Genomic DNA, 72,089 nt, shown 5'->3' with positions numbered 1-72,089 from the left:
ACTGGATACTTACGGAGGTGAGAAAAGTCCAATTTAGGTTTGAATGTAAAATGACATAACACACCTATTTAAAGTGGGATTTCAGATTGCTCTCTAACATTATATATGCATTAATAAAAGTACAATAAAATGCATTTTTTTAAAGATGAAGTTCAAACTGATTCAGTAAAAAGGTCTCCAGGGCCTTTAGTATATTACATTTGATGAAACTACACTGAAGTTAATCCTCATGCTCTCCTTTATTTCCATCATAGGTTTGGGTAAATGCTGCTGCCCAGGTGTTTAACTCCATTGGAATAGCATTTGGCTCCATGATTTCAATGGCTAGTTACAACAAGTTCAACAACAACGTTCTCAGGTAAAGATGTAATGCTCTCTGTTTGGAGGAGCTGTACTGTGTCTTTGATTATGAATATCTCATCAATGTGCAGTTGTGTTGGTTTCATATCGGTTCCCTCAGTATACATATTAGAGCGCCTAACACAGAAAAACACAACTGAAAATGTAAATACAGTTACCCTTTTCCACAAATTACTCCAAGACCATCCACTATAAACGCCACCGTGTGCTGTGAGTTGAACAGCAGTGCTCTCAGTTGTTTGCGCTGTGAGAGCAGTTTCCATGCAGCCGTTTTGCTCACAGCAGCAGAGGAACAAAGGACAAATTGTTTATGAAAAAAAGCTCCATTTTTGGTCATTTCTTTCTACATTTGCCGTGGCTATACGCTTCAGCTGCTCTCTAGAAAGATTAGTCCCATCCTGCAGGGAAGTGAAATGAACCCTGTCTTCTAGACTCGGTACCACAGTGCAGACCAGGGAGAAATGGAGAAAGTTTGACAGGAAATTAAGAATTACTAGTTTCATTTAGAACAAGAAGGGTGTACTTTTACAGTATATGAGGGCCTAAGCTTCTCTGTGGGATGTAGAAAACATACCACAAACCCTAAATTGCCTATCTACCAGAGACGGTTTAATCGTTACAATCATTTCTGCCAAACTGAAAGCTTGTTTATCCGGTACAAAAACCTGATAATAATAATACATAATCTTGTACCTTTTGTTTCTTGGATACTGTAACTGCACTAACTGTGACGACTGGAGGAAGAACTGGCGAGGGGATTCAATTGCTTGACTCTTGATCAGAAAAGTTCTTAACTTCTTAACTTGTGTTGAAGACAAATGTAAGATCCATGTAAAACAAAGCAGAGAACAAAAAACACCAAATTAGACATTAGTAAAAAGGCTCTTGACACTGGGTACACAAACAAACTGGCACTGAGAAAGAGTAACACGCAGACTGAATACACTCGAGAGGGAAAGACAATGAGAGACAGGTGGAACTAATCAGGATAGACCGTGGCAGGAAGTAAAGTATTTGAAATGAGAATTGAATGATGAATGAATGAATGAAACAAAGATAAAACATGCCCTAAGGAGCAGTGCGAGACATCACGCTGACATTTGTTTTTTCTTTCTTTCCCAGGGATGCTTTAATTGTATCATTTACCAACTCATTCACTAGTATCCTGGCTGGCTTTGTAATCTTCTCAGCGATTGGCTACATGGCTCATATACATAACCTCCCAGTGGACAACATAGCTACAGATGGTAAGCATCAAGCCTGGAAAGATAAAATTATGTCAGGGTGTTGCAGAAATACAGGTGGACACACAAATACATCCCAGCCTCTGTTTTCTTTTCATTCTCCTGGGTAAACAAAAGATTTCAAGATGTAAGAGGATTTTAGGTTACCTGAATGAAAAAAACAAAAAGCACTTTAAACCACATACAAAAAAAAGTGGAGGGTGTCTTGGCTTCAGTAACCGAATGCTCAGATAGCATCGGAGCAGGAGCTTTGTCTGTTAAGCAATGCATTATTAAAAACAGAGGCAACTTGTGTTCAGCCCTTGGGTCAGATACGGGTCCTGTGAGGTGATCAAAACACTGTTTCCCTGTCCGCTCTAATTGCTCTGTCAAATTAAGACTACTTGATCTGAATGTCCCGAAAACATGTTTTGCTGATCATTGGTGGCACTTTCTTCAAAAGAGTAATGTTACATATGAGTGTGTAGACCAATCAATGTATTTTCTGTATTCCTCCTGCATGTTTTGAAAAGCAATACCTCTAAATCATCTCAGTGTTTGAGTTTCAGGACACGGAGTCACACTGCACATAGAGGATTACAACCTGCAATCACACTATCGCACTGTAACAATAACATTGCATTGTGTCTATCTGGTTATAAACGGAACAAATCAAACATTTTCTAAACTGTGTTTTAAGAGTGATGAAATTCTCTGGGTAGATTATTTACAAGGTAAAATTCACCTGTACTGAATCTTCCCCCGGTAGTGGTAACTCACGCCATTATTCATTCTTTATAACCATGGAGTGGAACAAAGTATTGTCCTTCAATGAAATAGTACCCCATGGTGCTCTTAACACCTCATGTCTGGCCCCAAGCCTAAAGGAACTAGACTTACAACATCCCAGTAAGCTTCTTCAACCAGGAACTGGAAAAAAGGAGAGGTTGTGAAGAGGTCATGATCATCACTTTGCAACATACATTGTTGTGTACAATCTTTAGTTCCACATATAGTGACCTCTAGTAGCATTTTGTTCCGTTTTTTCACCAAAACAATGCCTGAGTTTAAGCTAAACCGCAGCTGCAATTGAAAAAAAAAAATAAGACTTCATTGATCCGCAGAATAAACTGCAGCTTCTTTCGATGTTCAATAGCAGTTTCACTTTTTTTTTTAGGAATAATTTGACATTTTGAGAAACGTGCTTGCAAAATAAATATTTAGCTGAAGCCAGAAGCAGCTTAGCTGAGCATAAAACTGAGGGCTACAGATATCCTGGCTCTGTCCAAAGATAACTAAGACCGTCTGCCAGCACATCAAGTGTAATTCTTGCACATCTTGCAATTTGTGCATATTTGTTACATTTGCATCTTACAGTAGACCTACTAACAACACCTTTACTGTATCATGTTTCAGGTCCTGGTTTGGTGTTTGTTGTGTACCCTGAAGTCCTCTCCACTATGCCCATCTATCAGCTGTGGGCCCCTCTGTTCTTCTTCATGCTGCTGTGTCTGGGCCTAGACAGCCAGGTAAACATCTCTAACACACTCATGTAAACACAGTGACCTGACTTTAGTTTTTAAGGAGGAAGGCAACTCATGAAATGGAACAAAACATTTAATTACTCAACTAATGTAGTCAAAACAACTACAAAAGAGATTCAGGCTGAACATTTCTCTGTTTAGCCAACCATCTCCACCGTTTGACCATGGACATGGAAAAGATTACTCACTTACAATTTAGGATGTTTGTGTGGTCGAAATAATTGAAGTGCGGCTAAACGTATCAGACTCTTTTCTGTCGTGGTATTCAGCCGATACAAACTGGTGAGAAGTAAATCTATCTATCTAATCTATCTAATCTACTATACTGAAATAAAGATAGTTGGTTAAAGAAGTGAGCTCTTTATTCCTGCAGGAATGGAACAACAAAAGTGTCAAACGGTCTGTCGTGACGTTCAAACAGTCTACAATGAAGTTCAACAGTCTGTCCTGAAGTTCAAAGAACAGAATACAATTAGACTATATAAGTCACCAAGTGGGTGGCTATGTTTACAGACAATCGTCTGTGCACCAGCGCACATCTAGCTGATACAAGAGATACAAGAATGTCAAGGTGACATGACACTGGTCTCAATCTCTAAGTAGGACACATCTTAGATGAGCATATGAAAAATAAGACAGTATGAAAAAATGACCATTACATGTCCCAGTATTTCTTACTGGGACATTAAACTATTTTACTTCTTTTTAAGATCTGAAGAGCTAATGACTGATGTAGCCGATACGTTTATGTTGTATTTAAAATTGTCAGTCTACATATTGGTTCAAGTAAAGTTAAGTTACAGTATAATCTGCAATCTTTAGGTGATTAATATCACATTCATTTAGCTCTTTCCTAAAAGATGTTTGTCGTTAACAACTAACATGTTTTTACCCCTTTCACGCACATCTCTGTTGTGGTTAACCAGCTCTTTGCACAGCCTCATAATTTCACCCCAAACTAATCTTTTGGTGTTTTTCTGTGTGCCACAGTTTGCCACAGTTGAAGTGGCTATAACGTTCATTAAAGACGAGTTTGGCCCCCAAGTTCTGCGTTTCCTAAAGAGAGAAGAGCTGCTGACCCTGGCTGTGTGCATCGTTGGCTTTGCCCTGGGGATCCCTCATATAACCAAGGTACAGTATGAAATAGCAATACTCTGTTACTTCTCAGAGAAACACATCTGAGGATATTTGGTAGCCTACATGTGGTAACAGTTGTATCACCTGTGAAAGTTGTGTCTCTCTCTCTCTCTCTCTCTCTCTCTCTCTCTCTCTCTCTCTCTCTCTCTCTCTCTCTCTCTCTCTCTCTCTCTCTTTCTTCTCCTTCCTGCACAGGGAGGTGTCTATGTGTTTCAGCTGATGGACCACTACACGGCTGTGGTTTCCCTCGTCTTCCTGGCTTTCTTTGAAGTTGTCGCGGTCTGCTGGATCTTTGGTAAGATCCACACATGAGTTCAAACCCAGATCTCCCTTTTTATGGTTTTAGATTTCTAAGCCAACCACGATTTGCTGTGGCTGGTTAATTCTTAAACTGAATTGTAAAAATCTTTCATATCCGCATTAGAAGGAAGTTGTTTAATCAGCTCTTTGTCCATCAGGTGTCCCACGTATCTGCTTAATGATCAAGAGGATGCAGGGAAATACTCCAAACATCTACTTTCGTCTCTGTTGGTGGCTGCTATGTCCGCTACTGGTGCTGGTGAGTTTTAAAAAAGATTATCTGTAAAATAACATTAATAATTAATCAGTTATTTAGAATAGTTTTAAGACTATCCTTTTCCCTACATAGTGTATACTGATCTCCAGCATCGTCCAGTACACTCCTGCTCACTACGGGAAGTACTCCTACCCAGGGTGGGCTGAAGGTCTGGGCTGGGGCGTCTCTCTGTTATCCATTGTGTGGATCCCACTTGGAGCCATTCAAGAGATCTATAGCAACAAAGGCTCACTTCTTCAGGTAAGTGCAAGAGTCATTATTCAGACAAATGGATGAAGCATGTGTTTCGCTCTTCAGATGCTTCTCCGCCGTCCAAGGTTAAACAAGACTGAATGTTTGAAGCCTTGCTAGCGGCTCTGTAAGACACAGCAGTGCTTTGAGTTGAACCTTAACATCATGCTCACAAATACAATTCTAGCATACTGATGTTTCAGGTATAAAGTTTACCGTGTTAGCATGCAACATATGTTAACTCGCACAAAACACAATGTGTATATATAGCTGAGGATGATGTGATTTTTTTAATAGTTGTGAAGCTATTTGGTCTCAAACTAAAGTATGGAACAAAAATAAGAGTTTTGTCCCGGTGGTGGCGCTACAGGAAGTCATGGGATCATCAAAATTATAACAACTCATCCTGAGGGGGACATGAGTGTACCACGTCGGAGTTTTTTATCCAATAGTTGGCAAGACATTTCCCTTAAAAAATAAAATGTTAACCTCATGGTGGCACTTAAATAAAACATTTAAGTCAGTAGGCTTCATCCTCTGGGACAATCGATTCAGTAGATGATAAGATTTCTTTTTGTCTGGACCAAAAGACCAACATTGCCGTGCATACAATCACAACAGTGGCTAAAACCAGGAGATATTAGAGTGTTACGTGCAGAGCTGGGGCTATATCTAACACTTATTGAAATAAGTTGAAATGTTTTGTCCTCTTTCCCGTTTGTGCCTGAGGTGACCAGACAAGGTTTGTTTCTAAAATATTGCCTTCTCTAACCCTCAGAGAATTAAAACAGCTATGATTTCCAAAATAGACCTGGATGATGATGATCCCCTGCCGGAAAAACAAAACCATGACAACCCGGCTTCTGAAACCTTGTTTACTTCAGTGGCATGACCAGGAATACAGCTCAGGCCATGTCTGTGTGTTTATACATACCGAACCCTGTGTGGAATAAACCGTATTTACACTGTCATACACAAGTTTCATCATAAACTTATGATTTTATGCTATTTGTTTTACCAAAGGACAGTTACTTTACTGTATCCACTGCACATTTGTAGTACTTTAAAAGCTCAAGCTGCAGTTGACTTCAACAGCATGAAAACATCTTTTGTACCTTATACAAAGTGTATAATGCATGAGATCAGAGATTTTGGACCCCAATTAAAGGTTAATTTTATTTAGGTATGAGTGATTGTTGGTTGTTTAATCAGTAAACAATGACTTTTGTTTTAGCTTAGTACATTAGGCTGAATCCTTGATGAAGAGGCCTGTCCTGTTGGAAAGTCTCCTCCATGACACAACAGCAAAGGTTAAATAGATATATTTTACTGTTACCCTTTAACACTGTTTGGTAGATGTCTGTCTTGTGAAACAGAATCCATTTAAATTACAAACTTATGGTACAAAGGTACAAACTTAAAAATGTTTGACTTTACGATTGACGTTGAATGCCTGAATGGATCATTAGTTTTGACCTCTGAGTGGAGGAGCAGGTTCAGGCAGTCGGCACATGTTAGGATCCAGCCTCTGAACCAGGACACAGCTGGTATCCCTGCCTGAAAAGAAGGGAGATGCAGGGACACTTAGGTGTTTGTGTTGGAATTTTAGCATTTCAACTTTCCAGTGCCTATCCTTCACATAAAGTGGAAAACCTTGAACACGTATAAGCAGAGAAGTTTAAATAAAAACTAAAACAGAACCAGACAAATACCATTTATGTTCAAATGACAGACATACAAGCATTTTAATTGTACATTTCTCTGAAATGCACTATTGCATTGCACTATGCACTATTTAGAAGGGTTTTTTTCAATGCAATTTGCTGTACATTTTTTGAGGAATGAGTTAACATTATTTTTCAGCGATGCGTTTCGCATTATTTTTATTTAATCTTGGAGCAGGCAACTTGCAAGAGTTTCAGAGATTATCAATGGAGCCTTTGATCTGCTTTCATAAAGCTGAATTGGGCTAATGAGGGTAGATAATCTTGAGGATGACGACACTTATCTGGCAACTCTCCATTCAGAGTATCATATTGTATTGACCCAAAAACCTGCCGTTAGTCACTGACGGAGAAGGAAGCCAAAAAGTTCACATGGGTTGATATATAATTTATTTAACTCAAGCTTTGAGATTTCTTTTTAAATTATTGACCTCCTGTCTCAACGTCTAAGAGTTTAAAGTGAGATTGTACCAGATCTAAATTATGGAAAAAAAGGTTTAGTCCGTGTTGGAAGAGTACACTTTGGGTTAATATATGATGTAGATGAACTACCTCAACTGGAATTGACCAGAAGAGATTGTCCTAAATGTTGTGCCCTACATTGCGTTCTTGGCCTTTTTCGGTCTTACTAGGTAGCTTATCAAACATCTTCATTCAGGAGTGCCTTTTATCCAAAGTACTGAAAACATGCTCTACTATAAAATGCTCAAACCCCCCGAATATGACTTTAAAATGACGCAAGCAACAGTTTAATACATCTTTCTCAACAATGATGCATGCATTTTACACCCGGTAATGATTTAAAGGTGGAAATGCTGTCACTTCTGTTTTGTATTTGTTTTCTTACTTGTGCAAGAAACTAACATGTAAAGAATAAGTAATCTGAGGCTTCACAAGAGAAGCATCATGGAAGTTAATGTTAAGTGCCTTTCAAGAAAATGTTTTGTTTTTAAATGATTTATATTGAATTTGACAACCAAAAATGTAATTTAAGATACATGTTACATGTATAACTATATATATGAGTCACTGTTTACACTTTTTAGTAACTGGACTTTTATGAACTAAATACAGATTGTTTAGATCTTGTTTAGAAGTTGGGCAACCATGGTTCATGTGCTGACAATGTTGGTTTTCATGTCACCCGAACTGCTGATTTCACTGATGTTAGTTTCAGATGATCCTCTCAATCAGTGAGGTCAGCTGCTGCAGTTTGTGATTGCTGATTGAAAACTCTCTTTGCTCCATGAAACAAGCCTGCTCATCCCTTCTTTCAAATATTCTCTATGTTACACAAGCACATTTTAAACGAGTGACTCAGTGCTGTTATGTTAGTTGAAGCGTTTTCATGGTGATCTGTCTGCAGTGAAACCGTCAGTGTTCTCACACTCACACACTGTGACCGTGCTGATCAGACTTTATGCAAAACAACTATATGTTTGTAAATTGAGATGGATTTCTCATGTCTGTGTTTGTTAAACGGAAATCTGCAAATCTCGTTGCCAAAATGAATGTTTATTTCAGTTAATATGTTGAATTTTTCCTACTATTAAAAAAAACAATAATAAAAAAAAAAAAATGTTGCTGTTGATCGTGTTGATTTATGGTGTCTAAACATTTTGTTCAATAAAAAGCCTTCATTTTTGCCCTTGTCAGTTTACTCAGCAAATATTAGGGTGACCTGGATCACTACCTCAGAGAGTCACTGGGTGGCAGCATAGCAGCAACAAACGACATCAACGCTGCTTCATCTGTTGTACTTTTGTGCCACATACTGTATATCTGAAATCAATTAGTTTGGTGAAGAGCTTTCAATAGTTTGGTCACAAAATATTTCAGCATGGGGATAATTTAAGCAACACTCACACATGTTTAAAAGCATGTTGACAGCAACAAAAACACTTTCCAGACCTGCTCTATTGCTTTAGTCATACTGTTTTAACTCTGGTGGTTTGTTCTATTTTAATGAATACAACATTGAATACAACTTTTCAGAATGACAACGGTCCCCATAATGTTCTTCTTTATGCACATATTGGTCCCTCCATACATGTTATAGTAAAAAAACACTTTTTCTTATGTATGCTTTGCTGCAGTACTTTTTTATAATGTATTAGATGTTAATAAATCCTACTGGCAATTGTACAGTAAAACGTTTCTACGTACTAAAGGGGTTTATATTAAACTGGGTTGATGTCATTTGAACTGCCCACCAGCAGTATCAGTACATATATCTTCACTATCGATGGCCGCACTGGGATCTGAACCACATATACTGTCTCAGTGTGGTCAATGCACAGCTGCAAAGACGCTGAGTGTAAAAGAGAGCAGAGCCAGGACAAATGTGAATGCAGTGCTGTAAGAGCTTCGGAAGTTAATTAGACCCCTGGTCGTGGAGTGGTGCTGCAGCAGCGCCCTTAGCACAACTGTACGTTAATCAATACCCCCTTCCTGCTCCCTCATGACAGAACGAATCATGGGTATTAAATTAACGCTGGGAGCGCTGGTGGATCAATAGCCATAGACAGTGCAGCTCAAGGGGCAGTAAATTAATGGTTATACATGGCAGAGGGGAGGTGTTTTTGAGCCCAAATGGGGAATGAAGGGGCAGATGGGTCACTGTCCGACTCCTGTTGAGGGGTGTGAAGACGTTTATCTGTGCCAGGCAAAGAGTTAAACCAGTAGATGCGCCTCGTTTTGGAGCTGTTTCAGATCTCGTCTGACCTTTCTCGAGTAGAAACAAATTGGGCCGTGGTCCAGGAAATGCACTGATCATCACTGTTCTGCATTCAACAACTGTGCTTGAAAAAAGGGCGAAAAAACTGGTGTGCTGTCTGTGAAGAAACTTTAAAAGCCCAACGTTTCACTCCCTTAAAATGTCTTTGACTCCATCTCCCCTGCTGTTCCTCTATTATGACACACTCTTGTTTTTGATGTTTACTTGCAGTGTACCCTGTGAAGGGAAGAGTGTGTGTGTGTGTGTGTGTGTGTGTGTGTGTGTGTGTGTGTGTGTGTGTGTGTGTGTGTGTGTGTGTGTGAAGATGATAACCTCTCCTCTCACACATGATTCCATCATGACGATGTGCTCGGCTCTTCAGCTGAGGAATACACAGAAGCTCTTTGAGGTCATAAATATGTTTGTGAAGAGGATTAGGATGAGGTTGAGGAAGATATAATGAAAACTATAATGAAAAATGTTTCTTGGGAATATTATAGCTGATGAAATTCACCGGCTTTAAAGGGTCATGGGTCAAGATTATTTATTTTTGAAAGGTAAAGATTTAGAGACTCATATATACCTCATATTGCCCTCATATATACACCACTGCATATCAGCATATTATCACTTCCGTACCACTTTTTGTGCAGTATCGTAGGCTTTTACTTCTCTGATGCATGTACATAATTTCTAGTTTTCATTTTCCCTCTGCAGAAACACATCTCTGTGTCACTGCACCTGCACTGCTCATTATAGATTTGCTCTCTTTTGTGTTTTATTTCATATGTATTAGATGCGTAGTCTCCAGGCAGAACCGACCCATCAGTGTTTGGTTGGCAGTTATCTATTGTGAGGCAAAGGTTCAAAGGTTTGTATTTACATTGCGGAGGACGAAGACGTAAACAGCTGGTGGCTTGAATCCCACTGCTTTTGAATGAATTCAACCTCTATCATATGCTCAGCTTGTTCAAAGGTCTAACATGGCAGTCTTTACATTTAATGCATGCAAGATGTGTCTAAATAAGCATATTTGTTTATTTATGTTTTCCATATCATCCCATTAAAATGCTAATGAGTGGATCTTGCCAACTATTCATATGTAGATAAGAGCTTCTGAGCTTTGGATGCTACAGTGTGCCCCTGCTGCATAGTTGTCTTTGTGTAACAAGGATTTTTTTAGGGCTGTTTGGGATGTGCATACATAACAAGTCTGTCCCTAAACAGAGCTCACGTCCTGCTGCTAATGAGGCCGAAGCTCACGACATTAGTTGGCCTTTCTCCCAAAAAGTAACTGCTGTTATACACTTATGGAGATTCAGTTTTCTTTTCAAGGAACATATTGCTTTGAGGCCATTTATTTTCACTATCCAACAGTTTCCACTGAGTCTAAACAATGACCAAACTAACTGGTATATCAGTCAGAGGTCACTGAATTGTAGACTGTATTTTAATATATGAAATATTTAAACATTTAACTAGTGACAGATGTTTTACCGTATCCCTTTTGGGTTTGTGAATTGGCTTAATTGTATGTTCTCAAAAAGTCTCATGACTGAGCTCGAGGCTGAATGTGACCGAGTTGAAGTCGTGTGCAGATATCACTGAATATGCCTGGACTGCACAGCCCAGAACTCCTAGCTTTCCGTATGACGACCTCCGTAAAGTGAGGGAGTCGTGCTCTGTGCACCCTGTATTTTTTTTTATCCATAAAAAAGCAGCAATATTGCTGCTTTTTTATGGATAAAAAAAAAAAAAGTTGGATGAGGCTGGAATAGATGTTGTAGCTGTCGGCATACATATAATGATAGTCTGTCTTTTATCTCCCATGTCTGATATGTTTTCTTTGTATCACCACAATAAAGACCCTCTTTTTCTTTGTCTCTTTGGATGCAGGAATAAACTGCTTCTACACAATGAGGTTGCACAGAAATTGCTTTCATAAAGCTGGCAGAGAATTGAATTTGGCTCTACGGCTGATGAAGCTTCTGCACGTCTTTACACATTTGCATCCCTTCCGACATGAGGATGGTGGCGTGTGCGCCTTTATTCCTTTTTAATAGATTTTTGCAAAACACCATTCTTGTTAAATCCATCCTATTCTTTCAATTTCCCCAAATACGGCCTATTGTTTGCAGAGTATTGTTAACCTCTTCTTATCATTTATTTTTCTTCACATGGAGGGTACCACACTAACAAACGCTGACCTTACCTAACTCTCATGATGACATTACAGTTGTCATAGATATGCTTCTACTCGATAACCAAGATTAGTATATGTGGATATCACTATACTGTACTTGTAACTGAGATTATCTTTTGTTTCATTAAATAGAGATTATCCTCCTTTTCTATGGTATGCAAGGACATCTATGATCTCACACAAATACCCAAATTCTTCTCGCCTCCACTCATTGTGAACATGACGGTCATATGCTCCTGGTAATCTCCACTTTTGGAATCGATTGCTTATCCTCACACAGCACAGGGCTTGTTAAGGCCCCATGCAGATGGCTGCTCTGAATGGGCCTTTACAAATGCAGCCTGCTTTATATTGTTGCAGCATCTTAGTTAACGCTGAAATCAGGATAACATCAAAAATAAAAGCAGTAAGGTTCCAAGCATTGATCCCCGGGGGACTCAAGAAAGGATCAAATGACTGAAGGCTCTGTGTAGCATAACTGAACAATGTGTCCAGTTGATTTTGATATAATATTTCTCGATCTTCAAAGAGGGTTTAGACAGCTGTGCGGAGCTGAGAAAGAAGGTAGAGTTTAGACTTTCTCATTCTTAAAACTACTTCTATCACTTTTTGTAAAGTGTTATCCCATTTGTACAATTAATTGTACAAACATATCATGGTCAGAGAGTGTGTTGTTTGTAGTATTGAAGGGTAATGTCACCAGCATCTAAACGGACCGATGTAACATCTGCCAGTACATTTACAACCTGTAAGTTCTGCTGCTGAGCAGCTAGTGAGTGTTACGACTCGGACACAGGGAAGGAAGACTCAAACGCACGACTCCGGACACAAAAAACAATACTTTACTTCAATAAAACAGAATATTAAGTTAACTTAAAGCACTCACTAGGAGGATAAACAAACTTCTCTGGAAAAAACCACACTTCTTCGACCACTAGTACTTGCACATGACATGACGAGGATATGACCAGACAAACTGGCACAAGACAGGGGAGACAGGACAATTTAGACAAGAGGTGAGTGGGAACAGGTGCAAACAATCAGGGGCGGGGCAGACGCTTAACGATGGCGGGAAACCACACAAAGACAGGAAGTAACACAAAACTCTGAACTCTACAAAATAAAACAGGAACACAAATCCAGAGTCATGACAGTGAGCTATCTAGCCTGCAAACTGACATTAGCAGTGTACTTTTCCCTGGTGAATATTTGCTTGGTCGCTTATTCAACAAGCCACTGTAAGGTGAAGGTTTTTAAGTCAGATAAGAAGGAGACCTGAGGAGAAAAGGTAATTTGGGTTTTTGTTAAAGTCTGTGGTTATTATGTTGTGTAGCAGGCTTCTGGCTGGCTCAGTGCAATATGATAGAAAGCTTTAAGAAAGATTTGGTTAGCTGCAACGAAAATAGTGTCTCAATAGTCCATCAATTTAATGCCTTATGAAACCTAAAACTATAAAATGTACATTTTGTGGTTTACAGAGCAGATATGTATCGTGTAGTAGCCAAAAAAGCAATTTCATTTCAGTTTGACTTTAAAATAGACCACCAGCCAGTTATGTGCCCCATGAACCGTGTCAAACAAGCAGCAGTGTTGATTCCTGTCGATCCGCATTGGTTTTGACTGTGTTACAGTGACAACATGGACAGAAAAAACTCAGAAGGTAACTTTCCTTCCCTTTTGAGGTCATCTGAACTTATATAGGTGTGTCAGTGGAAGCAGAAGAAGTGAAGGAGGATGTCACAGAGACGAATTTCACCACAAAGTGGGTCAACTCTCCTCGCCATGCTCAGAATGGATGATGGTGACACAACCGAGCTGCCATTTGACAGCTGCTTTGAAATCTATATATTCTTTTCTGTCTTTTCTAGACTTTAATGTGAGTGCTCAGAACAAAAACACTGACTTTTACCAGTCAGTAAAGCAATTTAAAAAGTGTGTGTGTGTGTGTGTGTGTGTGTGTGTGTGTGTGTGTGTGTGTGTGTGTGTGTGTGTGTGTGTGTGTGTGTGTGTGTGTGTGTGTGTGTGTGTGTGTGTGTGTGTGTGTGTGTGTGTGTGTGTGTGTGTGTGTGTGTGTGTGTGTGTGTGTGTGTGTGTGTGTGTGTGTGTGTGTGTGTGTGTGTGTGTGTGTGTGTGTGTGTGTGTGTGTGTGTGTGTGTGTGTGTGTGTGTGTGTGTGTGTGTGTGTGTGTGTGTGTGTGTGTGTGTGTGTGTGTGTGTGTGTGTGTGTGTGTGTGTGTGTGTGTGTGTGTGTGTGTGTGTGTACATGCATTTGTGTGTGTGTGTGTGTACATGCATGCATTTGTGTGTGTGTGTGTGTACATGCATGCATTTGTGTGTGTGTGTGTGTACATGCATGCATTTGTGTGTGTGTGTGTGTACATGCATGCATTTGTGTGTGTGTGTGTGTACATGCATGCATTTGTGTGTGTGTGTGTGTACATGCATGCATTTGTGTGTGTGTGTGTGTACATGCATGCATTTGTGTGTGTGTGTGTGTACATGCATGCATTTGTGTGTGTGTGTGTGTACATGCATGCATTCGAGTGTGTGTGTGTGTACACATGCATTCGAGTGTGTGTGTGTGTACACATGCATTCGAGTGTGTGTGTGTGTACACATGCATTCGAGTGTGTGTGTGTACATGCATTCGAGTGTGTGTGTGTACACATGCATTCGTGTGTGTGTGTGTACACATGCATTCGAGTGTGTGTGTGTGTACACATGCATTCGAGCATGTGTGTGTGTGGGTGTGTGAAGTACTTTGAGTGATATATAATTATCAGTGTAGGGCTGGCGTTCTGGACCTGACACGTTGCAATTTCCTAAAGAGACACAACCCCAATTACCAGAATGAGTTTTTGTTACACGGCATTCATAAACAAACAACTGCCTCAATGAGCACAGAAAGAAAATCCTTCTCTGTAAAGTAGGTTAATGCACATAGGTCACGCATAAGCGAATATGTTAAAGTCAATAGTTTTGGATCGAGAAGCATTACTGCAATTAGTTTTCACAACACATGTCTGTAGCCTAATACTTTATTTGTCAGACACGGATAATGTTTCAGCAGTGTGTTTTTTTAGTGTTTACAAAAGAGGCTTTGACACTATTTCTCAATTTAGGAGGAAGATTGTTTAAACTGGATATTTTTAAATGACTGGAAGTTGCAAAGTAACCTGTCTTAGATTTCAAGATGTGCACAGAAAGTCAGAAAGCATCGTATTTTAATTGGTATTTGAGGCCGTTTGTTTTTTTGTTGCTATCCCCAGAGGCAAATAGGAAAAATAGCTTAACACTGGGCTTCATCCAGTTACATCAAACGGTATCAGATGAATTTCTAAAAGCATGAGAATCCAAAAATATTCATAGTTGTAGTAACGTTTACAACATTCAGTTTTTAAAGCCTTCTAAAATTCTCCAGTTTTATAGCTGCAGGATTTCTAAATACATTTTATATGAAATCCCATACTAGCTCTCTCTCTCACACACACACACACACACACACACACACACACACACACACACACAACCATTCTCTACATTTCTTCTTTGTCTGTGTTGTCACTCTTCATGCAGATTTCAGTCATTAATAATACAAGGCAGGAGTCAGTGCAGACAAAAGAAGAGCTGGAGCTTTCACACAGTTTGGCAGATATGAGAGAATGCAACAAAGCCACTTGAAAGCATGTGTCAAATCTAAGCCATTTATCAATGTCTGCAGCTCTTCCACAATTTTGTATGATTCTGGTCTTTGAACGGAAGGAAGTATCTTGTTATTGTGGTTGGTAAATGCAGCTCAGATGATATTAACATCTGCATAACCTGATTTTAATAGAGTAAAGGAATGTGAAATGCTCCAATTAAACAAGTACATCTGTACCAAAGAAAATACAACTATCATCAAAAACACAACATCAGGATGTTTTTCTCAAGAGAGTGTGATTGTGTTGAAGCTGAAGCGCCGTGTGTGAAACTGATAGCACAGGAAGCGAGACGACTGACCAAACATCCCACACTGTGTCAGATGTGTCGAATGAAATACAACAGGCAGCAGAGACAAAAGGATCAAAAACTCAGCAAAGGAATCATTATTTTTTCATGGTGACTGAAAGATGTAGGTCTCCGGTAATACTACCCCTGGCTGCAGCAGCGACATTGAGACGCTCTCTGAATAGCAATTACAGCGCGTGGCTGATTTCACAGCCTCGGTCTTCCAAGCAGAACATCTTTTTTGGTTTGTAAAATCTACAGTAAAAAATATTTGTCCTTGATTGTTAGAGTGCTACTGCCAGTGGTTTAAGTCGAAAGCCTAAGATAATCTTATCATTAATTCATATTTCTAATTAATTCAGTGTTCCCTTTAAATAATGCAGGATCTATTTTTTTGTAGTTTTCAGAGAGACTGCTGAATTATTAATGCCAGCAGCCATCATCAGGTTTAATAGAGGACTGCTACCTCTGTAAATCCTGCTACACCTGCTCCTTCCCCACGGCCTTAATGAGAAGCAGACCAGCAGAACCGGCTTTCTTTTTCACCCTTGTCTACTTATCTGTATCTGAGGGCATTTAATCACCATTTGTTATAATACAACCCAATATGTCAAGCTGCTGCCATGAGCTGTCCGAGAGAGCCCTAATCAGGTTCTTCAGTGCTGCATATGTTATATGAATGCTAGTGTTGAAAACAAACATGTTTCACAGATAGGACAGTTCAAATTCCTCATAATGCAACAAACAACAGGATTGTTTGTTTGTTTGTGTTAATGAAGCCAATGGAAGGTTTTCAGTCCAGCTCTGGCCCACACAGCTTCTCTGAAGGCCACAGAAAATATATCAGCGGTGCTGTCTGTCATCTACTTCCAGTCACTATCAACACACAGAATATGGACTGACAGTGATGTAGTAATGCAGATGGATGAGTTCACGATGCAAACGGCTACTCATTTCAGTACATGACGAAGATTTACTGACTTAAACTGTTTCTGGGTTCCTGTGGGTGCAGGTCGACCAAGGTGCTATATGATAGACAGGAAGCCGTGTAAAAGCTTAAAAAGAGTTCCTCAAACCGGAGATGTCACTATTAGCATAAAGCAGCAGCAAGAATGTCGCTCTTTTAACAGTCAACATGTGGCTAATGAGCACAATTGCTTTGCAACAATAATGTCACTCTATGGTCGTCAAGGAAAACAATCTGGGAGTTGGAGCAGTGTTTTGTGGTTTTGTGTTCTGTGTCTTAACCCCCGACGGGGCAACACCAAGGTAAGAACAATGAAGAACTTCAGTCATACGCCTTCCTTGTTGTCGGAAGGAAGTTCACAATGTCAGATTTCAAGTTAGTTTGGGCTATGTGAATGAGCTGTGCGTGTGTGGAAACTGTTGAAGAGGAAATCAGCATGCCGCTTTCTGAGCAGTAACAGCTTCCAGTGCTTTACTAGACAAATGTTCATGAATGTCTTTGACTCCCAGGAAAGTAAACTGAAATCTATGCATCATGTTGAAAACACTGAAACAAAAGAATAACTCGAACACAAAGCTGTAAAAGTCACTTATGTAATTGCAACTATTGCCAAAAAAGCTGCCTGTGGAGTGGGAAGCAAGTGTTTATTGGTTTAAAGGTCAATCAGAGTGCACAGCAACTACACTTATCGATCGTGTTATTCCTGTGTCAAATCGATGAGAACTATTCCAGGAAGGAATCGTAAGGTTTTTCATCAACTATAAATGATTACCACAGTGCCGAAAAAAACAAGAGTGATGTCTTTTTTCAAACGCGTCAGACTCAGGAGGTTTCACTGTTGATCCCATCGAAAGTCACGTCAGGCAGATAATAAATCACTATGCAGGTCGATAAACATGACACGTGATTATCAGCTGATTGACACAAACAGTAGATATCCCTGTGGAAAATGAGAAGAGGAAAAATAAATCAATTGTGTATATTGTTTGTGGCTCCAACTGTGATACAGGCCGACAAAGTGTTAGCTGGATGGTTATTTTTAGACCAACATTAGTTACTTCAGAATGAGTAATTTGTTTAACTATACATAAAATATACACAGTAACTACAGAGGACAATGTATGTGTAACTATACTAAACTATAAAATAAATACTGCACACACACACACTGGCAAAGGATTTTTAGATGTATCCAAAAATTAAAAATACAAATGTGTTTGTGATTGGATGCATATTCACAGTGTAGAGTTAAAACAATTAGTTGACTGACAGAACATAACTGTAATCTGCAACTATTTTAATAATCTATTAATTGTTTGAATCGGTTGGTCGATCCAGGCAGAAATATCTCAAAAGCTATTAGAAGGATTGCAATTAAGTTTTGTATTCATGTTCCCCAGAGGATGAATCCTAAATGTTACTCTAATGCACCGTGAGGTTGACATTTGTGGTTTTGAGTCTCAACTCTATTGGGTGGATTGTCGCAACATTTGGTATAGACATTCATGTTCCCCTCAGGGTGAATTGTAATAACTTTGGGGATCCTCTGACTTTTCATCTAACACTACCATCAGGTAAAACTTTAAATGTTTCCAATACTTTGACCAAATATTAGCTAACTAACAAAAACATCTCCATCAGCTTCAACTGTACGTTGTGTTTAGTGCTAATTAGCAATGTTACAATGCTAACACGTAAAACTACGATGACAAACGGGGTGAACATTATACCTGCTTATCAACAGCATGCTAGCCTTATCATTGTAAGCAAGTTAGCATAGCGATGAAAGCATTTAGCTCAAAGGACCGGTTTGCCTGTACGTACTGTGTCACAGAGCTGATAGCATGGCTGTAGACTCTAGTCTTGTTCAAGCAAAAATGTCAAACAATGGCTGGTTCCAGCTTCTCAAATGTGAGTATTAGCTGCTTATTCTCTGCTTTACGTCATTGTAAAGATTTAGGTTTTGAGCTCTTGGTTGGACAAAACTTGGAATTTGGAATTTAAGTAGAAATTAAAAAGTGGTTGTCCATCTTATGTGTAGTTGTGATCAGAGAATATAGTTTGGATGTGGGAAACTTCTACCTTTTCCTCACTACCTCATGTTTTAGTCTCTCTGTTACACGTATGTGCAATATAAACACCTCCACATGCAGAACTGACTTCAACTTTGCTCTCCGATTGTTGAGCTACAGTAACGGAGCTGATACTTCAGTATTCCCGATGTGCTAGATGCAACACTGACAGTTCCCATCAGCATTTGACCTGGTCCTGATCTCATGTGGCAAATAATATGACTATTAGCAACTCAGAACAGGTGTAATGGCACTCTGACAGTAGTGTTTTGATTTTTGTTATGTGAGAGTTTTCATTAAGAAACCTGAAACTGAATAATCATCAGTGATGATGAGGCTTCTGACATCAGTATGAGGTCTTTGCATGTGTAAAGAGACTATATCTTTCATTTGTTTAGCATCATGTACGAGTTTGAACATCTTCTACCCCCTGTCACATTGCAAGACAAATGTAGTGACCATATTTCTCACATAAAACTCACAATAATGAAGTCTTTCCCTTCAGCAGATTTCTCATGAGACTGTATTTACAGCTAGGTTGGTCTCTTGGGTGAAACCTCCCTTAATACAAACAGGTGATGTGTGGGATGATGCATAAAATTATCTTTGGTAGCTTTTGGTCTCATGCCTTGTGAGATATGAGTTAGTGCATTGTATGTGCAAAGAGGGAGAAATCCAATGGCATGATTTCACATGAGTTATTTATTTGGATTGAATGCTTTCTGTGCTCACAACACCCATTTGTCAGATCGTGTCATGAAACAGAACCACAAGAAGAACCATTTAACCGATCACAATCTGAAAATGAAAGGACATTTTGTCCGCCTTTCATATCGTCGCCTACATAATCCCATGAGTGAGCAGAGATTTCACACAATGAGCCCATTATCGTCTATTTACTTCTGTCTTCTGCATCTGACGAACAGTGGTGGTCACACACAGACTGGCTTGTGATGCAGATGTATGAGGGTTGGCTGACCTGGAGTTTTATCTTCTGCACCACATGCTTGACCTCCCACTTCTGACCTCTAACAATGCATGCGTGTGTGTATAACCTTGAAAAGGACTAGGAGACTTGTTTTGCATCTATCTGCAGCACAGTGTAGTTTGACTTCCTCAAACATCAGCCTGAGAGTTTTAGGAGGTTGTTGTTTGGCCGCTGTCCCGTCCTGTCTGCCTGATTCAGCATGAGTAATATCACTGCTGCACACTGGTGTTTTCAAGAGTGTTCCTCTAAGTTGGAGCCCGTTGCTGAGTCACCATGTAGAAGAGAGTAATTGTAGGTGACAGCGCTACGGGTGACGGACAGCACAGACAGCAACCAACCCATGAATTGATGCTGCTGAAATATGCAGAGTCATCCTCTGTTGTGTCAGCACACTATCCCTTAAGGACAGACCAGCGTTAAGCTTGTAATAACTGAGTAGCTTGTTCAGACTGCAGGTGTTGGAGCTAGAATATACTTAGTAGGCTTTGACTAACCACACTGGTGAGACAAAACCACAAAAGTCTTTCATTAAAACGTAATCTACTTGTTGGACCCATTTTCTAGAAAAACACACCAGGCAGGTGCATTGGAGGCTCTATATTCCCCGTACACTATCTGCATTTGTATGTGCATTCTACTTGCATGTGAATGTCTATTTGTGTACATGCCCTTTAAAGATCTGTGTAATGCAGTTGCTCTAGGCAATTGATTCAACAGCCGTGACAGTCAGGGACAGAACGATAAAACTGATTGGCTGGAAATCCTGCAGGCAGCAGGGAAACACACAGCAGTTGAACATCTGGATGTGGGTTTGAGAGGGGTGAAGCACAAATCAGGATTAAAATCAGAATGCAGAGCGAGCATATAAAAACCCCTCTCACTGTTAATTAAACAAAACAGTAGTGTGGTATAGTGGTGTAGTTGTTTGGCTCATAGAGAGGCAGAAAGGGGTGAGTTTATGTGCACATGTTTTTACTCTCTCACAGCTCTTGGATTCATTGGAAGCTTTGGATTACATACAATCCCACATACACACAATATAAACAGATACTGTCGCATTCACTGTCACAAATGTACCTGATTTGGGTCAAAACAACCCAATGGTTGAATGATTTTCTACTTGCTGGGTAAAGTTTACCCAGTATTGTATTTTCAATATTATGATTTTTTTTGTGGTATTAGGCTATCTCAGGGGAAGGGGTGAAAACAAAATAAAAAGGGCACCAGCTGCATGTGGTGGGACAAGAGCATGCAGAAAGAGTTCTAGCATGTAGGGCAGCCTATGGCACTGTATCTCTGTTTCTCCACTGAAAGGGCGTAAAGAACATGGGGGCACCATGTTTTTGCCACCAGTCATTTTTTGTATGTGACCCTCAAGAGAGGTATATGAAACTATAAAGACATAAACTAATTAAATATCATACATTGAATTTACGATACACATGACCATACTAATATTCTGCACATGTATTGGCATGACAAGGCCATTGGATTAAATGCTGCTGGTACTCTGACAGCAGGTCGTTTTATCATACAGACAAAACATTTTCCTCACAGGCTAATGGAATTAACCGGCTGCACTCTGACCTAATCCTAAACCTACTGCTATACCTATTATTATCAATAGTATTGCTGCAGTATAGCTCTTTTATATGTCCACTATCTATTGCTGAACTGCAATCAGCAGGTTCCAACAGAGAGCCATACACACTACACGGATAAGACTTCATATTGGTTAAACTTTCCAGAGCTGCGGCTGCTAAGCTTGTGTGCGCGCTGCTGTGTCTCTTTAAGTACAGCAGGCAGTGCTGTTGGTCCGTGTTGTGGGAGCGCAGGGCGCACGGTGCGGCGCTGCCTCTCCGCAGCGTCAAACAGCCCTCCTTCACATCGGACAGCCGACAGAAAAAGACAGGTCGACCTACCGCCTGCATCACATCCACGCTCTGAACAGCTGACTGGAGCGAGTAAAACGAAGAGTGGACTGTCTCAGCGGGGCTGCTGTGGCCTGGTGAGCCTACAGGGCCATCAACATCTCCGACTGGAAGCTCGAAGCGTGTAGCGGTTTATCTGCGGTACCGTACAGTAGATTATTGAGCAGCTCTGAGTGGCTATACGAGCTAATGAGACAAACTAACGTTGGTTATCTGCGGATGAAGGCACAGTAACAACAGCTGATCACAGAGCATATTTGGCTGAATGATCGTGGAGATGAAACATCATGTCACAGTCGGAGAGATCCTCAGCTGAGTTCTGTGAACTGAATCAAACCATCTGCTGGAGCCTCCTCTTGACTCGTGTTTAAGGTAAGGTGAAGGCAATGGACATATTGAATTTGATTTGATAAAACCCCAGAAGGAAAGCTTTAATGTAGAATCCTGTAAATGGTTCACATAGGTTGGTTTTATTTGTGGTGTTACAGAAGTATGGACTCATAAATTGAAGCTGCACCAAAACCCACAAACCCCGAATTTAGTTTTCCAGATTTCCTTTTTTAAAGTCATTTTACTGTTTTGAATAATCACTGGCATTTGAATACTTACTATTAAAGGAAAGAATGAACAGTATCTGCAGTAAGCTTTTTCTAATCAAAGGCCATATGCTCATTAGACTGAGCCTCAGGTGATAAAAATAGGGAAGTAGAGGTAGTGGCCTAATCTGTCGTTTCCGTTTCTATACTACAGAGTAACATCCACATGTATTATTTTGTTTATTGGATTCAAGTTGGCTAAACCAATTGAGAGGTCCAATCTAATATTTGTGTGTAATATTTGCTCCTGTAGTGTTTGTATGCTGCTGTGTGACAGACGTGAAGGTGTCCCTGCTCTCTACCCAGTACATTATCATGTTCAGTGGGCAGTAAAAATTCATTCATCTCTAACCAGGTGCATGGTTGGTTGGTGGGACCGCAGGCTGAACACCCCCATCATTTCCCCCAAAGTGTGAAGTCGCTGACTTTCATTAGAGCACTCCTGCTAATTTTTAACCAGAGCTGCAAATCAGAAACAGGCAGACCCGAGCCTGCATTTCCACCCCTCATTTGTTAGTTTAAGAATCTATTTTGTAGATTTTTCTGGATTGTAGTGTCAACTCTACTCCACTAACCTTTGTCTTCTATTAACCCATTTATTTTTGAACGTTTTAGAACAAGAGTTCAGCTCCTCTGTCTGACATAGTGTTTGTCTTGTAGTATTCTCTGGTTCCAGCTTTTCAGATGTGCCGATTTGCTGCATTTCAATTGAATATCTTTGGGTTTTATCTAGTTGTTGTTTTTGTGTGTAGACAAATACATTTGAATATGGAGATGGAGACTATTTCAATGGTGACTTTTATATTATGTCGCTTTTTTCTGACGCATCATATCACACCGAGAACATATACAATATTCAGATCAATAATCAATAATTCAAATAATTAGTTACACTATTTATCCTCAGCTCGTGCAAGCGTATTACTTACAATCTAACTTCTAATGATTTTAAGGAAATTATGCAAAATCAGCAGCCTCCTATAGCCCTCATTGTTTCTGATGACCTCGGTGCATTGTAGATCATTGTATTGAACAAACTGCTCAGTGTGAAGTGTCCAAGTCGAAGAAGAAGAAGAACATAATGGTTGTTAAGATTGATCACAATGCTGCTAGAATCAATTCATGAATGGCACTAATTGCTCACACTGCTCCTATTTCAGCACTTGGCATGACCGTAAATAAAAAGCATCTCTTGTTATGGCAGTGAGTTCATAGCTCCTGAATCTAGACCAAGCAGAACTGATCAATATCATGAATGTCACTGTGAAATAAAAATCAAAGCTCCCCTTCCTCCTAATTCTAATGTACCCCTCTGGTAATGAGAGTCTCTATCACATCATATAGTAATGCGGTTTCGGCTGCACATGGCAGAGATCTGTAGATGCTCATTATAAAAATAAACTTGCATAGATTTCATTGCTGCTAACCGCGGCTGTGCTGCCCTGTGAGCTGAGTGCTTCCTAAAACAGGAGTAAACAGACGTCAGAGGAATATGCCAACTGAAAAACACATTTGTACACTGGAGAATGAGAGGGTGCTGTCTCCACCGCTGCTGTTGTTTTAGTGAACAATCACTAGGAGAAGCCCCTCTGCAGTTCGAGTGGAGCATCAATCTTACCGATTGCACCAAAAAGATTTAATCCTAAAAGAAAGAAATGTTTTCCACACACACAAGCTTAGCTGTGGCTGCAGAGGAGAACTTGAAAGTGTCTCAGATGTGAGGTCTCTTGTGTAGCGACGGGATTGTCAGCAGCAGAGTGAGAAGGCCTTGAATTCCTCCAGAGCTTATCTCTTCATCCCCTTGGCGATCTCTCAGGGACGTGCCATGGATCATATCCAATGTCCCGCAAGGTTTGAAGATCGCCACAGGAACTGACAGGAATTACACTTTGCATGTTTGTGCTAGCTAGTACAGTGGAATAACAGTGGTGCAGTGCGAGCTGCGAGTAGGCTGCGTGGTGTACTCGCTCCCGATATATCACCATCAAGAAAGGATGTCAAGATCCTCATTAGAGCTCCTTCAAAAATAGCTTGACGTTACATACTCTGCTGTCTTCGCCAGGGACGTGCTGAAAGTTTCAGACAGTTTATAGTGTCTGACGTTCAAAAGCAGAATAGTAGTTTCACACTTAGTGGCTTTACATTCTATTTGTGTTGGTGTGAATACAAAACTCAAACTGTAGACCTTCATTTGTTATAGTTTGGAATAGTTTATTTTGCTCTTCCTCGAAAGAAAATATGATTATTGAAAGAGGATAATTGTTAAAACTGTGTTATGGTAACACAGATCAGAGGAATAGGTCAGCCTCGCTGCATGTGCATCTCAGCCAGATTTTGAGCTTATAGGAGGATTATTCACAACACTGGACCTCCTCCGTAAGACGTATCCAGATAATCACTGCCTAGACAGGTGGTAGGAAACACTGGGTGGTAGACATCAGAACCAAAACCTCAACTCTGACGGAAATTTAGTTCAGGTATGTTACACGGCTCAAACTGAGAATTTAGAAAACACAGCCACAACTATATTGTATTAAACCAAATGTTATGTATTGAGTTTTGTTTTCCATCCTAACCGCTCACATGCCGTTATCGTCTACCAAAGAAAATCTTAATAGCCAGTTATGTTTTTGAACTCAGACCTGCTGTTCAGACTTTTCTCTCAGAACAGACAGGCTCCCTGCTGAGGACATGACTTCTGTTTAATCCAACCAAGGCTAATATGAGGCATGAAAGGTTAAGCTGTTAAAGTCAGGTTGCACGGTTGTGTGCTTCCATCTTGTCCATCTCCCAACATGATGGGATGCAAATGCAAGGCCATCCCAAGAGTGTCGTCCTTGGACACATCAAGGCTATTGCAAGAGTTATTACTTTAGATCATTATTGTATCGTTTTACATTTCAGCATTGGGTGAGTGAATCCTAATAGCTTTTCTTGCATGATACTTTGGTTATTGTTCCTTCATCAATCAGTTTTCTTTAACTAGGTTTGGTCTATATTTTCCCCCTAGTTTGAGAAAGTAGTCTTAAACTACAGACCTTCTAGTGATGGACTAGACCAGGGGTGTCAAACTCATTTAGTTTAGGGGCCGCATAGAGCACAATTTGATCTCAAGTGGGCCGGACCAGTAAAATCACAGCATAATAACTTATAAATAAACACAACTCCAAATGTTTCCCTTCGTTTTAGTGCGAGAAAGTACATTCTGAAAATGTTCAAATTTAATGAACTATCTTTTTACAAAACATTATGAACAACCCGAAAGTGCAATTTTAACAATATTGTGCCTCAGTTTATCATTTACACATTACAACTTACAGATCGCAGTGTATCTACAAAGGCACAAAACATTTCGTCACAGGTATCTGGATCGATAGATCCCCAGGGAAATTTAGGAACAGTATTTTACTTTATGATCAAAACAACTAATTTTTACACTTTGAACCCTCTGGCGGGCCGGTTTTGGCCCGCGGGCCGCATGTTTGACACCCCTGGAATAGACAGACAGACTAAGTACTCAAAACCGTTTGTATGGTAGTTCCTACTACAGTAGGTGTCTCCAGGAGCACATTTTGATGACACAGACTCACAAGGTAAAAACAATACCAGCTGGTAATCACTGTGATCTTCTACTGTGATCAAACAGAAGCATGTTGGTTTTTAAAGTTGTATCATTTACAGTATAATAATTTGATGTAGAAAAACCTGGATAATTACAACATTTGCCATTCATCAGGAGGTCGGATCAACTCTGGCTCCTCTCAGGCTGACCCAAACTTTTTGTTTGTCCTCCGCACCCACAAGGCTGACTCACAACTGTGTGAATATCCCACATTACCCACTCAGGGGAGGCAGAAGTCTTGAAGAGCTAAGTGGAGGGAAGAGAGTGTGAATGCAATGGAGAAAATAAGGGGAATAAAACCAGGAGCAGAACATAAGGAGAAAACAGTGAATATAAAAGCCACCTTCTCTGTAGTCCATGGCCAACCTTGAGATGGTGCCAGTCCCCGAGATTAACACATCACCGCTGTAATTGCTCACCTCAAGTAGCAGACCCCCTTGTCCTTTCTTCAACTTGATCCCTGCCTCACAAAAAGGCCTTTGTTGGCGTTAAAGTGCTGGGCTCTCTTTTCTGTACCTGCTGCACCAACAGAGCTCCAACCTGGCAACAGCCGAGCCTTTAAAAAGAGAAATTTAGTTTACCAACTCCACTTTTAGATAACTGGAGGACAAAATGGTCAAAATGCTGCCTGTGTGTTAGTCTCAAAGGCATCTGTCATTGGGTAATACTGGACCTAATAAGGTATTTATATCATTGTAGGTCAAAGAAAACTGACCCGATGTCGGCTCAGAAGTACAATGTAATGACAGCAAACGTATAAATAACTTTTTTAAAAGCTCTATTAAGTAGATATTATATCCAGCGGGCAGCACTGTGGTGTTTTCTCAGCTTTGAGAACATCACTTTGAGTAGTCTTAGTTGATTTGTGGCAACACATCCATCCAAATCCATACTGCACTGTGAAGAATTAGACAGGCTTTTTTGCTTAAAAGAGGATGTTAGAAGATTGTGATAAGCCCTCTCCTAACAATACTGCGATAAAACAGTGGGAGCCCAGTTGTGATAAAGAATCAGAAGGGGTGGAGTCCCCTCTAGGTCTGTCAGCCTGTGCAGTCAGCAGCGGCTTCAGATCTAGTTTCAGCGTGCCTGGCCCTAATTGAGCTCTCACACTTGCCGGAGAAATGTGTCAGGTCGCTGTGAAATGAACTACTTGCCCAAATCAAGATGTGCATCCTCTGTTCCGCCCCTCCACCGCTGTGATTATCATGGAATAACAGGATACTCCAGCTTTTAAACATATAAACTACTTTTGCTTATTTCCTCTTGGGAACATGTCATTAAAGTGTAAATAGTAGCACATTGTAATGATAGTTTTGTGCTCAGTAATTGTATCTACTGGGATTTCATTTGTAAGATGTGGAAGCGTAACCAAACCTAGTCTATTTATACACACTTTAAGTAAGGGCTTATTATTCTTACACTCAGCCTTACATGTTGTTCAATTAATTTCCAGCAGCAAACGGGATGAGCGCCTAAGTCTATCCCCTTATCAACTACTTGTCTAAGCAGAGCACTCACACATGAGCTCCTCTGCAGTGCTAATATTCTCCATCTGTCAGTGGAGCTGCACAGGTTGGCCGTGATGTTAGGAACTATCACATGCAGTAAATGAAGCATGCCTGGTCAGCCACGAGCCCATTGCCACGCCTTGTCAACCCTCATCACCTCCGCTCTCTCTGTGACTGTGCAGATGTCTTTCCCAGGTTGCTTGAGGGTGGGATGACTCAGCTCGAGCTCCCACTCAGCGCCTCACTGACTCCCGGTTCAGCCCTCTCTTCAGCTGAACCGTTAGACTGAGGCCAAAACACAGGCTGCATGTTTTGTTGTGTTATACCCTCGACTGTAGTGATTCCCAAAGTTTTTTTTTGTCTGACGCACCACAGCAGCACTATCGGATGAGCTCAAGCGTCTCATTATTATACCTCTCCAACAGAGAGGACGGCTTCATGGAATGGTTTGATAATAATTCACCACAAAGAAAAGAACACAGAGGCTGCTGTGGGTCTGTAAAAGAGACTTTTTACTGGAACGCTTGATGATTAAACTTTGCTTTCATACCACTTCCATTTGAGTAGCAGGAGCTGGACACTTAAACCATTTATTTATTATCGTTCGGCTTTTTCTTCTTATTTGCTAAGTGCTCAGGTGTTAAAACTGGTTGGAGGGAGGATTGTCATGTCAGCCTTTTTAAAGCTGGAAGGTTCCTGCTAATTGTGACAATTACTATATTAAAGTTCCTCGTCAGAGCAGCAAAACTTGTATAACTTGTGAATTCTTTGCTAACTGAAGCTGAAACGGTCACTTGTGTTCTATCCATGCACACGGTTTCAGTTTTATCCGCTGAAGTTTTGAGATTTCTGCTGCCACTCCAATTTAATTGAGGTGAAGGGATTTTTTTTCTGTGGTGCTTACAGCTTTAATAAATGTCTTTCCATAAATGTCTCAGTTACTCAGAAAAATCCACAGACCTCACTGAGAAATGTTTTCTTTAAAACTACTTTCTACTGAAGAAAAGGTCCCTTTAAGTTTCGGGGGCAGAAAGTCAAAACCTGTGCACATGAAACCAAAACTATCTGCATGGTAAGAGCCCACTACAGGGAAGTGAGAAAATATGTTTTGGGGATATGAGAGAACTGACCCTTTTTAAGTAAATGCAACCACATCAATATTGGACCGAAGTGCAAGTATTATTTTACGGACATAATTGAGCACCTCGCTGTCATCCCCCTCTGGTATTACAGAGATTTCAGTTTCTGTATCTTACAGTCGTAAACCCACAACAATCTTTCTTCTTTTGCTTCAGAGATGTTGTCCATGTTGCATCAGAGCAACAGTGAAATACTGCTGCATGCTCGTCATATTTTATTCATTTTATGAGACGCCGCAGCACTGAGGCTCACTCCTTCCAAGCAAGCCCAGAGAGCCTGAATCCCCAGACACCTTGCCCATTTCTACACACACACACACACACTCGCATATAGACACATATAATGGAATACTATGGTGATCCCCTGTGAACACATGAACACCTTTCCATCATTGCAGAAGTGACCCTTTCTCAACTTGAGATTTTAGCTCCATGTGGTAAAAGATGACAACAGTTACAGATTCAATAACAATATTATTACAGTAGAAAGTATGTAAAAAGATATATATATATATATATATATATATATATATATATATATATGTATTATGTATGTATGTATATATCTGTATATGTATATGATAGTATATATATTATATATATAATAATATATGATATAAGAGAGAGAGAGTAGGGTGGGAGAGAGAAGGAGAGAGATAAGGGATAGAGATCGGATAAGAGGTAGGGAGGATAGGAGGGTGGGAGATGAGGGAGGGAGAGAGAGAGAGTAGAGGAGGGAGAGAGAGAGAGAGGGAGGAGAGAGAGGGGTGGAGAGAGGACAGGAGGAGGGGGGGAGAGAGAGGAGACAGGAGAGAGAGATATGGGGATGAGAGAGAGGAGAGAGAGGGATAAGATAGGGAGAGAGAGAGAGAGAGAGGAGGGAGAGAGAGAGAGAGGAGCGAGGACGAGAGAGAGGGACAGAGGGAGAGGACGGAGAGAGAGAGGGACAGGAGCAGAGAGAACAAGACGATAATATAGTGCTATATATATTATTATATATATATGATAATGTCACTAATATATGAGTAAGATATATGAGATAAGATATATCATATATCTATATATCTATACATAGTATATATATATATATATATATGCTCATGTACGTATATAGATACTGACATATACATATGTAATATGTATATATATATGTACATATCATATGTTATATATATATATATATAGGACTATACATATATATATTATTATGTATAGTATAGAGAGTACAAGATACAGAGATAGAGATATGATATGGAGAGAAAGAATATGTGATAGGTAGATATTAATGTTCGAGGTGAGAGGAATAATTATCATGTATGAGGAGATTATGAAGTAGATGATATGATGATGAAGTGAGGATTGGATGGAGATATGATAGTAGGAGTGATGGGATGGATAGTATAGATAGAATGACGATGAATGATAAGATGATGAGTAGTAGTAGATGAGATGATGTCGAGTATGGCAGATGTAGTCGAGAGGGGAGTATATAGAGATGGACAATAGAAGAGAGTATATGACTAGGATGAGATATAGAGTCAGAGAGCCGAGATATGTCTGGAGGTTATAGATGACTTACTAAGAGTACATAATATAGTTATATAATATATATATGAGGATGAGAGAATGATATATGATCATACTACCTAGATATATATATATTATATGTTATATATATATATATATAGATATATATATATATGTACATATATATATATATATATATGTACATATACAATATATAGTGTACATACTACCTAATATATATATATAGATATATAATATATATACATATATATAATATATATGTACTATACTATATATGTAGATATATGTACAAGACAATGATTACTAGAACCAGTAATAGATAGTAGATAGGTACGAGATATACTAATTGTATGATATATAGTGTAATATAATATGTAGATATAAACTATGTATATATATATATGCTATCTATAGTGATATATGTATATATACTATTATATAGATATTATATCATATATCTGTATATGTAATATATTTGTATATGCTTAATATATATGTATGGTATATACCGTATTATTGTATATGATTGTATATATATATCTGTCTGTTATGTTGTATGTAGTGGTATGTCATGTATATCATATCTGTTAGTCATGCGTGTTGTCATGTCTGTATGTCGTTATATCTCACATACCTACATCCATGAGAGATTAAGAGAGAGAGGAGAGAGAGATAGGGAAGAGGAAGAGGAGAGAAGAGAGAGAGGAGAGAGAGAGGAGAGGGAATGAGAGAGAGAGGAGCGAGAGAGAGGAGAGAGAGAGGGGGAGAGAGTAGAGAGAGAGGAGAGAGATGAGAGAGAGAGAGAGGAGAAGAGAGAAGAGAGAGAGAGAGAGAGAGGTAGGAGAGAGAGAGAGAGGAGGGAAGAGAAGATAGAAGAGGAAGAGAGAGGGAGATAGAGAGAGAGGGATGAAGAGAGATAGAGAGAAGAGAGGAGGATAGGATGAGGATGAAGAGAGAGAGAGAGGAGAGAAGAGAGAGAGGAGAGAGAGAGAGAGAAAGAGATGAGAGAGAGAGGAGAGGGGAGAGAGAGAGAGATAGGGGAGAGAGAGAGATCGAGAGGGAGCGAGAGAGAGAGAGAGAGAGAGAGAGAGAGGGAGAGAAGAGAGAGAGATAGAGAGGAGATGATAGATGAGAGAAGAGAGAGAGAGAGAGAGAGAGGAGAGATGAGAGAGAGGGGAGAGAAGAGAGAGAGAGGATAGAGAGAGAAGAGAGGAGAGAGAGAGAGAGAGAGAGAGGGAAGGAGAGAGAGAGAGAGAGAGAGAGGGAGAGAAGAGAGAGAGAGAGAGGAGAGAGAGAGAAAGAGAGAGAGAGAGGAGAGAGAGAGGCGAGAGAGAGAGAGAAGAGAGAGGGAGAGAGAGAGAGAGAGAGAGAGAGGAGAGAGAGAGAGAGAGAGAGAGAGATATATATTATATATATATAGTATAATTTTATATATATATGTGTGTGTGTGTGTGTGTGTTTTACTCTCATTAATTTAAATGTTGCCTTCAACATAAATTACATCCACCTAGTTTTAGTCCAGAATTAAAATACATGTCAGTTTAACTCGCTAATTTACTCAGTCATTGAATTGTCATTTGATGTACAGCTGATAGGACCAACAATGAAGATATGACAGCTTGTCAACAACAACAGTTGACTAAAATAGGACGTATGAGCAACAAGGCCTGTAATAATGTTCCTATTTAATTGGAGAGGATATGTTGACAGCAGGCCTCTGGTGTTGCTCAACCTTTACAGGCTGATTTGCGTGATGCTGATGAGGCCCATGGTTCAGTACACATTTTGCAAGGCATTGCTTACAGAGCACTCTTCTACATACACACTTCATGTTGCTTAAATGAATAGTTCCAGACCACTGCACCCAGCCCGCTGCCCTGCGTGACTGTGCACATTGTACAGCTCATCAAAAACAGCTAAATAGCTTGTGTACAATAACACTGAGAGTGGCAGAGGAGCTGACTGCTCGCATGCCAACCCTGCATTCTCCTTGTATCAAAGGAAAATGAAGTATCAGTTTGTGATGATGTTCAATGACATTGAGCGGCTATTTTGTGATAAAGTTATCTCTGATGTACCGACTTTATCCTTCTTCACTTCAGTTAGTGTTAATTTCCCAGACAGACTTTGAACAACTCCACAAACATGGACATCACATTCTTTAAATTTAGCTGTGGGTTGTATGTGTAGATGGTGAAAGCAATATTGATTGCATACTAACAAATGGAGCATATTTCTCCAGTGGAGAAAAAATAAGATTTGTGTTATGATTCAAAACATGTGTTTTGCTGTTTCCTGTTCTGTACTTTGTTCTGTTGAGTCTGTGGGGAAAAATTAAACCTCGTGCTGCTTTTGTGGTTGATTGCTCCTCGTATAACTGTCAACTATCATTGCAATCTGGTGAGGACACAGCAAAATGTTTGTTGTTTTACAATTCTTTCCAAACATCTGTGAACCAAAAAAGGAGCAGATGCACTTCATATGCAATAAGAGTGTATGAAACATATCATTTTGTCATGTATATTCTAGTACAGTGTGAACTACAGTCAGTGGTAGAAAATAACCAAGTAGGTTTACTCAAGTACTGCACTTACGTACAGTTTTGAGGTACTTGTACTTAACTTGAATATTTCTTTATTAATATTGCTCTTTTATTCTACTACATTATATATATATATATAATATATATATTATTATTTATATATATTATTATTTATATATATTATTATTTATTTATATATATATATATTATAATGCAGTTTTATTCATTAAACTACACACAACAGAATATAAAGTAGAAGCTAATGAGGGATATTAAGACGTCTTAAACTACTTTTTCTTCTTTTTGAAGACCATGAAAAGTAGATTTTTTTTTTTTTTCACACTAAAGTCACAAACAGTGACCGTATCAAGGAGATACATTTCTGTTTTTCTTGAAAATACAAAACACTTGACTGTTTCACTGAATATCTACTGTTGGGTGTGCTTCATGCTGAGACGGCAACATGCAGTTTCAGGATCTCGTATTGTCTGAGGTGATCCCAGCATGTGGTGCAGTGGGCAGGATCACGCCTTTGTTCCAGACAACATCTTTAGTAGCCTCTCTAATCCTCTCTTTACAGACATATATAGCTCTCAAGGATATACGTTGAGCAAGTTCTTACATTTGTTTTATGTTGTTGTCCGTAAGCTTAACTGAATGAACCAAAGAGGCAGGGGAAATTGGTTTCTAGTTGAAAATAGATTCAGCTTTGTAGAATGAGTATGGAACAACAATGTGGTTTTCTAAAAGGAAAGAGAGGACTGTAGCAAAGGGGAACTGAGATTTTGTCAATACTGATAACTTCAAACGCAACCAGCCTCACCCTGGCACCATCTCATTTCACCCCCGCAGTCATTTACTGTAATAGTTGGTGCCTTTTGGCAAAGTAATTTCAGACTGAACCGTTATTCATTATATTTCTTTAAGAATAAATTCAAAACACTCTTCATTTCACTCTCAGAGTGACGGATTAGGGGTTGTTGTTGCGGAACAACAGAGCTGGAGGATTCAGCTTCTTGCTTAAGGACGCTGCAGCAGAGAGGCTGCTTGTTGACACAGGAGCTTGAATGTGTAGAGGTTCTCTCTCCCCTCTCACTGCACCGCCGAGCACTCGGCTGTTTTTCTGTTCTTACCCTGTCCAGCAGTGCAGAAGAAGCTGTGTGATACAGAAGGACAGTTGTGTCAACATCTTCCACAGTGAATAACTTACCCCAACAACACCATTACTATACCACTGTAGGTTACTGCGGAATTCATTTTGGTGTTGGCCAAAAAACTAGAGTAAAACATTTTTCTGGCTGCAGGATTTTAAGCTGCTTTTATCCGTATTATATATCCATAATGAATCAAATGATTACGTGTAATGTGAGACGGGTCACCAGTAGTATGAGTGATTAATTCGAGACTAGCTGGTGAACATAGTGGAGCATTAAGCAGCTAAAAAACCAGATATTTCCGACAGGAGTTGGTGAAGACGAAACCCGCTGACCAGAAACACGACTCCAAATGAATGCTAAGGTTGCTCTGTAACTGCTGGATGTTAACTTAAAAGATGATAATTGTCATCATCAGTGTCGGTCTCATATCTGTGCGTTAAGTACAGATTCAGGAGATGGTTAGCTTAGCTTAGCATAAAGACAGTCTGTAGAAGCAGCTAGCCTTTCTCTCTCCAAAGTTCATAATTTCTCCAACAAAAACCTCAAACATTTACTTTACATGTTTTTCTGGCCTCTTGTTTAACAGAACAGTTGTCCGAGCTCAGAAATAGTAAATACTGAGTCACATTCATATTAAAAATATTTAATAGCAAGTGGTTCCAAATATAACTGAGCCAAACACCCACTCTCTGGTGCTGCTGAAAACACTTCTCCTTAGTAAAAGGTTTTCCGACTGTCGAACATGGAACAAGTAAGGGCCTCGTTCTCAGTTAATAAATAACTGTATTTCTTAGCTACATGCATTGCCTGTGTGGTGTTTTCACACTTTAATTCACGATGTGCTGTTGAAATTTGCCTCAAGTTCCATTCAGAGGCATTTTTTAAATTTCCCCCCCATCACTTCTCCTCACCAACATTATATTTGCTGAAACCCACTGCAATCCCCGCCTAAGTCCATTCAAGCAGAGAGGACTGAGATTCGCAGCAGAACTGAGCCGGGAGAATTCACTTTTAATTAAAGCAGAGAGATCCTCTGTGCTTTGTCGAGGTGGGAGAAGAAAAGGGGGGGAAAAAGCTATTTTTCCTGAACTGAACTGCAGATATTCTGTAAGACCCTGAATGAAGAGCTTTGTTATTGGAAGACATCATTTGATCTCCCATTGACAGCACCTCCCTGATGCAGAATAATTACTTCTTTTATGAAGTCATTAGAGAGGACCGATTCAAGTGATTGTCTCTCAAATGTCCTTCCATGTGGCCAACTGGGATCTGGGAGTGGCTGATACTGAGGAGCTGTGTGACGCATCATTAGTGCCAGGACTGTCTTTCCTGTTGCCACCAAAGATTTGTTTGAGCACGTCTCTCCCACAAATAGCGGGTTTTCTCTCTCCTTTAATTTATTTATTTTTACAAACAGGCTCTGTATGACCAAGCAATTCTACAATTAGAAGAATTAGTGCTAATCCAGATTTTGTGCAAATGACTTGTTTAGTTTGTGTCTTTCTTCTCATGCCTTATTGAACTCTGCTGCTTTGTGTCCACAGTCACAATGCAGCTATTATTCCTTCACCCCCATTTTCTTTTTTGGTTGTTTCAGTTGCTTATCACAGTGTACTGCTGGACATGATGATCATCAGTCACTCGATTACAATGCTGCAGCTTAACGCTACTGTGCACCAGTCAAAGAAGAGGATTACATTATTTTTAGACCCTTTAATTTACCTCTTCTCTTTCAGAGTAAAAGGTCATCGCTAAGCTTAATGGACCATTGAGTATTATCAGGATTACAATGAGCTTTTTCCCTGCCATTCTGGGCTTAATTTTTAAGCTTCATAGGGTGTACTTAAAAACCCTAACTGTGATTGGTCTGTTCAACCTCTCCATCGCCAAATGGACTCATATTTCTCATTATCTCCAGGCTTTAGGAGGCTGTAACCATTTTTAGATCTCATGATAGCAAAACATCTCTTGAGTAGGTGCCTGTTTCCAAAAACAAAACAAAAATCAATCTACAAACTCAATCTACCACACAACACAAGGGTCAAATCTCAAGATTTCTGTCAGACAGGATCCATCTGTGTATGATAGATGGATACTTTATTAATCCCGAGCGAAATTTGACCATTGTTGACCATTTCTAAAATAAATATATAAAAAGAATGACTCCATTACTACATACGGCATTCCCATTTCGTCCTAAAGTAATGATTGGCTCCTCAGTTGCAGGAAATACAAATATGTAAATATGTTAAACAAATCAACCAAATGTTTTGACAGTGTAGTGGAAAAGGGTTGAAAACCTTTACTGATTTGGGACTTTAAAACCCCATATTTTACAATTTACTCAAACCCTTACTTTTAGACCATTGTGGAAAGATATGTCTGTGTGCTTTGTTTTTACAGTCAGCAGTTCGGCTATCCTTCCTCTCTTTCCTGTCCAAACCAGAGCTGGCAGGATTTATACTTGGGCAGGTAAAATAGAGTTTCGCACTACATCTGCCAATTTGTTTTCTAATGCACGTACCAACTATTTAGTTGTATTATGTATCCAATATATTCATATAATACATTTCATAAAATAAAACCACACAGGTATTACATCTAAAATTAAAAGTAACATTAAGCCCTCAGGGTAAATCAAAGGAGAGTGGTGGGCACTAGATGTCTTATTGCCACGAATCTGCAGCTTGTCTACACTCATTACAGTATCCCATGTTTGTTCCACCATTTTAAAGACTTAGCAACAGAGGTTTTAGTAACAGATAACCTTCTGATAAAAGCAGTACATGGTGTATTCTGGAACAGTATTTTTGGACACTTTACCACAGGGTATGTGAAGTGGCACTTTTAAGTGTCAACACTGGAGCAGAGCAGGATGTCGTCTGTAGTAAATGGTTCATATCCATCTTGTTGGTTTGGTAGAAAGTATATTACGAAACAATTTGCGGCAAAAATATTGTGAGAAGCTTTATTGCTCCTTTCGTCGCTTCATATAATGTGTCCTGATACGGACGTTCTTCCAAACATCTTTGCTGATGAGCTTCCTTTTGAGTGGCCACCAGTAATTAAGTGTATTGGGCATTGAGCCAACAACTAAGGCGGTCACACACAGGTTTAATTAAAATGGCTGACATGAAAAAGGGAAGCTAAAACTGTAGCGCATACTGTGGTAACATTTGCTAAAGACAAAGCCAACAAACTGCTTTGGCAGTGCGATCCTGTTGTTATTGAAAGCATTCATGTTCACACTCCAGTTTTCAGGGGTCATGCACTCCCTAAGAGTAGCCATCTGCGCTGAAGGAGCCGCTTGAATCTGTTCTGCAGAGCAGAAAAGGTTTAGCATCTAACTGGTTTATTTGAGCTTTCTCAGTCTTACATGTGAACTGCAGTCTTTTTCAAACTTTGTATTGTTTCACCTGCACCACTATTTACAATAATACATGTCTTTTGTTTCATTCTTATGCATTTAAGACATTATCTATTTAATCATGATTCAGAGATGCTCAACAACCTTGCTGCTTTCTGGTGGTCTTGAGTTTTTATCTTGGACCAGTAATGAGGCACCAGGCAACTATGCACGTAGAATGGCATGGAACAATTTGTGTAAACTTGAACGCAAGCAAGGCCAGTGTTATCACCGGGGGAGGAATGTGATCTTTAGTTTGATTTGATTTGACAAACACAGCTAATTCGCACTGGCAGGCCAAACACACCAGGAGAGCGGAAAGACAGGCCCCAGGGTGAGGGGAGGGTCAGGGCTGCTGCAGCCAACACTGTTAACCCTTCTGCTGCTGAAGAACCGAAGACATCCGACGTGTTACAAGTACAGTACTTTTACAGGATGGGATTTAAAGTTGAGTGTTTGCACATAATACAAACAGGGAGTTGGAGAAATAGGACAATGAGAGGACACTCAAATGGTTTCCTTTCTCACTAATGCTAGTGCACCTGATAACCTCTTCTTCCTGCCACTGTTAACACTGTTTCTATCTCAATAAAGTGTGTTTCTTCCCTATAGAAGCCCTCCGTTAATGATAATCAATGTTTATTTTACTGTGGATCTCACTGACATTTCACAGCAAGCAAAACCCACTTTAAACTAGACTGGCACTCTGAGAGCGCAGACATCCGCCAAGGCCAGTGGTGCATTTACGTGCTCCTCGGATGATCCCCACTCCCCCACTCAGCTGCTTCTGCGTTATTGTTTCGACTTCAGGGGACGTTCACATGAATTCTTCCAGTTGAGAACTAATATTTCAGATTATTCTGACACCACATGAATGCAGCAGAAATGCCCTATCTTGCGAAGTGAAACATAAGTAATGTATCCACCCAGTGATTTGGACCCACTCCAAAATGTTATGGGTTGTTCCTTGGCCCATGCTACACCTTTCCACCATGTCGGGCCAGTAGTTTTTCCGTAATCCTGCAGGCAGACAAACAGACAGACAATCTGAGCTGAAAACATAACCTCCTTGGCGGCGATTTTGAGGTCAAACAGTTAAACACCCATGTTTGAGTGAAAATATTTTGGCAATGGAGAGACAGGTTGAATGGAAATTGATTATATCTGCAGAACCAAGTATCAATACAGAATAGTTCATCAACTTTTATGATGACAAAATATCCAATCTCTAATTATTCAACCTCTGCAGAGTTCAACTATAGTCATCCCTTTTTGAAGACATAAAAATGAAACAAACATGTATCTAATGTCTTCTTTTCTTGGCAGTTTCTTTATTTATAATCACACAGTTAGAAGCTTTTCACTGTCTTTGTCGTACCACAGTTGAAACCCCCCAGTTGTCCATGCTGGGCTGGCTGACACTTAAGTGTTGTCTCTGAGAGGTGTCACAGAGTTAGCCACAGCTCTGTCTAGCTCAACCCTGCCTCCTGGTCAATGAGTCCCAGGACAGATATAAAGAATATTTATGGACTGACTTGGGGAGCCATTTGCCTGCAGCACTAGCTGAGCTGGCTGTCGGCCCGCTCACCAAAGATTAACTTTGACGTTTCCTCCCCTAAATCCACTCTGATTAAATATTTGCTGGCTCATTTAATATGAATGTGAATTAATGGTCAGTCAGTGAGTTCATGTCTGCTCCACTTGAGTAATTGCCATGAATTAGCAGAAAGACTTTTGGGGAACCTCCTATCTCTTGTCTGTTGTATTTCCTATTCGTCTGTCAGTCTGTTTACAAGTGTCGCGCCTGACTTTTATCCACTAGTTCTGTTTTTAGCTCTAAATGTGAATGAAGTGCACCTCTAGTGGCTCCTAATAGCACAACATTGCAGTATGTGATTCTGTAATGTGAGGGCTTGACTCACATTTACTGAATTTGAGCCATGTAACAGCATGACTCTAAGGATGACAACGTAAGTCTGTCAGACGCTCTGTCCACCACTTAAAAAATATCAACAACTATACCCTACTTTTGTTTATGACCAAATTACATTCCCATCAGCCTATGCTTTACTTAGTTTAATAATGCTAATTATATTAGCATTCTTACACTCACCTGTTGAACATGTTAAACATTAGGTTATAGGCTACCTGCTACATGTTAGCATGTTGATGTTAGCATTTAGCTCAAAGCCCCACTGTGCCTACAGTGTCACATAGCTGCTCTTAGTCTTGTTTATTTTTTACCTCATACAATATGAAGGATTTATACGATTAATCAATTCATGCTTTTGTTACTGTCATTTGAACCTGCAAATTAGCCACAAGTTCAATTTCATTTTCGTGGCGAGGGGGATGAATAATTAACACCAGTAATAAACCTAAGTGTGTTCATGCTAAGTGGGTAGGTGTCACATGTATCCTTATCTAATTTTCTCCATCTGCTCACCCTCGTAAACCTTTTTACTGCGTTTTCAGAACAGAAACGCATCGCTACATTTTAGCCACAGCCACCATTATAACATGGCCTGTGCACACGCACCCTTTATTCAACGCTCTCCTGTGCATCTTTGCTTACAGGGCTTCAATCCCACCAAGAATACACTCCACCGTGAGTTAGGCGTAAGACGCATGTTGAAATATGCAGGTTTTCTTTTTTTATTTAAATTTTGAAACTCTGTGGGGAACCTAACCTAGATATGATTAAGTTTCTCCAAGGTGAACTAATTACTGAGTTTAAAACCAAGACAGGCTTGTTTGCGAGCTACTGTGTCTTCTTCGTCCTGAAATATGAATAATTTATTCAACGACAAGGAGCAAAATACTGAAACGGGACTGAAAAATATGTTGTCATGTTTACTTAGTGTGGGAGTCACTTTTCAATAATGTTTATGCAGCAGTCGAAATGAATTTAAGGAATTATTTATTATTTGCTGTGTAGCTTCATTTATGTGAATCCCTGTGACGTAGGCTACATGGCTTTTCATTCACTGAAATGAATAGACGTTTTAGACACAAATGGTTAAAGAAATAATTTGGAAAATTTGCTTTCTTGGGGAGAGTTAGATGAGAGGATCTTGTCTTGTGTCTGTCTGCTAAATATAACAGCTGTAGCCAGAGGCTGATTAGCATAAAGAAATACTCATATAAGACTATGTAAGAGATATAACCATGCAACACACCACAACCTGTCATCTTACATTTCTGTTTGCGTACGGATTAAACGAACAAGTTATAAACTTTCACAGATAGTTACTTAGTTAACTTTAAAGGTAGCCTTTTTTTTTACTTCGTCCACGGCCAGGCTAGCTGTTTCTCTCTGTTTACAATCTTTGTGCTATGCTAGCTAACCAGCTGCTGACACTAGCTTCACATTTAGCGTACAGACATGGGAGTGGTCTTAACTCTCTGCAAGAAAGGGAATAAATGTATTTCTTGACATGTTGAACAATTCCTTAAAAAAATATTAATTTGATTTATTTTGGACATTTTCTGAAATGTATGCTTTAACTCTAAACCAGCAATTAGACACCATAACAGATTTATTTCTGAGACTTATTTTGAACTGTGAAGCCTGGACTCTTTTATGTCCTGAGTTTGAAACTTGCTAATATAATTAATTTGGTTTTCTATTAACTTTGATCAGCTGCAACATTTACAGTCCTATACATTAGACCTGGAAAAGAGATTTGATCTTAAGATTAACAAAATACTGAATAATTAAGATGCAGAAAAAGTACATCAATAACGAAAACCGTCCTTGCAGATATTTAGAAGTTACTGAACAGGATACAGAGGCAAAGTTTGGAGAAGACAGGACGTGGATTGTCTTTGTGCCCGGATGCTGCGGGCTCAAGCACATGAGCAGAATGTGATCCATATATCCTTGAGGGTCCCAGACTCTTACATGAGTACCGGAGGTAAAAAAGTACGAAGGGGGTGGAAAGCCATGGGGGGTCTGCTGTGCCATTGAGGTTTCAGGTGACAAGAATTCTGCGGATTTGTCCCGCTGCAGAGAGAGAGCCACAAGGGCGAGTGTCCCCTTGAATGTTCTGGAAAATTCCCTGACCCTGAGGAGTGTTGCGTTACACCTTCCAATTGTAGCCTCGCGGGCTTGTCCCAGAACAGAGACTCCTTTGAGAGCGGCTGCTGCGAATTTGGGAAGGCAGCCAATAAAAAAAACAAAAACAGTTATCAATGTAAAATCTTGAACAGAATTATGATCAGTATACTTTTTCTCTGCATTCTTTGAAAATCAAGTGGGCCTACTCTTTTGCTGTCACACATTCACACAAATTATCATTGCCTAAGATCATCTTGAAAGTTTTTAATTCCCTTCAATTCCAGCGCACATTAGACATCAGGGAAAATGCTGCGGGGTAGCTTGGTTTCTGTTTTTCCCCCTGTCGGCTTAACCCAATTTATTAAAGATAATGTAGAACTATGAGCTTGTTGCAGTGAAGATTTACCAACTGTTTTGTGCACAACATAACAGAGATGCGTTTCCCAGATGCTTGATTGCTTTTAACGTTTTTTTCTCTGTTCCAAATTGTATTCTGGTTAATATGAGTTTGACAGAATATGAAAGAATGAGGGCAGTTTAACTTGTGATTCCCTGTAACAACAGCATTATAAGGATGATTTATTTCCTTGCAGGTGATGCACTAACTTCATCCTTTTGTAATTTGCTCATGTTATTTCTCCTTTTCCAAGTGTGATGAAGCTTACTCAGTTGTCTACTTATTCTTCCTTTTTTTGTGTGTGTCTTTACTGCAGATGGTGAGTCACGCCCTCTCTTTCAGTGAATAGCCGCCCTCACAAAGGCGAAAGGATCTCAGCTCAGCCTGTAAATAAAACCCTCTTCCTTTTGCACAGCGTGGGAGAAAGTGCCACTGTGGTGCTGGTGTGGCATCTCTGTAGGCTGATAACTGGAATAAAGGCAGTGTTGAGGGATCATCTTTCACTCTGAGCTACTCACCTTTCATGCCGCGGCCCCTGAGCCGGCTCTCAGGGCTGGACTGTCAGCGGGAACGCAGAGAGACTGTCACGTGGACTCGATCGGCAGAGTTGCAGGGTGCACAGGTGTAAAGCATCTTCCTCATGAGACTGAAGAGGCATACATGAGGGAATAGTTATGCTATTGTTTGGATGACCTTCATACAGGATTAAGACTTATTTTTCTTGGGGCCCGGTGGGGCTGTGTGGTGGGAACAGGGACAGCTGGTGTTGATTCTTCTGCTTTATGAGTTTTCATCACGGGGAGAGCGTGTCTGAGTGGCAGGGGGAGCCAGCATGGCCAAGGCTCTGCTGAAGATACAGCGCTATTTCCGTAGGAAACCTATACGATTCTTTTCCCTCATCCTCCTCTACCTGACCGCCGGGAGCCTTGTCTTCCTGCACTCTGGCTTCGTCGGGGACAGCGGCCCCGGGGCCAGAAGGGGTCGAGACTCTGTGGTAGCTGCAGAGATGGGAAGCCGGACTTCAATGTCAGACACTCGGGGGCTTGGCATCATGAGTAGAGTGTTTAAGGAAACACGCAGATCTGGACGGAGGTACGGCCCCCCATGGATGAAAAAGGCCAGACAGGACCAGGAGACGGTGCGCCGGGCGGGAGACTACACCAACAACTGGAACCGTGCTCTTAAAGGACGCAGTGCCAAAGATGTGGACGATGGAAGAGGTGGGTTATACTTCACTATACTGTTGCAGTGGTATTGTTTTCAGCTTGACCATCTTCCAAATGCAACAACCGATCTTCTCCCGAATCTCAAAATTAGTTGATCATTTATAAAATATGGTCAAAATTTGCCCCTGGCTTCTCCAACATAAAAACATATATCAAAAGAAATACAATCATTCAATGCAGTGCTCACTTAAGCAGATCAGCAAAACGTAAATAGAGTTTACTGGAATAATGACAATATGTGCCAGCAATCGCAAAGATAGTTGCAGTGTTGCAATATTATAGATTATTCTTATATATATATATATATATATATATATATATATATATATATATATATATATATATATATATATATATATATATATATATATATATATATATATATATATATATATATTCTGTGACTACAACTGGACTTTTATAAAATAATTAGAACAGTTGTTATAATTACCCAATGTTTTTGTCATAGTTGTTAATGAGAATATCCAAAAAAATCATAAGAATTTAAAACATTTTATTACAGGCTGATTTAAAATGCACATTCACCGGCAAACACACAGGCACCCCCCAACACTTGATGTTAATATGAAATTGATCTAAAGTAATCTCTAATTACAAACTGTACCGTCCTAATGACTGAGAATGTGTGGTTGTAATTGGTCATGTAGGAAATCTCTTGAGAGTGGAGTGAGATGATGATTATGATTAAGTCCTCTGTCTCGTCTGAGAGTGAATCCTTTGAGGGTCGAACCCACAGAGCTTCAGCTGCAGCTTCGCTTTGTGCCGCTCGGCACGTTCAGCTGCAACACAATCACAACATCTTAAATGACTTCATGATCACAGGATTGACAGTTTTATGTCTCTTTCTGTTACTGTGCGTCTACACAATCCTGACACAAAATGTTTTCAAATGTTATCAAATCACAAAACGTTTTGTAAACAACAGTGTGAGAACAGGGAGTGTCTGTTCAGAGCCGACATCTCTGACCTCGGACTGAGAGGACCTTTCTCTAAATAAATTCATTAAAAAAGATAAAAAGTACAATATTTACTCTGAAATGTGGTGAAATAAATGGTTTGAAGTAGTATAAAAAGGAAATACACAAAGCTCAACATTGTAGTTGAAGTACACTTGAGGTAATGTACTTAATTACTTTGCACTGCAGGTTAGACACTGTGGACACATTCCTCCCATCATAAGAATTCAAAGATGTCGTAAATGTAATTTCCAGGCCGCCAACAGAAATAAATAAAGCTTTGCATTTCCAAGGGAAAGAAGCCTTTTCTCTCTGTGGTGGAATACGTTTTCAGATACTGAAAGGCAGCAATATGAAAATGTAAAACCACTCCAGATGAAAGTCCGGCGTTTATATTTTTACCTAAAGTAAAGACGTATTAGTATTTTAGCTACTTGAACTTTTGTTGTGCATTTTAATCTATTACAAAGCATCATATTTTAAAAAACTGGTCACATGTGTTTTATGCAAAATGTTAATCTGTAGAGTAATATGTTACAATAGCTGTCAATTACATATTGCAATATATTTACAATATAATTCCCTGACATGTGGTAGAGTAGAAATATAAAGTGTAAAATGGAAATACTCAAGTAAAGGACAAGTACCTCAGTATTATAGTAAAGTACAGTGCTTGTTACCGACACCTGGGCTTTGGGTATCGGTCTAATTAATAAGCTGTAGGTCTCACTGTGTGGAAAAGACTGGAGTCATTCTCCTCTGTGTAAGACAACATCAGGGTTGACTGAAACACTGCTTTCTTAACTTTGTAAAACAAAATGTAACACATAAATACATAGATATACATTGACTGAATTATTATTTAATATTAAAATAATAAATTGTACTCTAGCAACTTGGTGAGAAATCTTCAAAATGAAAAGGACTAACATTTCAAATGTAACAACAAGTTGGTCAAAACTTAATCAGGAAACAGACTTCCAGAATATAATGTATGTAGTGTATAAACATAGAAATGAATTGAATACATTGTCACTGATACCCGATCCAGCTATTTGAGTCTGTATCAGCCCGACATCCGATATTGGTATCAGTGCATCCCTTTTCTTACTTATTATTCCACCTTTAATAAGCATTCAGTTCTGCAGTGGGTCCAGATACTACTTGACTTCACTGGAAACCAACACATGCTAGTTTGGTTTATTTAGTCATATTCTCAACATCTCAAAATAGACACTGAGGAACCATACATCTTACTATCACTCCATTGTGGTTATGTGGGTTTCTGGTTTCTCTCCAGAGTGCAGGTGGTGAATCCAAACTGCCCATAAATATGAAACACAAGTGTGAGTGACTGCTGCTCCGTGTGTGTGGGTGTTAGCGCTATGACCAAATGAGGCAGCTTTCATGATTTTTATCTCACTCTAATCGGGCACAGACTCCAACCTCTCTTAGTTTAAACGGAGAGTAAAGCCAGAAGAGAAAACAAATAAGTGATTATATTACAAAAGCTATGAGTCACAGTGCTGTACCCTGCTGCACATTAGAGTGTATAGATGTAGAGTGTAGAGATGTTTTTATAGTGTAGTCCTGAGCATTTTTTTCCCCCAATTCAAGCGCAGGAAAACAAACATGTTTACAATGTACATTCAAGCTTTGGTTAGATCAAATCAGTCTTTCAGTCTGGCTCATTCCTCCTCCTCCCTTCCAATCCTGAAGCACCAACCTCACAGGACTGCCGCTGAAAGTGATGATGGAGTAATTAGCAGCTTCAAAGCATTCGTTTGCTCTCATACATCCAGCACCACTCATTACTTTGCAGATTTTTCTTCTCTTCTCTCGTCTCACTGCAAATGCACTCATTCCCACTTGCTCTGAATTTAATTTGGAGGGAATATTGCAGCATAAAATGCAGACCGCAGCACAAACACATTTGCACTGTGTGGTGCAATGGCACAGAAGCATACTGTACTAAGGGGATATATCCACAGGAGTGGACTGGGGATGTAATGTAGCTGAAACACTGTTGACATTAGGTAATATGATCCACCAGATACGGGGAGGTTATTGGGAAACATTTGTATATTAAATGTTTAAAATATAGTAGCAATAATATCATCAGTTGCATCTGCCGTTTCATCCTTTCCCTCAAAAAAGCCTTCATCTTCCTAAATCAGCATTTCCCTTCATCATAAAGCAGATTATTTTCATGCTCAACAATAGTTAGGAGGAAGATTACAGCGGAGTCCTGCAGCACACCACCTGCTGCATAAATGCAAGCCTTTAGTCCATAACAATTAAAGTGATACAGGGGACTAGGACTTCTTCAGCCATTATCAGAGGCTCAGGGGGGTAATGGCTCTGCACAGATGGCGAGAGGTTTGTTTGTAAAAGCTGTAGTAGAGCCTGTGCAGCTCAGTTAAACTGACAGTGTTTTAATAAGAGGGCAGAAGCTGTTGCTGTATCCCTCTGCAGAGGTTCACTGAAGCCCAACCCCCACACAGAGATGACACTTACAGTTACAGGCCACTAGAAGGGGATGTGTGTCTTTATAAATAAATAAAGATTCTGCCCAAGTTTGGACTCCTCGTGTGCTCTGTTACTACACTGTCGGCATGTGAGGAAGATATGAATATAGATGTCTGCTTCACTAATAACAGTAGCTGAAGGAAACATCATATACTGTATACATCTGTATTATTTTGAAAATGTCTGTCTTTCTATATACATAACTAACATATATTTATTTATCTTTTTCAGCAAAGTATATCGGCTGCTACATTGATGACACACAGAAAAGAGCGCTGAGAGGAGTTTCCTTTTTTGACTACAAAAAAATGACTGTATTTCGTTGCCAAGACAACTGTGCAGAAAGGTATGACAACAGCAAACAGCAAAAATATCCTCTCTTCTTTTATTGCAACGGTCAGGCTGATAAATAAAGTAGACCTGATGGGGCAGAAGAGCTGATATATGAATTAAAATATCCGGACATTGATTAAGAGGTATTTCCTCATTTGTGGCCGGGATCATAGATCTGATGGACAGTTAATGACCAATAGACGCTTGTCACATATATTAAGATCCACATTTATCCACATTTAGCAGTTAAGTGTTTTACCTCGGAAACAGCATTTAACTTAAATTGACAGAATCAATCAATAAACGGCAATAAAGGAGAAAACATTTCATCATAAACCATAAAATCCAAGACACATTTTAGATAATAAGACAATATTGATAATATGACACAAGCTTAATAATTAAAATGATAAAACAATAATAAAACCCTAAAATATGTAGTTAATTGTAGTAATGTAGCAAAATAGTGGTGTTTTATTGGCCATCAACCAGCAGTCAATAACTAAATAAAATAGGTTTTTCAAAAATGTTAAATTGCTGTAATCAGACTTTTAGCATACAGTCATAAATGTGCAAAAGGAAAATTAGGCTAATGGGTTGAGTAGTATGTAAGACTAGCTGCGGACAGTCAGACACCACACACATACTCACACCATGATCCCCCCAGGCTTACGCCTGCCGGAGATAATTAAACCCTCTGGTAGTTCCAATTCATAGAACGCACGCACACTGACAAAAAGAAACAGAAGAGGCTTTTGAGACGAAGAATCAATTTATTCCATATGCAAAATACCTTTTTATATTGCAGGTGGAATCAATGAAGAACCTTTTTGTCAGAGTGCAGACAATTCTTCTATGAAATGAGACACACACACACCTGACATTTTCATTTGAAAAACCTGGATTCAAGCGTGAAAACCGTTTTACAATTCTTTGGCCCTGTGGTAGCTGCCTGCTTTCCCGGTTGATAGTACAGCCTTGCATCCAACTCCTTTGATGACTGAATAGGAGAGCCGACTGAGAGCCAGACCGTAGACTAACACCAGTGCTCAACCTAAATTAGGCTCTTGTGGCTGATTGAGAGCAAATACTTGCATCCAGGTTCCAAATGTCCTGTGGAAGGCCATCCCACAACAGTTTAGGCTCTTATATCCGAAGATTATTACCCATGGGTTTGGAAGGACTCGTTCAACCGTCACACATTGGTGTAATGCAAAAGTGTCCGCTTACATTTGGCCATAAAGAACAACCTCATGCAATTCTTGTAACTAAATTGGAGGGAGACCTGCTGCAAATTTATTTTTTTCATTGTAATTAATGTATTTATATGTTTATGTAAATACAAAAACATCCGCTGATACTTTAGTATCAAATGTATTTATATTAGTGTACAAGTCAAATCCAATCCTGGTGTTTGTATGGGGTTAAAAACATAAAAGTTATGTATTCTTCAGTTTTGAAAGCATCCTGTCTCCCCCTCTCTGCTACCTCACCCATCTTTCTTTCACCTCCTCTCTCCCTGTGGAATACCAGGGCTTATCGAATGCATTGAATTACACAGACTGAATTTCACAGAGCGGAGAACAGGAACTGAGAGAGAGAGAAGCTTGTTTTCAGCTCCTTCCCCCTCTTGCTTATTGCAACCTGCTCACCTTCTCTCCAGCAGCGGGTTAATATAAACAGACAAATAAATGGCGGGCAACAGCACAAAGCAGCGCACAGAGGTTCGGGCTTGATTGACAGCCCAGGGGATTTGTCCTGTGTGAAAGTGTGTTCAACGTCTAATTGCACCCTAAAGGCCTCTTGATAGTCAAATCCTCTATGCAGCAACAGAAGGGAGAAAAGAGACCTTGTGTTGTTGTGCGTTTTCAAGAGAGATGTTATTCCAGAGTAACGTTTGGATGTGTTCTCATCTTAGCTTTAATATCCTCCATGTGCAGCATTTGTTTCGGTTTTATTGATCACTGCGTATCCAGTTGCTCTGAATGATAATCTGTATTGGACTGTGAAAGATTAGGACACATCATCATGTAGGCTACAAACAATCACTTAACAATGCTCTGTCAAGCGTCTTTGAGTTTCTAGAAAAGCGCTATACAAATCTAATGTATTATTATTATTATTATTATTATTATTATTATTATTATTATTATGCTTTTTCCCTTTCTCTTCCCTCCAGAGGGTACATCTACGCAGGCCTGGAGTTCGGAGCAGAGTGCTACTGCGGTCACAAGATCCAGGCACCCAATGCTTCAGACAGCGAATGCAATATGGAGTGTAAAGGAGAGAAGAGCAACCTGTGCGGAGGAGCCACCCGACTGTCCATCTATAGGTTGGAGCTGAGCCAGGAGTCGGCGCGTCGCTGTGAGTATGACACTCTGCAACAGCAACAAAAAGACACACAACACAAGAAAGCACTTTCAAGTTTGAAAATTGTGAATTTGGTCACATTTCTTTATTTGATATTGAAAATACATTGGAATTTATATCCATGTGCTAAGAATGAGCAGACTATACTAACAGTATGCAGCGAGGCACAAAGATGCTACAAACAGAACGAGCCCGGCTGTTTTGAGGTAAAATATTTGTTTTTATTATGGGTTAATGCCACAGTTGGGAGCAGACTGCTCTGTTGTGTTTACCTCTTTCCCCGGAGAGCTGTGCTACCTACGTAGCCCAGGCAGCCGTGGTCTGCATCCTAAACACTAGCTGCTGCCTGCTGTTGAACAACTGAAGTGAAATGAAGGAAAGGCTGATTAGCAGAAGTGAAAAAGATCTGTGGTGAGATAAATGATTGAGAATTAAAAATAAAAAGGTCCCGGCCATAGGATGAGCAACATTTTTGTACACCTTCTTCTCTTTGCTCTTTCTTTTTCTTTATCTGCCTTCTGCATCTTAAATATTTAAACGACACTTGAATCTAAATGATCTTGCTGTGCAGTTCAGTGCTGTTTGTTTGTTATTATTTTCATTTCTGCTTTTTCCATGAGACTGCTGAATAAGCTCTTCATGTTTGTGTTCTCACCTCTGACCCTGATTTCAATCATGTGAACATCAAAGAGGAAATGCAGGAAATGTGTCACGGTGGCTGTTTTGTGGTTTTCACCACTTAGAGACTATTATGGTCACATGAGGGCTTTCATTAAAAGTTAAATGCTATGATAATATAAGATTATTTAAGAGTATTTTTTTATTTTGCCTCATTGTTATACAGCCCATCTGGAAGCAAAGCATAAAGATCATGTTCTTCCAATTCACTCAGCTATGTGCATATGTGATGCTAGTCAAGAAAAAGCATCTCAAGATGATTTAAAAAGCTCTGCCACATAGAAAATAGGATGCAGTGAAGATATACTGCAGGGGAATAAAGAGAGCAAGGACATGACATTAAAAATGCAACTTTTAGTCAGGGAAAAAGGTCAAAAATAAATAAAACAATAGCTACACACACATGGCTAGAGCTCATTTACAATGGGTGTTACCTTGTGTTGAAGCCTCACAGTTGGTTAAGACTAGCTCAGCAGTTTTGGAGAGATGCAGGTTTTGGTAGCATTAACTTAAATAGGAAGAAATTCTGCCAACGCACAGCTCCATGTGCATATTTTATTCATCGACAGGCAGGCAGGCTGACTTCATCATGGTATGTCAAAGTAAAAAGCTTTTACTGTGAGGTTCTTTTCCTCTGCTATAAATGCTCAACAGTCTCTGGACGGCAGAGAAAGCTTTATATGTACATCAGCACATATGCCATTTTGACAGGCTGAAATAAATGTGCAGTGGAAGTTTGGATTTACTTCTGCAGTGACAGACTCTCACAGCCTTTGTGATTTACGGTCTATCCATCAGACCAGAGTGAGGTTCTGAGATTAAAGGTCATCAACAAATTGCAGGGATGTGAGCGCCGCTATTGGCCGAGTCTGCCTGCAGGTCAGGATCTCAGTAGACTGAAGGAGAGTCCCAGTGGGATCTCTTCATGTGGGGTCAGTGAATAGAGGCCAAGCTGTGCTCAGTAACCATAAAACGGGAGTGTTTTGTTTTTTTATCTTCTATTTGTGAATAACATGTGTTTGTTCTGTCTGTTTCAGATGGCAGCTCCATTTTTAAAGGGTGTTTTCACAGGCCAGACAATGTAACTCTGGCACTTCCCTTCAGTGCGGTCATCCAAAACATGTCTGTGGACAAATGTGTGGACATGTGCACGGAGAGGGTGAGGTTTTTTTTTTAATGTTGTTTTATGTTTCTATCCATGCATGGGTTATTTACACGTGAGTGTGTCATCAGTGTTTAATGGCAGCTGTATTTCAGGAGAAATCGCTGGCCGTCCTGGCTGGAGATCGATGTCACTGCGGCTTCCCGACTTCGCTCTTCTCCCTTCATGAGCCGGAGGACGAGAGCATGTGTCTCAACCATTGCCACGGGGAAGAATTTGAGACTTGCGGGACCGACGAGTACTTTGTAGTGTACCAGACGCAGGTTCAAGGTAACGTTTGGTGGCTCACAGCAGTATATAAAGGGCACATTGGAATCCGAGGCATGTACGGAAACTCAAGTGTCTGCAACACCCTGCGTGTGTACCAAGTGTGAAAATGCTGAGTTCTTGGAAACTATGAACTACTTGATTCCACTTATGTTTGTTTTTTCACACTTACGTGTGTACTAGAGCCAGTACGCAGTATATCAACTGTTGAACATCATTTATAATATATAAATGTTTTGTGACTTCTAGCATATGCGTTTTTGTGGATAGTGTTTCCTCAACGCACCCAGGCAGCTGTAGCTTGGATCAGCAAAAACACCGAGCTCAGCAAACAAAATAGGAGGTTTAATGCTGTGAAGCAAAAAAAGAACAAGCTGCAGCAGAAAGTGAACTTCATGTAAATGTTCTGCACAAGTTGTTCTCCAAAATCTGCAACTACTGTCTATTTTCCTCCAGTATTTTATCCAGGATTAACGTCACAGCCAAGTCAAGCCAACCCTCTAACTACAAACATAACACCAGAATGTGTCTGTATCCCTTTTTATTGACCTTTTTCTCCAATGACTTTAAATGTCTTTGCCACAAACCCATGTTTCAACATAACTTATTTGGTATTTTGTCACTGTTATTACAAAATAAGTCAATAAGCAGGAAGTGACTAACTCTCAGTATCTATTTGAAGCGCAATTGTGTTGAGCAACTAGCTTAGCAGAGTCATAGTTAACTGTCTTTCACCCCACATCTTGGCACGTCGTGTTTATCACTGTAGACTTTTTCAGTAATTCTTAACATACAACAAATCAATAATAACAAGTCTGTCTGTCTTTGTGTTGTCTTTGTCAGATAACCGCTGCATGGACCGGCACTTCCTCCCCACCCGTGCCAAGCACCTGGTGGCCCTCGCTAGTTTCCCCGGAGCCGGCAACACCTGGGCTCGCCACCTCATAGAACTCGCCACTGGCTTCTACACCGGCAGCTATTACTTTGATGGCTCCCTTTACAATAAAGGTAGGCATTTATCCAACATGATTCACAAACATATTCGTTAATAAATAAACCTCTGTGGGTTAAATATATCCACCGTGGGATTGTCATTGTTTCACAGGATTTAAAGGGGAGCGGGACCACTGGCGGAGTGGGAGGACGATCTGCATTAAGACGCATGAGAGCGGCAAGAAGGAGATCGAATCCTTTGACTCCTGCGTCCTCATGATCCGAAACCCCTACAAAGCCCTCATGGCTGAATTTAACAGAAAATATGGTGGCCACATTGGGTTTGCCTCTCAGGCCCACTGGAAAGGGAAAGGTGAGCTACTGTAGCCACAATGTGAAGTATTTGTACCAGTGCATCCTGTATAGTGATGTAAACAAACAAAACACCTTTGCAAACTAAACAACTGAAGACATTTATTTTCATATTGACTACGATGTAAGATTTTGATGTGCAGGCTGACGTTGAGTAAACATATTTTACTGTTTTACGGTGTTTACGGTTACTGAAAGCATATAGCTAAAGTTTTAATCTCAGAAAAACTTCCTCCAGCCACACTCAAATTTGATTTGCCCCCGAATCTTCACTTGCAGTATATTCGAAGAAGTAGGGAATGGTCTACGGTGACGTAGAATGGTAAGGAATTGAGGAAATGAGCAATAAACCTATGACTGCTTTAGTGGTTTTGACCTTATAAACCAATGTGGGTGAGAACAAAGTTTGGGAAACGTTCCAAAATCATTTCCAACATGATATAAAGCACAATCTGTCTGTTTCTAAAAAATGAGAAATGAAACCAACCACAACTTCATCATGTCGGATCACGAGCCTGTTCCTCAGACTCTAGATACTAGATAGATAGATAGATAGATAGATCAGATAGATCAGATAGATCAGATAGATCAGATACTTCAATAGTTTATGTGGGAGAGTTAGATGAGAAGATGGATACCAGTCTCATATCTGTCTGTTCAATATGAAGCTCAAGCCAACAGCTAGTTAGCTTAGCACAAAGACTGGAAACAGCTAGCCTGGTGTTGTCTCACTAATAAATAGTTGTATCTTGTTGGTCTCTGAGCTGTTGTCAGGCATCCAGGAAGTAGTCAATCACATAACCTCTCATAAAATTGCAAATATTCGTGTTTATTCCTCGTTCTTTGTATGGATTAAACGCACAGGATATAACATTTTATTTAGAGAGCTTTAGCGGTGCTAGGCTAGCTGTCTCCAGTCTTTGAGATAAGCTAGACTACAAGCTTTTGCTTGATGTTTAAGAGACAGATGTGAAAGTGGTATCAAGCTTCTGATATAACTAAAAAAACAATTTCTTTAAGAAAGCTGTTTGCGTTTGGGAACAGAAAATGTTTAATGTTTGCGCATAGATGCTTACAGCATATACAGGAAGTGTATACAAGTAACTTCCCCTAAGAGGCACAAGACGTACAAATAAATAGTTGTGTTTTCTGTAATAATTAGCTACTTGATTTGTAATTTTGTTGATATAAATATATTATATTAAGTCGGTGAACTGTTACATATTCCTATGAATATTTTTCTAAACATTCAGATTCTCTCGCACCTACTTGATGATTACAAATGGTTAATAAATGTGTTCATGGCACTCCAGGTCCATAAATCGTTATGCCTTTTGCTAAGATATATTTTTATGTCATGCATATTCAAATTTCCTCAGCTCATTCACCCTCCTAAGTGTGTCTTGGTAACCATAGCAACTGGTTTTGTCTAGTCCGCGCACCGTCTCTCTGACTTTCTGTGAGGTTCAATCGATTTTCCAGAGGCTGGAGATTTGCCGACCCAGCAGTTGTCTCTCTTTGTGGAAACATCAGCACATTTGGCCTGCCATTTCCAATGAATGTTTATTCCTTCAGTTGGTAGGGAAGTGATGCAGTGACATCATTAAAGAGAAAAGCTTTTTGACAGCTGCCACTTCAAATACAGACAGTGGATCTAGTTTGAGAGTCAGCGTGACATTGAGTTTGGGGCGCCACATGTACAATTTGAGGGCTGTGGGGCTCATATGATGTTACTGACACTGGTGCCTTCCAGTGTGGCCCCATAAAGTCAGAGGCAAGTGTAACTTATTTTGAAGGGCAAGTCGTTTTACAAAGCAGTCTGTTATTTTTCAGTATTATCTGATGGCTTTAGTTAAAGGCTCTTAAATAAATCCCTTTATTTTAGTCAAACCCCTGCTAATAAGAACTTAAGTATCTTAACTTAATCTGATATTCAGTCGAACATTATCAAAACAGGATGTTTACGGGAGAGCTGCAATTTTTTTGGTGCCTTCTTATTTTAAGCTCTGGTTTACTTTTGAAAGCCTGATAACAAGGAGAACAGACCCTGTGTGCTCAGAGACGCAGTTCCTCAAGGTAGTTTTGTTTTTAGATGCAGCATATAATATTCTGTCTACGGTTCCTGAGACAGCACTGCAAACTCAGCAGGCTTTAAACTTTAACGACAACCTCTCCTAACATTACAGATGCGTGCTAATGCAGGGCTGCTCCTGCCAGCAGCCTTTTTTTATGGGCCAGTAGATTATCAATGAGTAAAAGTTGCAAGCAAAGGATTTTCCTAAAGTACTTCTTCAGTTTGACTGACGACAAAGAATGTCCACTTCACTGTCCAAAGATTTCATAAATTACTTAATATATCCTGGGGGGAATTGCACCAGACCTCAAGTTAAATGACGTCATAACTCTCATTTCCCCTTCATCCAGTCCCCAATTCGACTTTTTAATATCGTTTTTGCATTTTGTCGATGCTTTATGAGATCGGAGCCTGTATTTATCAAACTATTCTGCTATTCCTGCTCTGAGCGTGCATGTGATTAATGGGGTGTCCACTTGAGAGCTACTCTTAAACATTACTCCTACACTTCACTGTAATTAGGAGGAAGTAGCTTGATTTATGTGAATGTGGCTCATTATTCAGTTTTAGCAAATAACCTTGTACTCGCTCTTTTTAAAGTGTAATTCTTAAAAGTTAGATAAATACAGACCCTGCTTTCTTCAGTGAGACTAGCTGAGTGGTTCTTCTTCCTTCCATGCTTTAATTTTCACTTTCCTACTTTATTTAGTGCATTGACACCCACTCGTTGATGTTGATTTATTTTCTGTACTCTCGTTTATTCTGCAGAGTGGCCTGAGTTTGTGAAGAACTATTCCCCTTGGTGGGCGTCCCACACGTTGGACTGGCTGAATTATGGGAAGACCGTCCATGTGGTCCACTTTGAGAATGTGAAGAGGGACCTGTTCTCCCAGCTGAAGGGGATGGTCCAGTTTCTGGATTTGAAGGTTTCTGAGGACCGCCTTCTCTGCGTCGAGGGACAGAAGGATGGAAACTTCAAGCGATCGGGGCTACGAAAGCTAGAATATGACCCCTATACTCCTGAAATGCGAGCGAACATCAACGAACTGATCAGAACAGTCGATGTTGCCTTGAGGAAAAGGAACATGTCCTCAGTTCCAGAGGAATATATGCCAAGATGATGTATGTGATCCCCTCATGTTATTTTTTCCCCTGCTTTTTGGACTTTTATTAATTATGTCAACAAACTCTCCACCATACTTTGTAGGATTCAATGACTTAATTAGATGTTTCGATTTGTTTTCTCTCTGAACATGGGTCCAAGCTGTAGTGACGAAACATGTAAAACTATTTTACATTTCTATTTTAAGGTTCCTTCATTTTCTGTTGAACAGCTTCATGCATTAATAGAAGAGGCGGTTTTAACCAGAGAGGTTTGTTTTTCTCTTTGACTAAATGAAAAGCACTTCTTATCCTGCTCTATGCACATGTGCTGTGTAGGCATGTGCACATGCCTTAACATAAAGAAGGTACAATAGCTGTGACTACAGAGAGGCTCATCTGACTGCGCCGGGTGATTTGTGGCCAATGAAAAAAACATGTTGCCCAAAAAATATTATACAATACTGCAAAGTTTGTTTAAAAACTTATTTTGTGCAAAAAGGAATTATGAGAATTTAAAACCTTAAAATGTATGTGAATCTTCTGCTGCTATCAGTTACAGAAAAATACTATTTTATACATAAACTTTAAAATGCTAAACCCTTTTGACAGAGGGAAAAATGCAATATGCAGGCTATAACTACCTGATGATGATGATGATACTGTGTGTTTCCAAGTTTTGTAAATTATTCAACTTACAAGAGGAATCTTGTTTTCAGTGAAGAGGTAAAGAACTCGGCTTCTCATATTCAAGAAGAGGAATAATCCCTCTTGAAGGCACTGACTCAAGGAGAGAGGAGGATTTATCTCTACAGCATTTATTTATCTCTGGTGTGCAGTGTACACTCAACTCATTTGGTTGTGAACATGTTTTCTTAACACTGGACTCGATGCAGAAATCCAAAAAGCACTTTGCTGTGCAACACTTGCCCCAAAGATCACTGAGGAATTAGGCATTACACTCGTATTATAGATCGGAGGTTACCTTTAGCAGTAGTGATCGTTGTAGATTTATTTAAACTGAATGACAAAACTGTGTTTTTTGTTTTGTTTCTTTGTTATAAGAAGAGCTATGAAACAGTTAAAGCTGGTGATAATTTTACTCCTCATATTTTTCTTTTTTTAAATCTCCACAAATGTGTGAAACATTCTGCTCAGATTTCATAAGCAGCACGTCTTATAACGGTACTCAATGAGCTATGCCATATGCTTAAAAATAAACAAAATATTTAAATAGATACAGGAATATATAAATAAATAAAACCCTGGTCACTAAGAGCCAGAAAACATTAACTGACTTCCATTTTCAAAATGATATAAATATATTTTTATAGTGTGTGCTGACACTTTGACAATATTTGTATTGCAACAAGCAAAGCGGGAGAAGTTGTTTCTATTTTTAACACATGCTTTAAACTTTTATTGGCTCGCGCTTTCATTGACAAGCTGGCACTAAGTGTCACATTTGAATGTATTTTCTATGGAATGAATGTAATGTGATAAGGCCCAATAAATGAGTAAATACAATGACGTGCTTTAGTCGACTGTCATTTCTGAAGAAACGTTGGGAAAAGTAAAAAGGTGATTTTGTATTTTTTAAGATCACAGAAAATGTATTGTTAATGGATCTCACTACAGCATCTCCAGGCTCCTTCATTATTAAGCCATTACATAAATAAAAAAGCAGTAGTACTTAGGGTATATAAAGTATACTAACATATGAAATAACAGCCAAGAATAGGCAGCCAGGAGCTCAAGCTCCATCTTTAATGGTTTATGATCTACTGTATGCTTACAATGTCCACTGTTTTAGTTTTGCCCGAAAGGATGCTAACATTTTCTTATAAGTACTAAACACAAAGTACAGCTGAGGCTCATGGGCATGTCATTTGCTTTGTAGGCAATTAAATGTAAACCAAAGTGTTGGTGGCGCTAGATGATTTAACCTGAGGGGCAATTTTATGGCAATCCATCTAATAGTTGTTGAGATGTTTCAGTCTGGACCAGAGTGAATTGCTTTGCCCTGCTCAGAGTCATGCCGTTCAAAAATCTGAATTTGTAGCAACTAACATATTAGTTATAAGTACAGCAAGCTCCGGCCAATCTCTCGCTCCATCGTCCCCTCACTTGTTCGTGAGTGAGGGGACGATGGAGCGAGTGATTGGCCGGAGAATCGGAGCAGCGGGGGCAGTATTACAGTCACTTTACCGCACCGTTGTGACGAAAAGAGAGCTGAGCCAGAAGGCAAAGCTCTCAATATACCGGTCGATCTTCGTTCCTACCCTCACCTATGGTCATGAAGGCTGGGTCATGACCGAAAGAACGAGATCACGGGTACAAGCGGCCGAAATGGGTTTTCTCAGATGGGTGGCTGGCGTCTCCCTTAGAGATAGGGTGAGAAGCTCAGCCATCCGTGAGAGACTCGGAGTAGAGCCGCTGCTCCTTTGCGTTGAAAGGAGCCAGTTGAGGTGGTTCGGGCATCTAGTAAGGATGCCACCTGGGCGCCTCCATAGGTGTTCCAGGCACGTCCAGCTGGGAGGAGACCCCGGGTAAGACCCAGGACTCGGTGGAGAGATTATATCTCCTCACTGGCCTGGGAACGCCTCGGGATCCCCCAGTCAGAGCTGGAGGATGTAGCCCGGAGAAGGGAAGATTGGGGTTCCTTACTGGAGCTGCTGCCCCCGCGACCCGATCCCGGATAAGCGGTAGACGATGGATGGATGGATGGATGGATGGATGGATGGTACAGCAAGCAGCAAAACAAGCTGTAAACACAACATCTTTGGCGAACATGTTAGCACACGGTTGTCTATTAAACATCAAGCAGATACAAAGCAATATTATCATCGTTTTATTGACCGCAAGTCCAACAGTTACTCTCATTTTAGCTTCATTTTGGTCTCCACCAACGTGCTCCATGTGGCCCAATTGAAAACATCGATTTAAACAGCTGTAAAGGTTTCATCGCGATTCACTGCCAGTGTCTCAACACCGACCCAACCTCCGCAATCTGGAGCTTCCTCCTGCTGTTTCAACATTTAAAACAATTTCCTTTCTCATTGTTTCTATTCCTTCCATGTTGTCTCTGAGCAGGAAGTGAGATTACTTATATTCGAAGCGTCACTGTGCACAACACATTAATCGTGTCTTTTTAGTGCTTCAGGGGAAGAATGATTTTGACCCTTGAGATGTTGCAACATTTTACTTTTTTGTCAAACACAAGATGAGCTCATATTTCTCTTTCAGTTTTATTGTTTCAGAAGTGTAAATGCAAAGAGGACATTACTCTGATAAGTGTGGTATTATCTCATGTATTACTGCAGGTGCATACATTATTTAAATGATCCATGAAAGGCTCTTTTTGACTGCAAATAAATGCAAGTCTTCCAATCTAACTTTAGTCTTTTCAATGTATATTAAATTATAAATGAATGCATGCTGAATATTGTGAAATGAATACATCAAAGAGCTTCATTTGATAGTTATAGCTTTATTTCAGAAAACAGAAATGTTATTTGCATAAAGTGACATTCGCTGTAGAGCTTCATACATGAAATATAAAAATTTCAACACAGTTTATGTCAACTGTTAATAACAGCTGGGTGTGTGGCATTTCTATGATTCAGGAGAACTAACTAACTGCACATATCTCAACAGCAGTTCATCCATTAGCACACTGTATTTGGGTCCGTCTGACACACAACAACATACATAAATGCTGCTACACAAAAATAGTTGCATACTGTGGTGTCAGTAAATAAAACCCCAGAACATCTACAAATACAGCTCAGAAAACCTTCTCTCTGCTGGATGAGATTGATGTTTCCCACCCTGCAATTCACAATGTTTAGATATTGGCTTAAGCTTGCAGATTACTACATTATGTGTGTGTGTGTGTGTGTGTGCGTGTGTGTGCGTGTGTGTGTGTGTGTGTGTGTGTGTGTGTGTGAGCCAGAATTGTCAACAGCGTTCTCCATGCTGGCAACAGTAGAAAAGTAAAAAAAGAAATGCTCATTAGCACTGTGAAGCTATATATATTTCATATATCGTATTTGAAAACAGCATTTTTGTTGTCACATGAGTACCCTGAGGAAACCAGTTTTGGATTTACGTCTCTAGATGTGCGTAGATGCTCTGCCGTCCATAGAGCTGGACCTGGACAAGTATCGGCTGGTGGTGCGGCCGTCCTCGGCCATCGCGTTCTCCATCTTTGAGAGCACGGAGCTCTTGAACTTCTGCTTGAAGTCATTGCCCATGAACACATATAACACTGGGTTGAGAAAGCTGTTCGCTGCCGCAAAAGAAGTTCCTACTTTGAGTCCGGCAATTAAAATGCTGTGGTCGAAGTTTTTCTGGTTGAGCTCAAGTAGGACGAACAGGTGGTAGGGCAGCCAGCAGATGAAGAAAGCAGCGACAAGGGCAGACATGACTTTGAAGGGTTTGGTGGATTTGGTCATCCTGTTGGTTCGAAGTTTCAGGATGATGATAGAGTAGCAGACGATGATGACGATAAAAGGGACTACAAACCCTGCAAAGAAGCGGCTTACTGCAACTATCGTGTGACTATGCTGGCTTAACGTATAATTATTGTAGCAAATGGTCTTTCCCATGTGACTGCCAACTTGTCGAAAGATGACAGAGGGAAAGCTCAGTGCGATGGCGAGAAGCCAGGAGAAGGAAACAACAATGGACGCCTTATTAACTGTTCGATGGTTCTGGGCCCAAACTGGAAACACGACTGACACGCAGCGGTCGACGCTGATGACGACCAGGAGGAAGATGCTGCTGAACATGTTGAGGAACATAACCGAGGGGGCAAATTTGCACATGAAGCTGCCAAAGATCCATTCCTCCATCGCCATGTTGGTGATGCTGAACGGGAGGAAGGTGCAGAATACGAAGTCAGAGATGGCAAGGCTCAGGTACCAGGTGGTGTTGACCGTCCTCTTCATCTTTAAGCCAGAAATCCAGATGACCAGAGCGTTTCCGCAGAAGCCCAGCAGAAAAATGATCACACTGACCACAAGTAAAAACACACACAAAACTTCCTTTAAGCACATTGATTGGTGCTGAAAAACAGGCTCCAGTATAACAGTGTGATTGCCGTCATCACTGTAGGTATAGTCTTCATCATACTCATAATATGAATCCATTTTGTCGTTTTAGAGATTTCTGTGGAAAAAAAAAGGAAAACATTTCAAATGACCAGCATCTTATCACATTCAACATCATTTTTCAACAAAGCTTACTAAATTAAAATGTTTTCAAATTTAAATGACCTTCTTTATGACAACAACAATGCCGTACCTGCAGCATAGACCCTTCACTGCTGTTGACTTGATGGTGTCCAGAGGTTAGTGTCAACAGAGCTGGGATGTTTCCTTTAGTCTTGGTACAAAGACCACACAACCCGTCTGCTTAGCAATCAGCTGATCAGTGGTTTCTCAACACTTCCATCCCCTGAATACTTTCAGTACTGCATTTTAAGGTTTTAAATGGAATCTCACACATTGCATAACATTTGTTTTATGACTGAGAAAAGCCCTTTAAAAAATGAACTCTAGCTCTTTATATTAAATAAATAACATTTAACTCCCTATTTAACCATAATACATACAAAATGTATTTCCCGTACGGTTGTTGGTAGAGTAAATTCTATGAATACTGAACATGTGCAATAGAGAAGTATCTTAATGAGCACACATACATATTCCCCCCTCTGTCAGAGTTTCGTCATACGGCTCTGATGTTTCCCTTTTCTCTGCCAGATGCATGTTATAGGCCAGATGCAACTGTTCAAAGATATCAGAGGGGGGAGGCATGTAAGGCCACAGTATTCATTAAACCATAAAACATTCTCAGGCAATACATACAATGATTTTAATTTGACATTTCAGTCTCAGCTTTTGTTGCAGATGTTTCTAATAACACAAGACAAAAAGCAGCAGCTGTTGTAGGACACAGAACATCACTGTGGTTTTCAATCATCGAGACAGATGCATTCAGACGAAGCAGCAAGAGGAAGAACCACAAATGGCAAAGTCACTCGGTTTGAAAGATGTTATCATGAATGAGGAGGACAGCAATATTTTTAATATTTCGTCAATAAAAAAACTTCTTGACACTTGAGCCCTCATTTTATCTGAAACTCCCACATTTCCAGAAGATCATAAACAGATTAGGTTTAGTTGGATGAAGAGTCGTAATCAGAGACAGAAATGATACTAAAGAGAAACAGAATTGTCCAGAAATTAAGAGTTAGTTTGAATCTTTATGGTGAAACTGAATAAAGAAAGGGTTCAAGGTTTTGTCGTTTAGCTTCACTTTCTATTCCTTTGCATGATTTAAGGTTTAGGTTTCACTTAGTATTTAAAATTTAGATTATATACGGAAACGACATCGACATTGCAAAAATACTTCAGATATTAAAAAAGACTTGGAAAAACAAATATATTTGTGGACTATTTAGAGTATATTATAACGTTTTAGATTGTCCAAAACACCTTAGCTTTGTGTAGAGATGATAATATGGATGGGAGATCATCAAATATTCAAAGCAACAGTCTGAAATGTGTTTCAAATTAAATCTTTACACAAGCTCTCCCCTGCTTAACAAACCTAAAGTGACAAAAGTAGTCCACACTGTTTATGAATGCAGATATTGAGTCAATGAGTGCTACTGTATTAAAGGCCATACACACCCATTGTAAACAAACACAGGAGATTTTAATTCATTTGGCTGATTAGTCCCCTTGTCAGGATAATGGAGGCCTGTAGACGCTGCTTGATTGACATTTCCTGGATTCTCCTATTAGCTCTCACATAATTTGCAGCATTGCATCGCACACTTTCAACCGGAGCCGAGGTCTAATCAACGAGAAACGGTGAACTGTTGTACTGCAGTTAACTAATTAGCAGGATAATTAAAGTTTTACTCCTGTCCTGAAGTGTATAACCTTGTTCTAAAAATAAAAGTAATTGATTTTCTGCACATTAAAAAACAAATGTTAAGGAGAAAATAATTATTTGTGAAGCTAATGAGGCACCTCAGTTTCATGCTCAGCGGAGAAAAATGGAAACATTTATTTTGTGTTTCCTCATGTTTTTATGTTCTCTTGATTATTACAATGAACACACACATTTCACGTTCTTAAAACAAGCGTATGCATGTAAATCCTGAGCCGAATGCAGCTCTCTGGTAAATTAAGAAATATTTAATTGCATACAGCATGACCACCTGACCTACTTAGATGTATTTCAGCAAAATCACTTTTGCTGCAGAGGACGCACAGACCTGCTGGTGCCCTGCGGATTAGATTTCCTAATGAAGGCTGAAGTTATAAATAATCAAACACACACAATTACCAGGTGTAGTCTTTCTCTGGGAAGTGCAGTGCAAGCCTTAGTGAGGAAATGTAGATTCACGGTTTATATTTCAGAAGATGCTTCACACTTTGATAAAGAACACCAAAAAGCATTTTACTTCCTAATTCTACACAAAATACAGTTAAGAGGTCATTTAGATGCGATTGATTCCAGCATTTAAGTAGTTTAAGGAGAATTTACAGCATGGTGCTTTCAAAAATATTATTTTCGAGATTCAGAGTGAAGAGAAATCCATTATAGCGTTACATTCACATGTATCCAAGGTCCATCCTGTGGATCTATTCACACACAGAGACCTTTCTTTCCAGTGTAATCTAAGTTTAATGCAGTGACACTGAAGGTTCAGCATGGTGGCACAGAAAGATAAACAAGGAGGCCATCCTTCAACAGACTTCAGTAAAAGCGTCCTACGCTCTGACTTCACTTTAGAGGAGAAAACTGAGGATAAATAAAGCACTATATTATTTCTATTGTCAGTATTTCTGAAGAGTTTTAGTGTAAAGTGGGGGGGAAAGCAGGGTACGGGAATAAGCATGTTACTGTTCAGTGTCACACATGTACTAGAATATTCACAATACAGAAATAATATTTACATTTGATTCCTTTTTCCTTGAGTAAAAACTTGTTGGAGTGCTAACAATTGTGTATCTTAAAGGGAATAAAAAACATAAACAAACCGGTGGCAGAGGCGTTGTCACGCGCTCATCCAGAGCGGTAAACCTGCCGGCATGTGAGCTGTTTTTCTCCAGAATATGAGTCCAACATTTTCCGGAAACTATTTCAACTATTTCTATAACATCTCACATCGTGACTTAAAATCTGCTGTTTCCATGGTGTCCCTGTGGTCACAAAAATACTAATCTATTTCCTCAGCTCCATTGATGAATGTATATAGTTCACATACTGCATAACATATATATAGGCTGATAAATCATTTGTCCTTGAGCTCGGCCATGACAGCCACAGCATATACAAGAAAAACAGTGTAGATGTATCCTCATTTATGAAACTTTCCTAGTGAAATACCTCTGGACACCGTCAGCCCCTATGTTACTCAACCTTTGAAACCCTGCAACAAGCCAGTAAACACTTGTATTTATTCCTGCACTCAGGACTGGTCTCCATGTCTTCCCCTGCAGTTAGATGGAGGGTCCTCCGCCGTACAGTATCCGCTTCCACTCCTGCCAGTTGAATTGTATTTTGAGGTAACATGAGTATTATCGCTACATTAGTGTCTCCTGCTTGAAACCCATTATATAGATTAGAGTGTAGCAGAGATGCACCAGTCAACAGCATAAATCTGCTTACCTAAAATCCAACTCCACAATGCAGATTAAAGTGGGCCGAGTCTCTGAGTCCCAAAATCAGAAATAGATAGTAATGGTGTTGAAATGATCTGTGGAACAAAGCAGTGTTATCAACCTCAGGAAGCGTTGTTGTAACTGCATCTGAACTCATACTCCAGTTATTATTAGAACCACAGTGATTCCACACTATTTGTGTGAGGTGAAGCTACAAGGTGCATATTTGAATGTGTAAAGCAGTTGAGTTGAAACCTTTTCCAGAGCAAATATGTTGGCTCGTCATAGAGACGGTTTCTAAAAGTTGTAGTTTCATTATATACAGATATATATACATCTGTGATGTGGTGAACCCTTCACCACCTTTCTGTTACACCAAGCGGGGATAAATAAACGCAAATATGTATTTGCATACATATATTATTGTACTAATGTCTGACTGACTCAGTGGTTAATTACAGCCTGTCATTACCACAGCTGCAAGTAAAGTAGGCAATCCAATCATCGGATCCCAGGTCATCATTGCAATTGCAATTGCAACATTTTGGGGCACTTAAAAAAAAAAAATTGTATTTAGTGCTTAAAGTCTTTAATGTGAAATGAGCCAAAATGCAGTAATAACCACAGGAATGAATGAAAAGGCCTGAAATTGTTACATCTTGTAATAAGGACCCAAATGCAGAAAGCCAGATGAGGTTAAACAAAACGAGAGCTTTATTTCCAAAGCTAATCAAAAAAGTAAAGTCCAAAAACACAAACCAGGGTTGACGCAGGATAGCACGAAGGTACTCGAGGGTACACGAGGGTACACGAGGGTACACGAGGGTACACGAGGGTACATGGATAGCACGAGCCGAACATGAGAGTAACAAAATGAACCACAAAGAACACTGAGACAGACAGGGAGATATATATATATATATATATATATATATATATATATATATATATAGGGAGATATATATATATATATATATATATATATATATATATATATATATATATATATATATATATATATATATATATATACACAGACACTAAATGAGGGAACGAGACACAGCTGGGAGAGAAAGGCAAAAACACAAGGGCAGGAAGTAATACAAGACATGATACAAGGGGAAGGGAACATTTCAAAATAAAACAGGAAACGCAAATCCAGCGTCATGACAGAAATGGTAAATCTTTGTGGCAATCTTTGCAAATAAATGTCATGATGTGGATGCTATATGATACACCTATTAAAGTAAAGAACACATTCTTAAACTAAAAATAAAATACATACACATACACACATACACACACACACACACACACACACACACACACACACACACACACACACACACACACACACACACATCAACGTTGCCTGTTGACGTTTTCTTCTGGAGATAGTCACAAGTTGTAACTTACAACCATCACAGTTAGTTTGTTGTACTCATCTGTCAGACCTTGAAGTCCTCCACAGCTCCAGGTTCAGCATCTCTGTTTGTTCATTCTCAATGCAGAATACAGTCCACTCTGTCTCTCTGTCACACTGCATTTCTCAAAGTTTTCAAACACGTTGAGCTGAATGAGGCTCTGCAGTCACTTCAGGGATTAATGTCAAAAACAGCAGAAAGACCTCACACATGTAAGGAAAAGTTACTCAGTGAACGCAGAAGTCCCCCACGGAAAACACCATGAACATTTTAGCATTTAGCATGTTAGCAGACTCACTGCGTGGTGCAGGGATTAGTTAAGGTAAGGTGATAGCCAATGCCCCTAAACTATGTTTTAAATCCATGAATTATTTTTGTCTTGTCTTCACTTTTATTCAAATATGTCCTACTATATTGCATGTAGACTTTTTTTATTAATAATAGCGTAAAGAATAATATTACTATATAGTAAAATAATATTGAGTACTGTGTGTAGTAGAGACTGTGTATGAGTGAAGAAGAAGTTATAGAAAAATGAAGTCCAGCAATACTTGACTTCTGCTGTACAATACGTTGTTTTGTTATTATTCATAGTGATGTGATGAATCCCGGTAAATCCCTTGATACTTTATTGATTGTATCCACATCAATAATAAAAGAGGAAATGATATACTGAGCTGAGATTAAAAGAGGCTCCAGTTATGAAAGTGTATTTGTCTTGTGATTGTGTATGTAGAGGGAGAAGAGGGAGCAATAGGGACAGAAGAGGGCACAAACACCCAGACACGTACACATATACACTCCAGAGGATCAGAGAGGGCTGTTTGCACAGATGGACCAACATGGCTCCATGTTAAATCTTTACATTAACAGGATTTAATCCACCCAGACCACACTGGGAGGAGAAGAGTTCATCTAGAGATACATCTGCCTCTCATTCATTAGACAGTATGACTACTTTATAATCCCTGACAACAATACTATTTTCATCCCACAGAAAGATGGAAAAGTTCCTGCATATATATAACAGGCATCATAGGTCATATTCAAGTTCACTTCTGATAACATGCAAAGCTCCACATGCTTATAGCTCCCTAATGAAAGTTACTTGTGTTTTTTTCCACATTGCAAGTCTTGCTGTTCTGTCATTGTGACAAAGTGGAGGTCAGGTGACACAGGATTAGCTGAGGAGAAAACATGTAAGAGAACACTTGAGAGTTTGAAAGACTTGACCTTTGTTTCTCCCTTTCTTTCATCTTTTCAACTCTTTCTTGTTTTTCATTGTTACTCAATTAGGAAATCAGTGACTGAAGGACACTTTTCTTTTTCAACTAAAATTGTGAGAGTGGCTTGTTAATTTATTAACACTCCCTTTGCTCTGAGTTAAAGGAAACATATATTGGGGTTTTATATCCCTCATTCCTTTAACACGTATAGTATCTACCATATAATTAATGTAGGAATAATCAGGCATCTAATAAAAAGTGTCTTCTGTTTAGAAAATGTGCCAATAAATGTGTTTGTACCATAATACCTTTATATTATTATATTTTCTTATTGAGCACACATATTCTTCAATGAAGCATTTGTAAAAATTGAGCTAATAGGATAGAGCTGACATGTCACACACTATGCAGCTATGATAATCCAATATGACTCTGGATGTGGGGTTTTTTGTGATCATCTGCTTTAACCATCTAAATCCTGTTTAGAGTGATCAGAACAGATCCTGTGGCATTCAAAAAGTCAATTAACAACTCTAATCCTCAGAGTGACCCAAGCTCGTGATTTCGTGATTTCTGCTTGACATCACAGTGGGTTGAGCCCCTTTGTATATAGAGTATGTGTATGTGCCTCCAAATTGTATGTTAGTGATCTGGTAATAATACTCTAAGAAGGACAACAATCTCCAAAAAGCACAAAATGACAAAATTGATGATTGATTTGTGACTTTTAAGGCAGCAGGCATTTGATGAAGACATTATAACTGGTTATTATAATATTTTAAGTGTATGTCTGACGGTTGGCTGCAGACACTCACATTTAAAAAGCAATTCAAACTGCGGCTTTGAGAGGGAGAGTGTGATAAGTTTCCCCTGCCGCAAAATTGTCAGCCTGCATTTGCAAAGTCTCATAAACAAGTTATAAAACAGCTGAAGGCGAGCACTTTTAAGGAGCACACGCATAAGCAAACATTGTCATCCAGTAGTATTGTGTTGTATTTAATCGTGTTATAAGGAGCTATAATTCTATTTTGTACACCCCCTGTACGTTACCAAAGAAACCAAACAAAGTCACTAGCCATCAACTCTTGGTGGGTGAAGAAAATAATGAGCCACCCACAGTAGCTGAGTCATCGCTGTGTGCTGTAAGATATGCCTGTTAGTGCTGGAATTGGTACATTTGACAGAGCCGGGGGCTTGCACAGCCCCTTCTCTGAACGACAGAGGCCAATGTGGAAGTTAGATAATAAGTGAAGCAGCAAGAAGCGGCCTGAGGGTGGTTCCTGGTAATGACTGCCCCTCAGTGGAGCCCTAATTATTTCTGTCTCCTGTCTTACCGATGGATCATTTACTCATCTGTTGGCCCTGCTGTGGCCCTCGAGCAGGTGACCAGCCTGAAGGACCTGACAAAGCATGTGAGACCAGGCCTGAAGGAGAGCGTCTTATCTGGAGGTATGCTACAACTGACAAACAAGTAAATATGATATCATGCCTATTACCAAGACCAAAGATCAGATGTAAAAAACCTGCCTGTCCACTGGCCCCAAAACAAACACGAATCATCGTCTTTGTTCAATCATTCATAAAGGGTGTTTCTTTGTGAAATGGCTCCCTTTAGGGCCTTGTGACAATGAGAAAGAGAACAGACAGCTAGCAGCATGGATTGAATAAGTCATGTCGTTTCTTCAGGCTTCAGGCAAGTCATGAGGAAAAAGCATCCACACTACCTTCTGCACAATCATTCAGTAAAATGAATTATCCATGATCCCCCTGTTTTATGTAGTGCTGCAATTTATGGACTCTCTGTAAGATGTAAGTTCAGTCAGCCAACTGCTGCACAAAGTCTTCATGAAAATGGTGGACATGACACACTGCAGGACATCTTCTTTAGGAAATCCCAGAAGAGACACACGAGTGGTAGCAGCAGCAAGTGTTTGCAGTGTTTGGCAGCAGAGTTCACAAAGCAACTGAGCAGAAGAGTGGGGGCGGAGAACTAACGTCTTAAATAGACAACCTTATTGTGAAGGCTGTGTTGGATATACTGTCTGTTGTATCCAGTAGAGGACTCTCAGGCCCCACTTGAGCAGTCTGCCTGAACTGCCTCGCAGACGTTGATGTATTAGGAACAAAAGGTCAGGGACAGACAGACGCAAATCAGAAAACTCACAGACTGATAGACTGAAGAGTGGCCTCATGCAATGATAGTCACATTATGTATGAAAACATTTTGCATGAAGAAAACATTAGTTTTTTTCAGTTTGCATTCCAGTATTTGGGCTTGCAAAGTATTCCAGTAGTGTAAAGGCATGTGGATCACTACAAAGTAAGCTTTTAGCCATTTTGTATATGAATACACACAAAGTTTTTTCATATCCGGAATTTAAATATATGTAAGACTTACATACCATAAGGAAGAAATCCCATAATGCATCATTGTAAGAATAATCTGACAACAAAGGTTTTTTATATATAAAATAAACAAGTTAAATTAGTATTATTTAACTTGTTGATTGCCGAAAAGGTAGATTTGTGATTATTTTTATATTTTACTCTCAATTATTTGTGCGTCATATTTTTGGTTTTGATATATTTTATTGGATGGGGTGTAGAGGGGATATTATACAGTAACAGTTTGGTTTACTGTGTGTAATGAAGGGAAGATATTGTATATTATATAATATAGACCCCAGAACAGTAGTTTTAGCCATGGTAGCAAGAAATTGGGGATTCACATTAACAATGGACAATGAAACTGCTACATTTATAAAAGCAGTATAATTACTTTCATGCCCTTCTCAAGAGCCAACAGAGGAAACTTTAGCATCGCACTGTGACAGTGTCATGGACAATGGCCTTTCTCCCAGTGCAGGAAAACTGTAATGACAGAGCTCCGGTCATTACCCGTTTGACACCAAGGGAGGCAGCCACATCCCTTCACTTTGCTCTGACCTACTCTGAAGACAGCAGAGGACTGGGGCAAGCACTGGAGGAAAGAGGGAGGTAGAGGAAACATCTGATTATTGTTGTTATGAAACAGGGAAGTTTAGAGCCTTGGTTATTTTGGTGGCAGATGTTTTAATCGCTTTGATTTCCAGGAGGAGCTCCTGGCAGTCCTCTGCTCTTGTCATGAGAGAGAAAAAGGAGTCCTGCCCTCCCAAATTGTCTTGAAGCAGCAGTCTGTCAATGAGTGTGTGGCTCTGTCATTTTGGAGCAAACCCTGCTTTTAGATTGGTATTTGGGATGCTGACAGTCTAGGACAGTCGTTGCTCCCAGGGCAGCTCTCCGTTACTCTGTCATCCATTTTATGGCCCCCTCATCCGTGCTTTCTGAGCCATCCATACTCAGACAGTGGAAAGAGAGCCACCATCCCTCTCTCTCTGACTGTCTAACGAGATCCTCTATCTCTGACACCCAGCTCTGTCACCCAGAACAAAGCCTCTTCTCAGACAGAGAGACGAGCTTGGAGAGAAGAGCACGAGCCAGTAGGGGAGGAGGCGAGGAGCCTGTGCCAGAGGGATTTATTCCCTGCCCTGACAGGTCGCTTTTTTTTTCCAGGTGGGCAGATGGATTTTCTACCTCTTGAAGCACAGTTCTAGCAAGTGCTGAAAAGACAGGGTGTTATTTTAACAGTCTGCGACAGGTCATCTCTGGAGTGTGATTCAAGTTAACATGTCAGCTGGTGTGAGGATCATGTTGATGCATGTAGCAACCAATTCCTTTATATACTCTGAAAAATACTCAGTGGAAACTGTTTTTTTTCCCCACACAGTTTAATTAGAGGCTGCAATTCATGTCCCATGCATCACAATCATTTACCAACACTGATATATGGGAGATAAAAGCATAAATGCATTAAAGATAACAGACGGCTAACTTTTCATGAGACTGTGCCATTCTGATAATAATCCCAAAGTGACATGAGGCATTTAATTGCATAAACACAGCAAGAACAGAATTAGCTCTCATCAATGATTTTAACTGCAGACTCAGTTTTATCTGTTTCCACAGCTCAGGGTTTTTTAGCTCATATGAGCATATGCCAGATGGGCATAGAATTAGTCCACAAAATGACCAGAGGGCTGTTCATTTCATGCCATCATTTCTCCTTCATCAGTCTCCCATTCTGCCCTATTTGTCCTTGCTTTTCAACTAAAGCCGAGTCTAAACTCAATTGTTGTGCAGCCTCATATTTAGAAGTGGCAAAGATATCACTGCTTTTATGCCGTCTGTGGTGTAAGCAACTGGACTGCAGCCAGATAACAGAATTTATGTCTCACACAAGTTAAGCATCCATTTATTCTGTTGACCCTCCTTTTAAGGAAAAAAGATGCTAATTAATTTCCTTTTCACTTATGTTTTGGGAACACCATACCAGTGAAAACTTTGAAGAAACTAGATCATAATCACAAAGTCAAGCTTCACAGGAAACCTTGTTAAGCCCAATGCCAATTGACTTTTTCAAAACAACAACAAAAATAAAAATGAATAAAGGCACTCTTTAAGAGCTAGATTAAAAATAAATTGTCAAAATCGAAGCAGAAGAGGCCGAGATCGTCCTGATTTTAAGTATGTAGTATGGGCTAAACTCCAACAACACTGGATCCTACTTTTCCCATAATGCAACATAGGACACCTTCTCATTAGATGCTCCCTGCCTGGTAAACAAATGTCTTTCAAACTCTCTACTGCCAGTTTGTAAATCAGATTATCTGTTATAATTTGAAGTATTCAAACCCAAGATGAGATGACCCTGATGACATAATTTCTCAGATTTCACTAAGCTCCTCCAAAGCGTCAGAAAACATTATACAACAAACAATTATGTTTTCACAGGCATCCAAGTGTGCCTCATGGCGAGTAAACTGACACCTTGCAGGACTGCTGGGCTGACCTCCTCAGAGCAGGACGATCATTAAATCAGCACTTCTGTGACTCAACAAACATGTGTCTCATGACCTTAGAGAATTGGCATTGCTTGTGTCCAAAGACCAACACACAATGACGTGAAGAGGCATAACACTTGAAGCCCTGAGCTTTGGAGAGAATAATACACATGCTAGAGTCATCTTCAACCTGTTTTATGCATCTGAGCAGAT

At 39.7% G+C, this 72,089-nt stretch overlaps 3 protein-coding genes across 13 annotated transcripts in view; 2 read left to right on the top strand and 1 right to left on the bottom strand.

Annotated features, from left to right (window-relative positions):
- The window catches only part of LOC115014118 (sodium- and chloride-dependent GABA transporter 1), a 16,677-nt gene extending 8,236 nt beyond the window's left edge, over positions 1 to 8,441 (top strand). Inside the window, exons 6-13 of the mRNA XM_029440774.1 lie at positions 255 to 358; positions 1,483 to 1,607; positions 3,000 to 3,112; positions 4,118 to 4,258; positions 4,460 to 4,559; positions 4,723 to 4,823; positions 4,914 to 5,081; positions 5,851 to 8,441. Coding sequence (XP_029296634.1) covers positions 255 to 358; positions 1,483 to 1,607; positions 3,000 to 3,112; positions 4,118 to 4,258; positions 4,460 to 4,559; positions 4,723 to 4,823; positions 4,914 to 5,081; positions 5,851 to 5,964 — 966 coding nt within the window. The 3' untranslated portion in view covers positions 5,965 to 8,441. The remainder of the gene's footprint in view (positions 1 to 254; positions 359 to 1,482; positions 1,608 to 2,999; positions 3,113 to 4,117; positions 4,259 to 4,459; positions 4,560 to 4,722; positions 4,824 to 4,913; positions 5,082 to 5,850) is intronic.
- A 4,417-nt stretch (positions 8,442 to 12,858) lies between these two features.
- On the top strand, positions 12,859 to 57,189 carry wscd2 (WSC domain containing 2). 10 transcript variants are annotated; one of them, XM_029440172.1, is made up of 11 exons: positions 12,876 to 13,003; positions 36,178 to 36,246; positions 41,954 to 41,956; positions 42,053 to 42,857; positions 46,601 to 46,715; positions 48,882 to 49,066; positions 50,788 to 50,909; positions 51,008 to 51,182; positions 52,023 to 52,187; positions 52,285 to 52,485; positions 55,327 to 57,189. In XM_029440172.1, exons 4-11 carry the CDS (start codon positions 42,470 to 42,472, stop codon positions 55,677 to 55,679), a joined length of 1,704 nt encoding a protein of 567 aa, XP_029296032.1. In that variant the 5' UTR covers positions 12,876 to 13,003; positions 36,178 to 36,246; positions 41,954 to 41,956; positions 42,053 to 42,469; the 3' UTR covers positions 55,680 to 57,189. The 10 variants fall into 10 exon arrangements, with proteins under 10 accessions (XP_029296028.1, XP_029296035.1, XP_029296034.1 ...); XM_029440169.1 differs by lacking the exon at positions 12,876 to 13,003 and adding an exon at positions 21,555 to 22,034; XM_029440174.1 differs by lacking the exons at positions 36,178 to 36,246; positions 41,954 to 41,956 and adding an exon at positions 26,253 to 26,255 and having other exon boundaries at positions 12,871 to 13,003.
- A 1,940-nt stretch (positions 57,190 to 59,129) lies between these two features.
- Positions 59,130 to 61,126, bottom strand: cmklr1 (chemokine-like receptor 1). 2 transcript variants are annotated; one of them, XM_029440845.1, is made up of 2 exons: positions 60,967 to 61,126; positions 59,130 to 60,831 (listed from the first exon to the last, which is right to left on the bottom strand). In XM_029440845.1, exon 2 carries the CDS (start codon positions 60,810 to 60,812, stop codon positions 59,775 to 59,777), a length of 1,038 nt encoding a protein of 345 aa, XP_029296705.1. In that variant the 5' UTR covers positions 60,813 to 60,831; positions 60,967 to 61,126; the 3' UTR covers positions 59,130 to 59,774. The 2 variants fall into 2 exon arrangements, with proteins under 2 accessions (XP_029296705.1, XP_029296706.1); XM_029440846.1 differs by having other exon boundaries at positions 60,939 to 61,090.
- Between the last annotated feature and the right edge of the window lie 10,963 nt (positions 61,127 to 72,089).

The sequence above is a fragment of the Cottoperca gobio genome, chromosome 9 (assembly GCF_900634415.1).
Source record: "Cottoperca gobio chromosome 9, fCotGob3.1, whole genome shotgun sequence".
NCBI lineage: Eukaryota > Metazoa > Chordata > Actinopteri > Perciformes > Bovichtidae > Cottoperca > Cottoperca gobio.
The sequence above is the reverse complement of the archived record's forward strand: the minus strand, read 5'-3'. Positions and strand labels throughout refer to the sequence as shown.

Excerpts from the sequence above, each read along its gene's own strand:
- wscd2 (XM_029440168.1), top strand. The coding sequence starts at position 42,470 with ATGGCCAAGGCTCTGCTGAAGATACAGCGCTATTTCCGTAGGAAACCT. Across the intron at positions 52,188-52,284 it reads TGGCTCCCTTTACAATAAAG|GATTTAAAGGGGAGCGGGAC; the intron begins GTAGGCATTTAT and ends ATTGTTTCACAG. Across the intron at positions 52,486-55,326 it reads GGCCCACTGGAAAGGGAAAG|AGTGGCCTGAGTTTGTGAAG; the intron begins GTGAGCTACTGT and ends TTTATTCTGCAG.
- cmklr1 (XM_029440845.1), bottom strand. The coding sequence starts at position 60,812 with ATGGATTCATATTATGAGTATGATGAAGACTATACCTACAGTGATGAC.